This window comes from Solanum pennellii, chromosome 5 (genome assembly GCF_001406875.1).
Source record: "Solanum pennellii chromosome 5, SPENNV200".
Lineage (NCBI taxonomy): Eukaryota > Viridiplantae > Streptophyta > Magnoliopsida > Solanales > Solanaceae > Solanum > Solanum pennellii.
The window spans coordinates 7,348,471-7,410,656 of NC_028641.1; the positions used below are offsets into that span (position 1 = coordinate 7,348,471).

General features: G+C 32.7%; 8 protein-coding genes across 9 annotated transcripts in view; 4 read left to right on the forward strand and 4 right to left on the reverse strand.

The window, feature by feature from the left end:
* Positions 1 to 291, forward strand: part of LOC107020897 — a 2,777-nt gene extending 2,486 nt beyond the window's left edge. Inside the window, exon 2 of the mRNA XM_015221425.2 lies at positions 1 to 291. This exon is cut by the window's left edge and continues 1,322 nt beyond it. The gene's annotated coding sequence lies outside the window, so the exon portion shown is untranslated.
* Positions 292 to 3,118: 2,827 nt separating this feature from the next.
* On the reverse strand, positions 3,119 to 8,095 carry LOC107019254 (subtilisin-like protease SBT3.9). Its single transcript, XM_027917191.1, has 8 exons — positions 7,973 to 8,095; positions 6,624 to 6,768; positions 6,425 to 6,582; positions 5,850 to 5,917; positions 5,482 to 5,739; positions 4,890 to 5,010; positions 4,287 to 4,464; positions 3,119 to 3,654 (listed from the first exon to the last, which is right to left on the reverse strand). Exons 1-8 carry the CDS (start codon positions 8,093 to 8,095, stop codon positions 3,119 to 3,121), a joined length of 1,587 nt encoding a protein of 528 aa, XP_027772992.1.
* A 4,149-nt stretch (positions 8,096 to 12,244) lies between these two features.
* Positions 12,245 to 13,183, forward strand: LOC107020023 (histidine-rich glycoprotein). The gene is given in 3 exon segments (XM_015220368.2): positions 12,245 to 12,352; positions 12,355 to 12,669; positions 12,855 to 13,183. Coding segments are annotated over 3 exon segments (468 nt in total). The 5' UTR covers positions 12,245 to 12,297; the 3' UTR covers positions 12,953 to 13,183.
* Positions 13,184 to 15,093: 1,910 nt separating this feature from the next.
* Positions 15,094 to 15,840, forward strand: LOC107020920 (holotricin-3-like). The gene has a single exon (XM_015221447.2). The coding sequence runs from the start codon at positions 15,184 to 15,186 to the stop codon at positions 15,628 to 15,630; it is 447 nt and encodes a 148-aa protein (XP_015076933.1). The 5' UTR covers positions 15,094 to 15,183; the 3' UTR covers positions 15,631 to 15,840.
* A 17,461-nt stretch (positions 15,841 to 33,301) lies between these two features.
* Positions 33,302 to 36,073, reverse strand: LOC107018811. The gene is made up of 14 exons (XM_015219388.2): positions 35,782 to 36,073; positions 35,592 to 35,703; positions 35,357 to 35,479; positions 35,160 to 35,264; positions 34,966 to 35,049; positions 34,781 to 34,896; positions 34,600 to 34,701; positions 34,413 to 34,526; positions 34,273 to 34,329; positions 34,120 to 34,186; positions 33,978 to 34,031; positions 33,815 to 33,889; positions 33,676 to 33,711; positions 33,302 to 33,595 (listed from the first exon to the last, which is right to left on the reverse strand). The coding sequence occupies exons 1-14, from the start codon at positions 35,799 to 35,801 to the stop codon at positions 33,446 to 33,448; spliced, it is 1,215 nt and encodes a 404-aa protein (XP_015074874.1). The 5' UTR covers positions 35,802 to 36,073; the 3' UTR covers positions 33,302 to 33,445.
* A 2,944-nt stretch (positions 36,074 to 39,017) lies between these two features.
* LOC107019255 (B3 domain-containing protein REM5-like) lies at positions 39,018 to 39,502 on the forward strand. The gene is made up of 2 exons (XM_015219802.1): positions 39,018 to 39,083; positions 39,233 to 39,502. Exons 1-2 carry the CDS (start codon positions 39,018 to 39,020, stop codon positions 39,500 to 39,502), a joined length of 336 nt encoding a protein of 111 aa, XP_015075288.1.
* An 89-nt stretch (positions 39,503 to 39,591) lies between these two features.
* Positions 39,592 to 45,741, reverse strand: LOC107018813. Of its 2 annotated transcripts, XM_015219389.2 has the most exons (15): positions 45,457 to 45,741; positions 44,018 to 44,187; positions 43,798 to 43,909; positions 43,575 to 43,697; positions 42,315 to 42,419; positions 41,646 to 41,729; positions 41,436 to 41,551; positions 41,234 to 41,335; positions 41,038 to 41,151; positions 40,633 to 40,689; positions 40,485 to 40,551; positions 40,345 to 40,398; positions 40,160 to 40,234; positions 39,985 to 40,020; positions 39,592 to 39,866 (listed from the first exon to the last, which is right to left on the reverse strand). In XM_015219389.2, exons 2-15 carry the CDS (start codon positions 44,035 to 44,037, stop codon positions 39,753 to 39,755), a joined length of 1,179 nt encoding a protein of 392 aa, XP_015074875.1. In that variant the 5' UTR covers positions 44,038 to 44,187; positions 45,457 to 45,741; the 3' UTR covers positions 39,592 to 39,752. The 2 variants fall into 2 exon arrangements, with proteins under 2 accessions (XP_015074875.1, XP_015074876.1); XM_015219390.2 differs by lacking the exon at positions 44,018 to 44,187.
* A 13,028-nt stretch (positions 45,742 to 58,769) lies between these two features.
* Positions 58,770 to 60,740, reverse strand: LOC114077334 (girdin-like). Its single transcript, XM_027917196.1, has 2 exons — positions 59,695 to 60,740; positions 58,770 to 59,597 (listed from the first exon to the last, which is right to left on the reverse strand). The coding sequence occupies exons 1-2, from the start codon at positions 60,706 to 60,708 to the stop codon at positions 58,770 to 58,772; spliced, it is 1,842 nt and encodes a 613-aa protein (XP_027772997.1). The 5' UTR covers positions 60,709 to 60,740.
* Between the last annotated feature and the right edge of the window lie 1,446 nt (positions 60,741 to 62,186).

The window sequence follows — 62,186 nt, forward strand, 5'->3', positions numbered from 1 at the left end:
TTTAAACTTTGTGCATAACTCTGTATTTTCTCTAGTATACCATTCCTGGATAACATTTTACATTCCTCATGATGAGAATTTTTTGAATAGGGACTACTAATTTATTATCTTGTGTTGCATTTTCTCTATCACCTTGTAGTATTCATCACAATTATTGGGACTCACAATCTCCACTCAACTTTGATAAGTCTCTTTTTTTTTCCCTTGATTGTTAGTTATATTTTTGATATTGGATTTATTTGATTGTAAAAGTACAAGGAGATTATGTGCAATTTCATCTGAATTCATGTATCAGCAGATCCTTCCATTTTGGATACACTATCTGCATTCAATCTTTTATTTGTGCATCTCTTTAACACATGACCACATCAAGTTCTGAGATTGTATTTTGGTTATTTCCACTCTTTAATATCAATATGAAGGCTAATTTATGACTTCTTTTCACTATTTATATTTTTTTTCCCACATGCTTTGTGTTAGCTTAGGTACCATCAATTTTTGAGACATGACAACTTAATTAATTATGCATAACCTCTCTATATTACTAATAATAATGAGGCATTATTGTAATATATATATCATATTCTATTAAGGCGCTTTCAATATGATTTTTTAGTATTGGATGCCTATTGCACCAGAGTGGGATTTTAGACATGACACTATTAACTTTGTTGAGACTTGAGACCATCGCTAAATTTGGTGTTTTGAGCTCCAATTCACATCAATTTGGTGTGTGAATAGTGTTACACCAAATTAATTTGGTGTGACATTATTCATCATATCAATTTTCTTTTTGAAGATTATAATATTATTTCTTTGTACAAACTTTTAATTAAACATTATATAAATTGTATGTTTTAATTAAATTCTCTTGTATATTTAGTTATTTTTATGTAATATTTTTATAATATTAATTTTAGATGTAAAATTTAGCATAAATTAAATTTTTTATATGTGACTTAAAAAAAAAAATGTTATGTTGATTCTACTATAAATTATCTAAACTACAATTGACCTTCACAAAAATTAAAAATGCAAACATATAAATTTTTAACCAAATAATACAACATAATTAAAAATAACTGAAAATAATAAACATTCAACAAAGTAATAATTGGCATACATCAAAATTGAAATATAAAATATATAGTAATTTTAAAAAATATAACAAAATATAATAATTTAAAAAAACTACAACAATAACTTAATAATCTGATAGATAGAGTTTTGGTAGGAGATGCCTAAGTGTTTCTATGGAGGGTTAGCATAGGCCCATCATGAGCCATCAATTTTTGAGTCACGACAACTTAATTACTTATGCATAACATTTTTATATGACTTGAGTTATTCGCAGTTATTTAAAGTTGTTTGCATAATTTAATAAGATATTTAAAATGTGTGTATTAAATATAAGATGTTGACATGACAAATAAGCGTCTGCTATCAAGAGTGTGAATAGATTGTGATTTTATTCTTTTATTTATATTTAGATAAATTAGTGCCTATTTTTTAACATTTGACATGTATTAACTAAATAATTTTTTAAAAGATATTAATTTCATGTTAATCTCTTCTTAAAAGAAAAACAACCCCATCCGACGCTTCACCCGTACCCACGCACTAGTTGTCTTCTTCTTCTTCAACCCACCATTCTAAAGATGTTAAATTCTCAGTGTTTTGTTTCGTTATTTTTGTCTTCATGTTTTATAAGAAAAATTCTAAATCTACTAATTTAATATGTGAGAAGAACAAAAACTTTGAACGATGGAGTTAAAAGAATCAATCGATATTCGTCCATATTTATTTTCAATCACTTCGATTGAACAAGCATCACCACTCATTAAACTTACTAAAAATGATATTAAAAAATTCAAACATACTTAAGATTTCTCTTTGCCGCGGATTTCAAAATAACTTTTTGACTTCCATTTATCTTCACAAAAATCTCAAGAGGAATACAGAATAACAAATGATAGAAAAATGAATTTCAGCTGGCACATGGCAGAAGGAAAGGATGGGGGAGAGATTTTCTTTTTTAATCTTTTTGTGATTATTAAATAAAGGCTGTTAGACTGAGTCCATGTGCCATGAGTCGTGTTCAAAAAAAAAAATACGCTTGAATTATATGCAGGATATTTTTTAAAAAAAGTTTTCATTTTATGTTGGGAAAAAGGATAGATATATCTCTAAACTATTGTAAATGGTATGTAAATACTCTTCGCCATACTTTTGGGATATTGGTGCCCCTGCCATCATACTTTTGGGATTTTAGTGCTCCTGTCGTCATACTTTGGGGACATTGGTGCCCCTGCCCCTTCGTTAGAGTCAAGAGCATATATGCTCTAATTTATGGACGACAGGGACACCAATGTCCCAAAAGAATGACATAGGGTATCTGCATACCGTTTACGATTGTTCAGGAATATATTTGTCCTTTTTTCCTTTTATGTTTAATCAATACATATTTTTAATGTTAGAATGTTTAATAGGTAATAGTCCTAATTGACATGTCTAAATGAATCATACAAATAACTTTTAAGAGGTCGTAAGTGAATTAAGCCTTCACTTAATATGATGAGGCATCATTGTAATATATATCAAATTCTATTAAGGCGCTTTCAATATGATATTTTCAGTATTGGATGCCTATTGCACTAGAATCGGATTTTAGGCATGACACTATTAACTTTGTTGAGACTTGAGAGAGTTATTTATTAATTTAGAGAATATTCAAAATATTTAATTGGTTTTTTGTAAAATATGATTTTGAAATTTTGTCCAAACTGTTCAAGTCACATGAAGCGATATTAACAATATAAAACCATATAGTAAAAAAAAAAAAAGACTTCGGTATTTAAATAAATACTGAACTAATTTTGATTTAATTCTTCACTATACTATTTAATTACATAAATAATCAAAATGAAAAAAAACAAGAAGAAGCTCAACTAAGCAATTTTAAGTTCTTTGATGTTCACATGTTTTCTTCTTAAAAAGATATGTTCATATATCTATCGAACAATTCTTTCTTTTTATATATCTAAATCGCAATTCGAAAACTATATTATGTACATTTTTCTTCATACATTATTTACTTATTTTCTTACAGCAATAGGTATTATAACATAATGTTTGCCAAACTTCCAAAGTTAAATTTACTCTTCCTTTGATATGTGGATATGATTTTGACCTCAAATGATATCTTCTTTGTGTTGGAATCAAACTTCAATACATCTGGACTCACTTTAATTACACTATTTCTTGGAGATTTAACCACTAATTTATATATGGAGTTGACATCTCCAACATTAGTAACAGTTCTTCGAATAGTAACTGAATTCTTAAGATTTGGAATGGCTATTGAAGGGAGATTTAAATCCAACCTTGAAGGTACTTTACTTGGACATATAATTCCTCTTGTTGTTGAATTATTCGTACCGAAAAAATACGTACTCGCATTCCGTACCTTTTCATTACTATAACCCAAACTGCAAACATAATTCAAATAATCATTGTTATCCATATCATATATTAACCCAGGATCCATAGCTCCATTTGGATTACAAATGCCACCTCCAAAATCAAATGGATCAGCAATTTTATCTCCTACTCCTTCTGAAAATATTTCAGATCCATATGTGTCTTCATTCCACGCTACACAATAATTAAGAAAGAAAATTATGTCACTTAATTTGACTTGACACAGAGTTTTTAAGAAAAAAAAAAGACTTTACCCAACTTGTAAACTTATAATAGGTTAAAATATAATGCATATATTAAAGAATGACAAAAAGCCCCACATCAGTGGTTAATGAGATTAGTGGACTCTTTATAAGTCTTGAACAATCCTCCTCCCTTTGAGCTAGCTTTTGGGGGGTAAGTTAGGCCTAAGACCTAATTCAACATGGTATCAGAGCAGGGCAGGGTAAGTTGGGGGGTGTTAGGTGTTAAATAATGACAAAAAAGTTTCACCCTTGTGGGGTGTTAAAAAATGGTTAATGAGATGGGTGGACTCTTTTTATCCCTTTGAGCTAACTTTGAGGTGAATTAGGCCTAAAACCTAATTCAACAACATACATGTTAAAATCATTTTTCCAACAAAATTTGTAAGGGTGTATATATGAGTGTAAGTTATACACACAAATGTAGAAGTATTTTAATGCCATAGGTAAAATTTATAACCAATACAATGTGATGAATTAGAACTATATAACAAGTTAAATTACATATATTTTGTAATTTTTTTTTATAAATATATATTATCAGTATATATAACTTAAATTTACCCGTAGTTACAAGAGCGGATTTAATAGCCGCGGGTGACCAAGTAGGATGTGCAACTTTAAGGAGTGCAATAATTCCAGAAACATGAGGAGCTGCCATTGATGTTCCAGAATACATTATAAATCCATTATCACGAGGAAATGCTGCAAGTATATTTACACCAGGAGCTGCAATATCCGGCTACAATAATAATAATTGTATTAGATATATTTTTTTTTTAAAAAAAGCAACAGACTTTTAAATATATATATATTTTTTGTGATCTACACATGTATTTGTATATAATATATTTCGTGTCAAAAATATTGAATCTGATTTAACCTATATTATGTCACATCTGCCATTGATTAGTAGAAATTTCGTTTATGACAAGGGCACTTACACAAATATCATAGTTTCAAAACGAAATTACAATCTATTCCTCGTTAGTATGTGGCTCGAATACATTAAAGAATATTTTAGATACATTATAATATAAATTGGATGCATAATATGTAGCTTAGATATATTAAAGAAATAAGAGATTTTAAAAGTTTTTAGAAATAGAACGAAATATTGAAAATAAAAGAAATATAAGTTGTGTATTTCAATAATTTATATATTACCTTCAAAATATCAGGCGTAAGTGAGCTTGGACCTCTTGATGAGAACTTAGGCACCTTTAAGATTACTTTCTGGCCCTCAAGAACTTCAGATCGACTGATTTTAATCTTAGAATCTATATTACTGTTGCAACAAATAAATTAATATAATAACAACATAACAAAAAATAAAGTCTGAATGTGTTGTGATAGAATAAACATAAGAGATTATAGGAAAGTATTAAAAAGACTTTTAGCTTTGACGCAAATTATTAGTTTCAATTCTGAACTACTGACAATCTTAAAAATAGTTCTTTACTTGACTAGCTAATTAAATACACCCCCGATCTTTCACATAGTATATCAAGTGATCTCGTACTCTAGTACGACCATGAGACGCTGAATAAAAAATCAAGAAAAGTGTTGAAAACATTCCTAAATTTGGTGAGAATTTAAAAATGTATTTCATTCATGTGACAAGATTATCTGTATATTTAAAATCAGTTAGTCTAGTAGAGAGACTGCAAATAGTTTAAGAATGAAACATTAACTCACATCAAATTTTTAAATACTCGTGAACATAATAAAGTGAAACACAAGAGAAATATTTGTTTACCTCGATTTACATTGTTGAAAATAATCAAATATTTGATTTCCTTGCTCAAAATCAACATAAACAAATGGTATAGAGACACCGCTAGTTTGATTGTAGTCATATATTCCAATAAGAGGGTTAGTAGCAGCAATAAAAGCCAATATCCCACTAGTATTTAAAGCCTTCAAAGATGGGTTTACATCATCTTCCTTTTGAAGGAAAAGCATTAAAACTTTTCCTTTCACTTCCTCAACATTTAAAGATTTAATATCTTCAGCACTGCAAATAAAAAATACAAGTATTAACAAAGTTAAATATTCAATTAAGTGCTTAAATGGTAGTATTAACTTTTATTATGTATTTATTGGTTTGTACAATATTTCACTTACCTTGTTATATTTCTAAAAGTGATCAAAGAAGCAAACCCTTGCTCCTTCCCTTGGAAAATCCCCTTACCCTACAAATTACTATAGTCAAAAACTTTCAAAAGACATCAAACAAGAAGCTAAATCGATTATATGTAACGTGATCTAGTTCACTATCATAAAATTTTTTAACAAGCCTGAAAGTCTGTTTGGAATAGCTTTTAGCTTTTGACTTATGAACCAAAAGCCATATCATTTTAACATAAAACTAAGTTCTTGTAAACACATTTTAAAATCTGTGCAAACACTCAAAAAATATTTAAAATCTATTATTTGACTTTAAAAAACATTTAAAATAAGTCAATCTAAATTAAACACGTACGCTCTAAACTTATCAACCCTTTTACATAAAGTAAATGTACTAGTAGGATTAAAACTTAATCTAAACTTATTATATTATCATTAGACATTTTGGTATGCAATTTTTTCTTCATTTGATTTCAACTCTATCCCATTCATGGTAGAGCGGACACCTTTCGTCGAAAAATTAGGTATAGTGATGTGACTTTTAAGAATGATAAAAGTAGTAAAAAGCTTACTAGTATTGTGTTGTTGTTGGCAAGTGTTATTGGAGTAACAATTTCTCTATCTTCATTACTAGCAGCAACAAGTATGATCCATGGAGAAGTAGGACTAACTGTATAAGAGTCAGGTCCATCATTTCCTCGAGCAACAACAAAAGGTATACCATGAGATGCTGCATGAAAAGATCCTATCCCATAACAGTAAAACTTGCACTTGTATCAACTTCAGAAAAATCAATTAGATCACCACCAAATGATGCTGATAATACATCAACACCATCTTTTATTGCATCATCAATACCAGCAAGAATATCAACACCACCAAAATATGATTCACCTTTATCATCCATCCAACCTACCTGTTCATAGTATTAAATAGCAGCCGTCAATATGGGCTAGCTTGGCCTAACTCAGGATTTAATAGGGTTGCGCTAAGATTTTTAGAATCAATTTAAAAAAAAAAAGATTTTTTTTAATAAATATTATAAATATAATTTTATTTGTGGATTCGATTAACAAGTAGTAACATTAACATTATGTAATATTATTTTGTGGATATTTATGATAATATTTTTAAATTATATATTTATAATGTAATTAAATAATTATAAAAAATATAATTTTAGAAAAAGTGGGTTGGCCCGACAAGCCTGTAGTCCACATACTTGTGGGTTAGACCGACCATTTTCTGACCGACGCAAAAAATGGGCTCACCCGGCCTGACCCATAAAATGTCAAAGCTTGTATGGGTTAGCCCTAGGAGTGTACATGACCGGGTTGGTTCGGATTTTTCAAATATCAAACCAAACCATTTGTGTCGAATTTTTGTATTTATAAACCAAACAAACCAATAAAACTCGAGTTTTTCAACTTCGGGTTTTTTCGAGTTTTTCAATAAAGTATTCATACAAACATATAATTTACTTGTATTTCAAATATTTCTTTAGTCCTACCAAAATGCAACTATTCAAGTTATTTTTCAAGAAATTAAAATAAAATATGATATGATTAATGACACTAAAACATCCAACAAAAAGATAATAATAAAATCACGTAAAATAAATACTGCAAATTAATAAGTCATTTGTGCAAATATAATTTAAAATTAAAGAGAGTCAAACTCAAAACAATTAGATTAATATTTCTATTAGATATTTATACTTTTACTTGAAAAAAAACTTAATAACTACTATAAAAATAATTTTATTTGTGGATTTGATTAACAAGTAGTAACATTAACATCATATATTGTTTTGTCGATAATTATAATAATATTTTAAATTATAATTTAATTTAATAATTATTTTTTTAAAAAATGGACTGGCTGGGTGGGGCCGATCAATTTTTAGCGCACGCTAAAAATAAACTCGCCTGGCTTATTCCGTAAAATATCAAAATTTGTATGAATTAGTCCTGATAGGGTGGACCAACTCATATTGACAGCTCTAACAAACATGTTAAGCAAAATATGAAAAATAACTTGTGGGTTGAAAAAAGTAGGGGTCGAAAATCATACATACCTTAATACATAGCTAGACGTGCATTTGGTGCTCCTCCACGTACTGTCCCCATATTAAGACCATAATATTCCAAATTATTAACATAAGAACCAGCAGCTGTATAAGCAACATGTGTACCATGTCCAACATCATCTAATGGTGATAAATTATATATATTTTCAACCATTGTTTGATTTAATCCTCTGTCTTCCATCAACCCTTTTATGTACCAACGAGCACCAATTATTTTTTTATTACAATGTTTTGTGGCATTGAAAATTCCATCAGATTTGCAAACACCTTTTCATCGACTTGGAATTGGACCTAGTCCTTTATCGTTAAACGCTTCCGAGTCTCCCCATATACCTATATTAATCATCTCACGTGTATTCAAATTCAGACGTTATATGAAATCGAATTACTTACTAAGGAGAAAATTAATTAAACCTGAATCCAAAATGCCAATGATTGATCCATCACCCTGATTTGTTTTGTTGAGAAGATTATTAGGATCAATTTTAGAAAGACCTAAAAAATCCCAACTCCTTGATGTACGTGTTTTATAAACAGGATTTTGTATAACTTGAACCACATCAGGTAATTCTGTAACGCAATAAAAATATATACTACCAATTATGAGATTTTTTTTTATTTGTCCTTATAAATTTTATTTTGTGTGTGTATATAAGGTATACAAATACAAAGACGTGATAATGAAATATTTTTTCTTAACCAAAACTAAAAGAATACCTCCGATTTTGTTTGGCTTGATAATCAGTGAGCTTAGCAGTAAATCCAGAAAAGCCATGTCTATAGCTATATACCATTTGTCTTTTGGCTTCTTACTTACTACATGAGAAGAATACAATTAGTATATATTTACTTGATTATATATTTAATTATGAATATATTGCCACCCAACCTATTCAATTAGTTTTTTTATTAAAATGTGTTTGACATGAAATTTTTATTTAAAATTAAAGTTGTAAAAAATAGAAAAATCTCTATGTAATTCACAATTCTCTTGTACTGAATGATTCATTTTCTGTGATGTTCAGTTGAAACAAATATACAACTAAATAATAACATTAGTCTTAATTAATGACTACTAATTAATAAAATTGTTATTATTATTCTATTTCTTACTATTTTTACTTTTAAATAGAAAAATTTCATGTAAACAAATTCTAATGAAAAATTAAATTAAATAGGTTGAGTGACTTTCTAAGCAAAATACTCATATTTGAGTGACTTTGAAGTTATAAATAGAAGTTGAGTGAATTTCTGAGAGAAACATGAATAGTTGTGTGATATTCTGAGAGAATAACTTATACTAATTGAGTGACTTTGGGTTTATAAAAGAGAGATGACTGACTTTCTGAGAATAAAACTCATAGTTGATTGACTTTGAGGGTATAAAATAAAGATGAGTGACTTTCTGAGTAAAGAACTTATAGTTGAGTAACCTTCAAAAGAATTTTTTTTTATTGAGTGATAAGATTATGGGTATCAATGTGAATATGAGCATGTTTTTGATAGATTATGAGCGTTCTACGGTCATTCAAAGAGGGAACACTATATTAAAAATGAGTTTTACTAGCAATTAATTAATAATTGTCGCTAAATATGTATTTTTAGCGACAATTAGCATTCTTTATATGTGTCATTAAAGATTTTAGCGACATTAGCTCTTTATTAATCTGTCTATTTATTGTCACTAAAATTTTATTTTTTTTTTATTGAAAGATGTTATGTGACTGTTTGTGGCTTGAGGTTTGACTTCGAGTTAGACTATGAGTTACTTTTTCTCTGACTTAGCTTGGGTGGAAAGTTATGATGAATGTTATTGACTGGGTTAAAGAATTATTACGATAATTTCGAGATTGTGACATCCAAAATAGTTTGTTTTTTCAATAAATGGCCTGAGACTTGTGATTTGTGAAAATAATATTATGCATTGTAGAGAGAAAATTATAGTCATAATAATTTATTTTATTATTAATAGATATTCAGAACAATATAATATACATACCTTCCAATAATTTGGCCTAAAATGTCATGATGTGAATCTGTGATAAGTTCATGATTATCGTGCGGCTTGTGTCCCAAGTAGACGATGTAAAGCTGTAGATCCAAAGAGTATACAATCAAGAATAAAAATTAATAATTAATTACCAGAGAGGAATATTGAAAATATTTTAAATTTGACGTAAATTATTAGGTTCAGCTTTGAATTAGTGATAGCCTTAAAAACACCTCTCTACTTGTAACTTAACTAAAATGCACCCTCGATATATCGCGTGACATAACAAATGATCCCAAACTCTTGTAGGAACATGAACTTCTTAATAAAAATCGAGATAAGTGTTGAAAAGGGGCGTATTTAAGTTAAGTTAGTCAAGTAAATAATTGTTTTTAAGGCTATCAATAGTTCAAATATAAATCTAATAATGTATTTCGCAATCCTTATTATTTTAGAAAAAGTAAGAAGAATAAGTTCTTTTTTCAATTTCATTCTTGCACTAAATAAATATTGAGAGAGATTAATTTGGGATAAGTAAGCATTAGTTGTAAACTAAAATTAAAGAATTAATAAGAATAATATTGATAAATTATTCTATTTAATCAATATTTTTAAATAGTGTTTAAACAACACGTAAAAGGGATAGAAAGAAGTACAAGTTTCATTGATCATTTTTGTAAAAAAATTATATACAAATTCAATAATTATTGAATTATTCCTTGGCATCTTCTACATTTGCTTTTGTTGTTATTGCACATAAACAAGTGAAGATTAACAAGAAAAATACAAGAGAAGAAGTTGGATTATTCATTTTTTTACTCCTTAAATAAATGATTGTGTTTTAAATATTTGCGATCGCGAATGTATACTATATATTTTTAAATGAGTAATAAAACATGTGTTCCTCTTAGGAATATAACCCATGATGAATTAAAAATTTTTTTTTAAGAGTACCCAAAATTTAATATATATGTATGAATTTTTTTTTTTGACTAATATATTTTGTATAATTATTTATATGTGTTGTAATATAATTTTTCAATTAAGGGTGTCTGATTGATTGGCTATATGAGATTATATGTGGCTATGCCACCGAATATAACAATTTTTTAGTTACATTTTTTGCTGCATAAACTTTTCTAGAAGCCAAATAAGATTCCTCTTAATATGGAATTAACTTTTTACAATTAGAGAATGAAACTTCAATGGTTTATTTATTATATTGTGTCGTTTAATTCCTTTTACTTTCAATAAATTTGTATTTATCGGTATATATCGTGATGGATATGGAATAATATTTGACTTTGAAGTTGCATCATAAAGATATGAACTACAAGGACTTTTCTGTTAAAAAAGGTGTATGTTAAATGTAGTCAAGTTAAGAAGATAATAGTTAATGTGATTTTAAATATTTTTTTAATTATTGTGATTTATAATATTTTTTACATCATTTTAAAATTATTCATGTCACTTTTCCTATTCAAATTTATGTGACATCGATTAAATTTTAAAAGCTCATCGAATCTTTTATGTTTTTTGAAATTTGAATATTTTAAGTTGATAATTATCGTGATTTCTAAGAAAAATTAACGTAATTTTAAATATTCAAAAGACTTTTACTTTTATTCTATTTAAGTAATTTTTAAATATCCAAAAGAATTTTTAAGTTGTTATTTTTACTTTATTTAAACTTGAAGGAATATCATTTTTTAAAACTTTTTTCAAAGGAAAATAAAATCAAAATCACTTCATTTGAAAGAGAGTCTTGTATAATTTTCAGATTACTTTGGTTAATAAATGGTTGGAAGGTCCCCCATAGTGTCACTAAAGCAGGAATAAATATGCATATTTAATTAATAAATAGTATTAATTTTTTTAATAATATTAACTAATTGTTATTGAATCTAATATCGATAGACTTTATCGATATTTAAAAAAAAAATATTTAACTATAGCGAAACAATTACCGTTAATTAATTGTGTCATTTTTGACTAGTGCATACTGATTTCCTTCAAAGGTATAATTCAATGTGATTATATTTTCTAAGTACTCCTGAGGTTTATCAATATTCAAATTGAATTGGGGGAATAAATTAAAGCTTATGAGTATTTTTGGATGCGTAAGCTAAGTTATGACAACCGTGAAATAATATACTATACCACATTTAATTACTTTTTTCGAAAATATGGAATGGAATGAGATGCCTTTCTTATCTAATAATTAGAATCCTCTAGTCTTGAATATCTGCCCAAAATTATGTAACCCTATAAATATACCTTAGTCAAGATCACATTATCACCAAACAACAACTTGACATATTTGGCTAAGTGCAATTGTGTAGCATCTAGCATCAATAATATTCAAAATGGTTCTCCAAAATCAACTTGGTTTGAACAAGCATCAATCATACTCTCATGAGCAAACTATTATGATAGTAGTCATGGCCAAATGATGAGGCCTATAGGTTATTGTTCAACTATGCCATTTTCTCACAACAATCACATGATGATAGATCATGGTAGCCACACCCAACATCATGATGAACATTATGTCCATGGCATTGGACATGACAACTATGGTAGTCATGGCCATCATGGGAGTCATGGGCATATGCCACATGAATCAACCAACTTCTCAAGTAGTGCCACCATGGTCCATAATGATGGTGGCTATGGTAACAGGATGCAACAATCATCCCACGCCCATATGTCGTCCATGGCCATGGGACATCATGGTCATGCAGTGGCGTAGCCACATATATAGTGGGGTGTTCAATTGGACACCCTTCAGAAAAAAAAATCATATATATAAGTAAAATGATATATGAAATGATTAAATAACATATTTTGAATACCCTTAACATAACAAATTGTTATTTATGAACATCCTTTATTAAATTCCTGGCTCCGCCACTATAATCACGGTATGGTCATGGTCATGGGGGCAGCCATCATAGTAATTATAGTCAGAGCCAGAAGTTCAATTGGGCTCTCAAGAGTATATATATGGATTGTGATTAAATCAAGAAAATTTTTGATAAATCATCTTATAGAATGCGTGTTTCGGCAGTGGCTTTTTGGCTTTATATGTATATAGCACGAAGGATCTCCTACCTAAATAAGCAATGTGTATTCTCTCCATTTCTAATTTACATGTCGTCCTTACTAAAAATAGAGATTCTTTAATATTTCATTTGTCAAATAATAGTTGTCCACAATTGATTTGGCACACCCCTTAAGAAACTATAAATAGAATGGTAATTTTACTATATCACCCTTTGAATATAATAAATTCAATGTCTTGAAAAATGTAGTAAGAAAATGACTATAATTAATGGTAAGGGTAAATTAGGAACTATGTAAAATTATCCATGAATTTCATAAAATGGACAAGTATTGTTGGACATCTATTTTTATATAGTGTACAAGTATTGTTGGACGGAGGGCATATTTGTCATTTCACAAAATCAATGCATAAATGACACTATTCTTCTTATTTTACCCCTTAAGATTTATTAGCCTTGAAAGTATACATCTGACCAACATAAAGAAATTAAGTAAGTAATTTATGTTCATTGATCAAATTAAATTAATTCATATTCATTTACTGAAAACTTGACTTTAAGAGAATACTAATTAATAAGGCTACAATGATAAACTTATATATATAATTTCTTAATAAGTGCGACATCTAAAATAATGACAACTAAATAGAAGCGGAGGGAGTACTGAACAATCTTCTTATAAGTCTTATATGGTTATGGTTAAGACAACTAGTATAAGGCTTTATCTCAAAACCTAATCTCTGCTCCATCCCTATAATATTTGTACTGGGCTACAAATTTAATTAACTACCCAAATTTCTCTAAGTCATGATCGATGATACTTAAATTATAACTTAACTCGACAGGCTAACTAATTTCATTTTACTATTCCAATTCCATTAATTAGCTACATAAAGTAAGCCTATGATCAATAATTATAATTCATAGAAAGCGTCTCAATAGTCATAAATAAAAGGGAAATTATGTAAAGTGGCCTCTCGGCCATTTACTTTACCGACAGACTTAAACATCGAGACGATTTCATATCTAAATTTTAGGACTGGTTAGAGTGATTCTGAGTTGATCGAGATTGAATTCGTTAGTATATATTTTATGTATAGTTAAAATATATTTCATGTATAGTTAAGCTATATACAACTTTTAAAGTGTATCATAATGTATAATTAGTGTATAACTAATGTATAATAAGTTATATCGTAAGTCCGTATATATTTTTTTATGACTTTTGGCAAACTTTATTTGGTGTATATTTTTATGACTTTTAACTTTTTTAATGTAATAAAAATATGACTATTAGTTATTCCACCTTCTATACATTATGCGTAAATAATACACATTTAATTTTATGATAACTTATACATATAATAGTTATGCAGATTTCTAAATTAACAACCAAACGTTGTGTTAATTTTATACTTTAAAAACTTATTTCCTAATCTACCAAACATCATATTAAACAATAAATACATGATTTGTTAGCCAGCTACAAAACGATCCTTTTAAGCAGAGGGGAACCCTATACGTGGAGGTGCACGTGCACCCGTTAACTTCGAATTACTTTTGTGTATATCTGTATATATATTTTAAGAACTAATAGAAAATAATATTAATTAACATTGCTGCCCGAGGAGCATATAGGAGTGTCACTGTGTTGCTGGTACAAGCAGGATTAACCACCCGCGAGACCTAGATTAGAATCTAGCTATAGACGCCATTATTTCAATTTTTTAATATTGGTGCACTCAAAGTCTTTAAATTCTGAGTTCACCCTATTTTTTTTTAAGGGTAGTGATTTGCTTCCTTTGGCTGGTAACAACATAAATGCACCACTCAAAGTATATATAAATATATTCCTATACATGTTATGATAAGTTCGTATATATAGCATAATGGATTCCATGCATCTACAAGTTGATATTGGCGAATAAAACTCAGTGCTAATATTTTAAATGCATAAGAACAAAAGAGGTACAATTGACCTTAAAATGTGCTCCATTTATAGCAAAAATGAGAATGAGATGCATTTCTTATCTTATTAGAATCCTCTATTTATTTATTTTTACTCTATCCTTCATTCCTAAAACCCTATAAATTTACATCATTCAACATTACATTCTCACCAAGCAAAAACTTAACATCTTTAGTTAATTGTTGTGTAGCTACTACAAACATCATCAATATTCAATAATGGTTCTCCAAAATCAACTTGGTCATCATCAATCATTCTCTCATGAACACAACCACTATTCCGCGGAGAGCAACCATGGACAAATGATGAGGCCTTTCGCCATGCCATTTTCTCAGTCTTCTCACAATAATCACATGATGGTGAGCCAACACAGTGGCGGATATTATGGAAGCCATGGCCATGGCCATGGCCATAGCAACTATGGAAGTCATGGCCATATGCCACATGATTCAACCAACTTCTCAAGTAGCACAAGCATGGTCCATAGTGATGGTGGTTATGGTAGTGGGATGAACCAATCATCCCACGCCCATATGTCGTCCATGTCCATGGGACATCATGGAAGTCATGGTCATGGACATGGACTAGGTTTTGGTGGAAGCCAACAAAATAGCTACAGTCAGAGCCAGAAGATCAACTGGGCTCTCAAGAATTTGGATGACTAAATTTTACACACACACACATATATATATGTATAATATGTGTGGTGAAAGTAATATTATGTGTGTTTGTGGTAGTTACTTTGGCTATATGTAGCACAAAGGTTTGCTACCTAAATAAGTAAACAATCTACTACTATCTTAATTTAAATTATCTATGTATCTGCTTTATCATTGACAAATGATGAATAATTAAAAGTCTGTTTATGATTGAAATGATTTGCATGAAATTACTATTAAAAGTATGTTTATGATTGAAATGATTTGCATGAAATTACTTACTATTTTATGATGTTCAGATGCTCAATTGAAATAAGCTACAGTTTAAATATCTAGATTGAACGAATTATTGTATTCATGAACTCATAAATCTATGCTCTCTATATATAGTTCTCCATTATCTCTAAAAATTGCTAGCAAACACCTCTATTAATTTGTAATAGTGCAAAATTTATTTTAGCTATTTAGACTAAGAATCATATTTAAAGAATTAAATGATTATCAAATACCAAACAAATTTGGTTTCTACTCCAATTTAAATTTTCTTTCGACATAAATAAAATTTACTGACAAATTTACGTTCGTATCGATATAAAAAGCATAGAAAGAACCGTTATGCCATCGGTTGATCAAGAGTTTTTATTAGGGTTTGAAAAAAGAACAAATATACATCTAAACTATTACAAATAGTAACTAAATACTCTTGTTATAATTAAATTTTGAGTAGACTTTTAAGATTGAGACACATGTTCCTACTTTAGTCCAAAAGAGTATATACACCCCAAGACTTAAATGGTACGGACATTAGTGTCCTAAAAATATAGCAAAGGGTATTTAATTATAATATATGATATTTCAGGAATATATTTATCTTTTTTCGATTAGAGCTTAATTAAGTCAAACATATACTAGACTTTGATATGTGAATAAGATTATATGTGGATTATGGGAATGGTGATTAATAATAACATGATCTGACCAAAATATGAGATCATAATAATGGAGAGGTACTAATCATCATGCTCAAAGCCAAGTATCTACTTTCCAAAAAAAAATCAATTTAAGCCGTAAATCAAATTTCATTAAGAATTAAGGTTTAGCTATAATTATTTTACATCACTAAAAATATTTCAAACTATTTTCGAGATACAATATTTCAGAATTTTGTACTTTACTAACAAGAATAAAAATAGGGAGAGTAAATTTATCAAGTAATTGGACGACTTTATTAGTAGAATAAAAAAAGAAAATCCATTGCATAAAAAATATTAGAATAAAACTAGTAGAATCCTGACATACAACATATCCTTTATATTCTCTTCACATATATATGATTTGCAAATACAACTTGAAATTACATGCATTAGATTCTAATGAGATAGTCAAGAAGTAGGAGTATGTTGGATGTTAGTTAGACTATTTCAAGAAAACAGTTAGAAAGTAGTTAGTTACTTAGTTAGTTACAGTGAGAGTATATAAATACATAGCTTAGTTGATTGTACAAGACATATTATTGAATACAAAGACTTTTCTTCGATTCTTTCAATTCTATTGCTCTCTTGAATTCATGATAAATCTCTTCATGGTATCAGAGCATGTGATAAACAATCGAAAGAAATCATCTGTGAATTGCGTCTGAAGAACAAAATCTTGAGAACTCTGTTTCGTCTTGGAATTTAGAGAATTGCAGAATTCTCATTGGCTTACGCGAATTGATTTGAAGAAGAAGAAAGATTACGATCATGACTGGTGAACAAACAACAATAACCAGTAGTGTTGGTGGAGTTTCTGGAAATGAAGCGTCATTCAAATGAGTCAAGGGGTTGATTACAACTATCCCTTGTTCTTGAGTGATATCAGCAGACTGAATCTGATCTCGTTTCAGCTTGTTGGAATCGAGAACTATGCATTGTGAAGTTGGCATTACTTGGAAGAAATACAATTGGTCTGTTAGATGATTCTTGCAAACAAGAAGATGTAAGTGAAGAAAAGGTCAACGGGAGAGAGAATGCTATTGTTTTGTCTTGGCTTCTAAATTCTGTGTCAAAGAGCTTGTTAGGAGGAGTAGCATTTGCATCATCAGCTCGAGCTATGCGGAATGACTTAAAGGAAAGGTTTGATCAAGAACTTTCAGTTTACATAAAGAAATCACAACCCTGCAACAATGAACATATTTTGTATCAGTATACTTCACTAAGCTCAAAACCTTATGGGATGAATTTGAGACCTTAGTTCCATCCCCTGGGTGTAATTGTGAACAATCAAAAGGTTTTGTAAATCATCTTAATCATCAAAAATTGTATCAGTTCTTGATGGGGTTGAATGAATCATTTAGTCAGGATAGAAGTCAGATCTTATTAATGGTTTCTATTCCTACTATGAATCAGGCATATGCCATGGTGGTAAATGATGAATGTCAAAAGGTGTCTTCTAGTAGGTCGAGTATAGGTCTCAATTCTATGGGAACACTGGAATGGATCCTCTGGCAATGTACTCAAGAACTAGTGGAGGAACTATCTCTCAAGGAGTTAACAAGTTCAAAAGAAATTTTCCAGTGGTGTGTAATTTTTGTAGGTGCAAGGGACACACTAAGGATCAATCTTACAAGATAATTGGATATCCAACTGATTTCAAGTCCAAAAGAAAAGTGAATACAAGCACATGATCTGGAGCTTACATGGTTGGAGGTGATGCTAATAGCACAAGAAAGGATGATTATGAGGATGTGTTTGGCAGGTTGTCTTTCAGCTATGGAGGTAACACTAATGTTCCCGGGAATAAGAATATGAGCAATGTAGAGAGTTGCTCGACTCAGTTGCAAGGGTGTAATTTCACCAAGGATCAATATAATCAAATTCTCCAAATACTAAATCAGAATCAGGAAGGTGGACAAAAAGCAGAAGATATAAGTCTTGCACAGGAAACTCAGGCTAACACTGCAGGTGAAGTCTTGTTAGTTTCAGAAAATAGTCAGGTGTGGATTGTAGATACTGTGGCATCAAATCATATGGGGGCAAAGTGAGTATGCAATAAAGGTTAAAGAGTCAAAACCTATATATTTGCCAATTGGAGAAGTTTCATATGTTACTCATACAGGAATGTGTAACATATCTCCAAGAAGTGTGATTACTAATGTTTATCATATTCCTGAGTTCAAATACAATTTGTTGTCAGTAAGTAAGGTGACAAAGGAGTTAAATTGCTCAGTCACTTTTTTCCCTCATTTTTGTGTATTTCAGGAGCTTTACACTGGCAAGGTGAGGGAAATTGATAAAGAGGATAATGATTTGTACCTACTGCTAAGGAATGTGTCAAATGATCAGCAAAAACAACATGGATTTGTTGTATCAGGGAAAAAACTAGAGATACAACAAATATCAGAAAAGGAACTGGATGTATGGAACAAGAGGTTAGGACATGGATCTTCAGAAATGCTGAGTAAAGTGTTTCCTGTTAGGTCAAATTTAGTGAATAAATTGATAAACAAGTGTACTATATGTCCTAGTGCAAAATAAACCAGAAATATGTTTCCTATTAGTAGTATAAAGAGTAGTCAAATTTTTTATTTGATTCATTTAGATGTATGAGGTCCATATAAAAAGTCTACATTTGATGGAAATAGATTCTTTCTTACAGTGGTTAATGATTTCTCAAGAATGAGTTGGATATTTCTATTACAAAATAAAACTAATGTATATGTAGCTTTGGGTTATTTTATTAAGTTTGTTGAGACTCAGTTTGACAAAATGATAAGGAAGGTAAGGTCAGATAATGGAATTGAATTTGCGAATTCAGTATTTTGATAATTTGTTTAAAGAAAGAGGTATAGTGCATCAGAGGACATATCCTTATACTCCTCAGCAAAATAGAGTAGCTGAGAGGAAGCATAGATATATCTTGGAGGTGACTAGGGCTCTAAAGTTTCAGGGTCATACTCCTTTAAGGTTTTGGGTTCAGTGTGTGCTTGCAGCTGTTTATTTGATAAATAAAATGCCTAGCAGGGTTCTAGGAGGGAAATCTCCATTTGAAAAAGTCTTTGGAGTTAAGCCAATGATATCTCGTCTTAGATTGTTAGGTTGTTTATGATATGCTAAAGTGCTAACTGAGAATGATAAACTAGCACCTAGGACGAAGGTTGCAATACATATGGGGTACTCAGAAACTCAGAAGGGGTATGTTTTACTAGATTTGGCTTTCAATAGTTTGTTTGTGAGTAGAGATGTCTCATTTAGAGAGGAAATATTTCCTTTCTTAACTGAGTTAGATAAAAGTGAAAAAGGTCCTTTTGTAAGTCATTTGGATAATGATATTCTGACTATAAATTAGGAAGAAGGTTATAGAAATATACAAGAAACTCAGTCTGATACAGAAATAAATAGAAACTTGACTGAGAATGTTGAATAAGATATAGTGGAAGAGGAGACAGTTCAAGAACAAAATGTTGTGCCTAGTGGTTCTGATACAATGGGGAATAGAAGATCTACAAGATGGAGTCATCCTCCAGCTGGATGAAAGATTTTGTGTCACCAAATATGGGCAAAGAATCTATTGCACATGGTTTTCGTGGAGTTAAAAAGAAATATGAGAAAGTGTTTCAAATTATTGATGCAAGGTGATCAGAACAACTCCATCGGCCTTTGCATGCTGCAGGCCATGTTTTGAACCCATGATTATATTATAAAGCTCAAGAAGAGGGAACTACAGCACAGACTTTGTGGACCGAGTATTATGCATGTGTTGAGAAGTTGGTCCATGATACAACAATACAAGATTCACTAGTCGCTGAGCTTCTTAGGTACAAAATGGCGGATGGACTATTTGGTTGTGGTCCGGCTAAAAGAGCTAGAGACACAAGGTCACCGGGTAAGTGGGTTGATCTTACATTCTTACTTAAATTATTTGACTTATTTTTAGCCACTAACCTTTAAATTTATTTTATTATAGTTGAATGGTGAGTCACTATTTGGTAGTGAAACACCAAACTTGCAAAAGTTTGCCATGAAAGTATTAAGCCTAACTTGTAGCTCATCCGGATGTGAGCGAAATCGGAGTGTGTTTGAACACGTAAGTAAAAAATTTATATCCTAATTTCTATATTATATTGTTATCAATATCTATTAGCTAATATCAATAACTTATGCACAGATTCATTCCAAAAAGAGGAATAGGCTAACACTATCGCGTCTCAATGATCTAGTGTACATTAAGTACAATAGAACATTGAAACGTCGTTATGATGCTCGTGATCTTATTGATCCAATTCTCTTGGATAACATTGATGATTCAAATGAATGGTAAGTTGGACCCCGAAGATCAAGATGATGAACTAGTATATGAGGATGATGATCTTACTTGGGGTAGTGTTGCTATGACAATTGGAGCGGATGAGAATATCTATAATCTTAGGGGACTTTCTTCAAGATCAAGAGCACTTGACAAGGGCAAAGGAGTAGAAAGTACATCTACAAGTTCATCTTCAAGTAGGACTGAAATACTAATTGATGAAGAATACGTGGAGGAAGAAGATGAAGAGCAATATAATGATGTAGAGGATTTTGATCTTCAAGAGTTGGATAGTTTTGAAGAAGAATAGACTTTTAACGTTTTAGTTTATTGTATTTTGAATTATTTGGTCTTTAAAGTTTTAGACTTTTTAGTATCCACTATTGGTTTTTGAATTGAATATTTGCTAATATGTGTTATTACTATTAAGATTTTGGATAAAATATGCAATTAAATATTTTTAAGTTTTGGTATTAATTGGCGCCTTTATTCAAAAAGGCAAGCGCCTCGCCGCGTGGCGAGGCAGGCCCTTGTCGCCTCCCGCCGTCCAAAACACTGGGTGCAGGTGGATATATAAGATCAAATATAAGTCAACTGAAGAAGTAGAAAGGTATAAAGCAAGGTTGATAGCCAAAGGTTCTAGCCAAAAAGAGGGCATAGACTATAAAGAAACCTTTTCTTCTCTAGTGAAGATGGTCACTATTAGAGCAATCCTAGCAGTAGTTGTGTCCAAAGGTTGACATATATATCAAATGGATGTTTATAATGCATTTTTGAATGGTGAGTTAGCAGATGAGACATATATGTCTGCCTCAGGGGTTTTCAGTAGGGGGAGAATATGAACAAGGTGTGCAGACTGGAAAAGTCATTGTATGGGCTTAAACAAGCACCAAGACAATGGAATCATAAGATTACATAAACACTACAAAAACCCAATTTCAAGCAAAGTCAGTATGATTACTCATTGTTTACAAGGGGGACAACTGGAGGAACTACAATAATCTTGATTTTTATGTTAATGATATCTTAATAACATGAAATAGTTTACAGCTGGTGGAGGAAACAAAAAGGTCCTTGCAACAAAAGTTTAAAATGAAAGATGTAGAGGAGTTGAAGTACTTTCTTGGAATAGAGTTTTGTAAGATCAAACATTGGAGTTGTCATGCATCAAAGGAAGTATGCACTTCAACTTGTGTCTGAAGTTGGTTTATCAGGAGCATAGACTTCTGGAACTCCTATGGACGTGAATATAAAGTTGACATCAAAGAAGTATGATGATCAAACTGTACAGACTGAGGATGAACCTTAGCAGATCAAAGTGCTTATCAAAAGATGATTGGAAAGCTATTGTATTTAAACATGACTAGGCCTGATATTCTTTTAGTGTTCAAACTTTGAGTCAGTTCTTACATCAACCCAAGAAATCTCATATGGATGCAGCTCTTAGAGTTGTTAGATACATTAAGAGACAACCAGGTCAAGGTATACTACTATCTAGCAATAATAGTGATAAAATCACTGCCTATTGTGATGCAGATTGGGCAGCATGCCCGCTTACAAGGAAGTCAGTGACTGGCTATGTAATTAAATTTGGAGAGTCTATGGTATCTTGGAACGCTAAGAAACAAACCATTATTTCAAGAAGCTCAGCTATAGCTGTGTATAGGAGCTTAGCTTTTACTGTGACAGAACTAGTTTGGTTGATTGGAAAATTGAAAGAACTAAAGGTTGAGGTTCATTTACCAGTCCAAATATATAGTGACAACAAATCTGCTATTCTATTAGCTTCGAATCCAGTCTATCATGAGCGTACTAAGCACATTGAAATAGATTGCCATTTCATCAGGGAAAAGTTGCAACAAGGGCTGGTCAAGGTTGCGTATGTTCCAACACACAATCAGCCAGCTGATTTACTAACCAAAGGACTCAACAAGCCTCAACATGACTATTTACTATCCAAGCTAGGAGTGTTAAATATATTTACACCACCTAGCTTGAGGGAGTGATGAGATGGTCAAGAAGTAAGAGTATGTTAGATGTTAGTTAGACTGTTTCAAGAAAACAGTTAGAAAAGTAGTTAGTTACTTAGTTAGTTACAGTGGGAGTATATAAATGCATAGCTTAATTGATTGTACGAGACATATTATTGAATAAAAAGACTTTTCTTCATCTCTTTCAATTCTATTGCTCTCTTGAATTCATAGTAAATCTGTTTCTTAATTGGTCATACACATTTATTCTATGAGTACAATTAGGATTATATATTGCACTTGCATGAATGTAGTGTATTTTTCTACCTTGTGACAAAGAAAATACTGCTACACTTCTTTTTATCATAATATTTTTGTAACAAGGGACGTTAAATAGAGCTACTGAGAAATTTTGTTTTAATTCAGGCGTCTTAAAGTTTATCGTGTAGAGATATTTAACGATTTGTTGGGATCTTTAATTTATATTATTTTAGTTGGTCAAATTTATTATTTACTATTCATAGTAAATATATATATATATAATATACTAATTATACATGGTTGTAAATATATCTAATTTATATGTGAATATATTATACTTTTGTCGTTTCTATTTAGTTGTCACTATTTTAGATTACACATCCTTTAAGAAACTAGGAAATTTTATCATTGTACACTTATTTAGTGTTTTGTTGAAATCAAGTTTTCAATAAATGAATACAGATTAATTTATTTTGATTAATTAATTGATTTGACCAATGAACATAAATTAATCATTTAGTTTTTCTATATTGGTCAAATTCATAATTTTTCAAGGCTAATAACTCACAACGGTAAATAGAAAAAATAGTGACATTTATGTATTGATTTTCTGAAATGATGAATACTCCTTAATTCATTTTTATATGTCATTTTTTAAAATTGCACTTGCATTGAGAAATTAAGTAATTTTATACTTTTACCCTTATTTAATGTTTTCTCAAGTCAACGTTTTTCAATAAATAATGAATATGCAATATTTCAAAAATTAAAATGCATTTGGACGACTTTTTAAATTTTTAAGTTTATTTTCAAAATAAGATTTTATAGAATAGTGAATGGAGAGAGAGTAATTAATCGATTTATGAAGTACTCCAATGAATATTAATTATTTATTAATTTTTCGAGTTAGGTTGATCAAAATATATATTTTTAAGATTAATTTGTTGGGTTTTATTTGCCCTAAATTTCTTACCATAAATAGGTTTTCCTTTTAGGAAAAGGTTTTGGATTGACTAATCCTTTTTCTGGTAGGAAAAGGTTTAGGACTCTATAAATAGAGGCATGTTCCTTCTAACTTAATCAGCATTCACAATGTAGTCTTAAGGGCTTTGAGAGTTTTGGTTAGGGGGAGAATTTGTGGGTCACAAGCTTCATACGTTATCACTTGTGTGAACCTCCCATGTATTCCGAGTGAATTTGTTGAGGTTGTTTCTCTCTGTATTTGTACTCTCATATTTATAGTGGATTGCTCGTCTCCTTTGTGGACGTAGGTCGATTGACCGAACCACGTTAAATTTGTGTCTTTTGGTATATTTCTCGTTGTCTTCTTATTCGTGGTCTTTCGAGATTTGCATTGCTAGCTTCCGCGTTTACACCTGCTTATTTTCGATCCTAACATAATTAACTACTTTATTAAAGATATAATAGAAAGAATATAGTAATTTCTGTATTACTTTTATGAAATGACAAGAATTATATCTAATTATTTATAGAAAATGATGAACATAAAAAGGAACAAAGGTAGTATTAAGTAATCTCTAGGCTACTTTTAAAGTTAACAGTTGGATGAGCTGTTATTTAAGTTTTAATTCATTTTTGAGTTTCCTAAATGATGGGTGTTATCAATATTAAGGTCTGCTTAGTCCAAATTTACGTCAGATAAAATCAATTTAAACGGGCAAATTATGCCATTCAAGATTATTATTTTTTTCAATATATTTGGCTCAAATTCAAATTCTCTAATTAAAGTGAAGATATCTTGAATTGTTACGCTTCGAATTTTCCCCACAAAAAGAATAAAAGTCTAGTCATCAATAAGGTCATTCTCGTAAATTATCCGTTTTTGTCGATAGTATTTTGTGGACTACAAGCTTGCAAAACTTTTGGTCAAGAACCATTTTCCTAGGACTCGTTTTGTGGCTTATCGATAGTATCCAATTTAGAAATGGTCTTCAATGGAATCTAATCATTAACTTTTCTTCTCATGAATTTGTAACGAATCTTACCTAATTGTCAATAATTTTCACGTGAAAAGTATTACCATTTGTTCTTGAAAACAGAAAAAAAAGAATCCAAAGTGATCAAGGAATTAACCTCAAAAAGCTCTTTAATTAGACCAAGCATTTGGCAAATAATTAATTGGGAACCTCTTAATTCATGTCCGAAATTCCAGAGACACACTTATATTATACTAAGGTTCTATTACCTCTTAACCCCTTTTCGGTCTACGTGGCACTAGCTTGAAAGAAAAAGTCAACCAGCGTTGAGCCTACAAGATAGTGCCACGTAGGCCGAAAAGGGGTAGAAAATTATCAATAAAATAAGTTCAGGGGGTAATAGGACCTTAGTATAGTATAAGTGTGTTCTCTGTGGGGCATAAGTTGAGGGGGTACTTGTGCATTATTTCTAATTAATTTAAACAATTCTTCTTTTTAAAAAAACGTCGATCCAAGTAAAGCAATATCTAGGACTCAAATAACTTGTATTCTTTTAGAAAAACTTTGAAATTATAGGCCTAAAAATATTCCCTCTATTTTAATTTATTTGTGTTACTTTTAAAAAAAATTGATTTAGAAGAAAATCATTTTCTATATTTAGTAACTCTTTATCCTCAGCATCCTAATGCCATATTTAAGATTACGAAATTCAAAAGACATCTTAATACATTATATATCTTTATAGTTTAAGATCACAAAATTTAAAAATCTTCTTTAATTTTTTAAATTTAATGTTGAATCAAATTAAAAACAAACAAATTGAACAAAGAATCGGCAAATAACTATAGATAACATGAACTTTATCCATTAAATTGAGATTAGTAACATGAAAAATAAAATAAGTTATCGATTATAACAAGATAAACTATAATAATGTTGTCATTCTATATAACTTGATTAAATTCTTCTCTAGAGCGAACATACATGTACCAAAGCTAAAAGCAAATGGAATAAAGGAGTGGAGCCAAAAGAGCATTTTGCATAAAAAAATTAGGACCAATTATTTTGTTGAACAACAAATGGCATTAGATTCTCCCTAATCTATTCTACTAGAATCAAACTATAAATATCCTATAGATAAAAATGCACAATATCATATCATCATTCACAAACAAATTTTATAACTTCTTTAGCTACTACAACAACAAAAAAGAAAAAAAAACTATGTACAAACAAAAAAATCACCATGTTAAGAAAGAGAATTCTTCAAAAAGTTATGAGGAACTCAAGGTACATAAACTAATTGATGTTCCTCCATATCCAAGTCTTACTTACACATCGAACAGATTCGAGGCTTTTAGGCCCCAAAAAGAAGCTAATGTAACGAATGAAAGACAAGAGTATCGATGGAATAGTACTGAATACGTTGATCGAGAAGAGAAAAGCTATGGAAAAATCGCATGTGAAGAAGAAGAAGATGTTGATGCTGAAGCAAATAATTTCATCAAATGGGAGCATGATAAATTCAATCGTGCTAAATTGATGTCCATGGAGTCCTTTTATTGATGACTATATAACGACTAGCTTGAATAAAATGAGGCATATGGGACTCCTTTTTATTTATAAAATTAAGAAATATCTAAGCTTGAATATTGATGCATTTTAGCTAAATAAATTGTAATCGGTTGTGTTTGTATTTGCTTTTATTAGTACTATTGTACTCAAGATTGATAGTCGTTGACTTGTGATTTTATGTTTGTGTATCAAAAATTAAATCTAAACTTTTCTAATTTGTTTGAGTAACTACTAACTAGAAAGCCAAGAAAACAGTTGCTTCCAGAGTGTATTTGGTTGGAAGGAAAATATTTTCCATTTCTTTTGAAAAATAAGTAATGTTTTTACTTTAGTTTTTAGTATTTAATAATTATTTTTTATATTTATTGACTTGTCATCTTAATGAACACGCAAGTGTATATAGTCGCTGCCCGTAACAACTCAAGTTACCACGCACACAAAGAAGATATATATTTATTATAATTAATGAAAGAGAAATGAAAACGACTAATGCCTTTACAACGAAACTGAGAAAAGTTAATCAAAGGGAAGGAAGATCAAAAATTATAGAGCTAGATAGAAGGACTGAGAAACTTAGACTAAGAAGAGAGATGAGAGGAAACTAACTCTTTTTTTAAAATTTTTTTGAGATTGTAAAGTAGAAGAACAGAACACACCTAAAATGGTGGATGCTACTGAATCTCCATTGATGGAGCTTAAAGAAATCTAGAGAGAATTGAGAGGATAAAGCTTCTCTGATATAATTGATAGAATGCAAAGTGTGTGATTACAATGAACAAACAACTATATATACAATTAAGTAGTTGAATGATTCTAACAGATTAACAATATACAGCTGTAACTAATTAATTGAAAATCCTAACTGACTTGCTGCTAACGTGTATAAATATCTCAATATCCCTCCTCAAGTTGGAGGCGCGACTAGGACATCCAACTTGTCTAGGACTGCAACATATTTCACTCCGGTGAGTGCTTTGCTGAGAATATCAGCAAGTTGTTCCCCGGTTCCAATATGATGTAATGAAATCAACCCTTCTTGAAGCTTGGCTCTCACAAAATGACAGTCAATTTCAATATGTTTCGTTCTTTCGTGGAATACAGGATTTTTGGCAATTTGTGAGGTTGACCGGCTATCACAGTAAACAGGAAAAGGGCTAACACATGGCACAGTTAGTTTTTCAAATAATCGACTTAACCATACCAACTCTCCGACTACTTTTCTAATAGATTTGTACTCAGCCTCAGCTGAAGAAAGAGAAATAGTTTCTTGTTTCTTCCACTTCCAGCTTATAGTACTAGATCCCAATAACACAATGTAGTCATAACAGATTTTCTTGAATCAGGACAGGATGCCCAGTCTGAGTCACAAAAGGCTTGGACCTGATAATCATTAGTAGAAGACATGAGTAAGCCCAAGGTTGGACCTTTTTTAAGGTACCTAAGCAAGTGATATGCAGCCTGCAAATGAGGTTCTCTAGGATCCTGCATAAACTGACTGAGATGTTTTACTCCATATCCAATATCTAATATAGTATTGCTGAGAAAATTTAACTTTCCAATTAACTTTCTGAATGAACTGGGATCTGCTACAGGTTTCCCTTCATTGGATTTGAGCTTTATGGTAGATTCAAGAGGAGAAGCAAGGCTAGAGTACTCTGTGCGGTGATATTTTTTTAGAAGATCAAGTACAAACTTCCTCTGTGATATAAGTATCCCAGTTTCTGTATAGAGTACTTCCAAGCCCAAAAAATAGTGTAGCTTCTCCAAGTCTTTGATTTTGAATTGGTTATGAAGATAAACCTTTAGTTGATCAATCTCTTCAAGATCAGTTCCAGTCAGTAGAATATCATCTACATAAACAGCTATAAACACAGTGGAAAGACCTTGTTTTCTATAGACCAAAGAATAATCATTCAAGGAATGACTGTAGCCTCTGGATTTCAAAGCATTAGACAACTTGGCATACCATTGTTGCTTGCCTGTTTTAAACCATATAGTGACTTGTTAAGTTTACAGACCATGCCTTTGGTGGGGACATCCAATCCCTGTGGAATGTCCATGTATACTTCTTCAGTAACTCTCCATGAAGGAAGGCATTGTTTACATCCAACTGATATATATTCCAGTGCTTCTTCACAGCAGTAGCTATCAAAGCTCTCACAGTAGTCATTTTGATAACTGAAGAAAAGGTTTCTGTATAATCTATCCCATTGTGCTGAGTGTAACCTTTCACAACTAGTCTTTCCTTGTACCTCTCTATGCTCCCATCATAAAGGGCAATCAATTTTTGTGTCATTGCAACTTGCCAAGCAGGATTCATTGCATCGTCATTAAATGATTATGGTTCACAATCATGTGACACACTCAATATAAGTGAATGACTATCAGGATACAAGGATGCAGAAGCTATATGATGGTGGTGAGAAAATGAGGCATGTAAAGAGGTCTGTGTGGGTAGATGTCCAGTATAGATGTAGTCTTTAAGATAAACTGGAGGTTTATGGACTCTAGTGGATTTCCTGATGGGAGAAGCAGTTTCGAAGGGTATAAGATTTGGTGAAGGAGGTGAAAATGAAGTGGAAGAATGTACAGGATCACACTGTCCAGGTTCTGAAGAAATAGGACTAACATCATCATTATCAAAAACAATATCAAACGTAGAACTAGAAGAAAGATTGTTGATTGGAAAATTAGAGATATTAGAGAAAGGAAATACTGATTCATGAAACACAACATCCCTAGAAATGCGCATTTTCTTGCTGCTTAGTCTTAGCACCTTATAGACTTTAATACCAAAGGGATATCCTATGAAAACATGGGGTGTAGCTCTTGGTTCAAACTTGGTTATGTGATGTTTGGGTATAGTGGGAAAGCAAATACAGCCAAAACTTCTCATGTGAAAGTGTTGGGGTTCTTGACTATACAACATGGTGAAAGGACATTTGTTTTGAAGGAGGGCAGAAAGAAGTCTATTTATTATGTATGTGGCTGTAAGTATACACTCTCCCCAATACTTGGTTGGTAATTTGGAATGGAAAAGAAGAGCCCTGGCTGTTTTTATGAGGTACTTATGTTTACTTTCCATCACACCATTTTATTGTGGTGTATAAGGACAAGATTTTTGGTGCAGTATTCCTTTGGATTGAAAGTAAAGAATAGACTCTTGGTTTACAAACTTGAGACCATTGTATGACCTTATGGTTTGGACATTGGTTTTATACTGATTTTCTACCATGGTGACAAATGACTTTATGATATATAAAGCATTGCTCTTGCAACTCAATAAATGTGTCCACGTGTCCATGTAGTTCTGTTAAAGTCGTCAACTAAGGTGATGAAATATTTAAAGTTGTCATTAGTGGGTATATGGTAAGGTCCCCATAAGTCAACATGGACTAGCTCAAATATCTTTGATGTAGTATGAGTTTTAGGTGGAAAAGAGAGTCTGGTTTGCCTGGCCATAGGACATATGTTGCAAGTAAAAGATTGTTTGGGTGAAAAAGTTACAGGAATGGATGTAATCCCTTTCATTTTTACAAAGGGTACATGCCCAAGTCTATAATGCCACAGCAAGTCATTGCAAGATTCATGATGTAAAAGAGGCATAGAATCAGAAAGTACATTATTTGCATTACAAGGAATGGTGTTCATTACAGAAGATTTAGCATACTGAAAATTGAGTAAAGGACTGCAAGAATGAGAAATGGAACTACAAGAATGAGAAAAACATTGACATTGAGAGCCTATCATATTGTTGTGAGAAAGACATGGAGCTGAAGATGAGCTTTGTAACTGAGTTGAACTTTGTTATGAAATGAATGGACTGTTTTTTTTTCCTTTTCAGGCAATCTGAGCAAAGGAATATAACTCATCTTGTTCTCTACCAATCTCCAGAGGCCTCTTCATTGAAGGGCCCTGCAAGATACAAGATGAGTTAGAGAATGAGGCAATGCAATTGAGATGTAGAGATAAGGAATTGATAGAGATTAAATTGTATCTAAAAGAAGGAATGAAAAGAACTCTAAACAGTGTGATCATGTCATTAATTCTAACAATTCCAACTTTGGTCACCTTAACTTTGTATCCTTTTGGTAACTTAACTAAGAGAGGATATGGTAGGTTAGTAATGTGTGAGAGGTGGTTGATGTTAAAAGTCATGTGGTATGTAGCTCCTGAATCCAGTATCCATAAATCACTCTTTGATTTGAGACAGCCACATGAAAGTTTATCAAAATCAATAGATGAGTTACAAGCTATAATACCGGCAAAGTTTGCAGCTCCACAAGTTACCTGCTCCTCAGAATTAGCATCTCCTGACTGTCCTAATTGAAAGTGCTGTAACAAATCAATAAGTTGACCATATTGTTCACTGGTAAGGTTAGCATTGCAAGCTGCATGAGGTTTATCAGTTTCCCCCATGTTTGGATCTGCAAAAGCATTAGTTGCCACTCCTTTACCTTTAGCATATACTTATGATTTGCATTGTAATTGACTGGTGCCTTCTGAACATTGTTGTATCTTTGCTGATTGAAATCCTGTCCATTCTGATTGAGATTCTGCCCATTAGAAGTATTTCCTTGGTTGGGATAACCATGTATCTTGTAACACTTCTCAATGGTATGCCCTGGTCTCCTGCAATGTTCACAAAAAGGTCTAGGCCTATTATTTGCAGGGTAATTGCTCGATAAATAGTTTGTCCTGAACACCCTTCCTCCTGATGAATTTGATGAGCTAGCATTGGTAGAAGTCATCCTTCCACCTGATGAACTTGATAAACCAGTATGCATAGAAGAATTCATTGAACTACCTTCAACAAACATCTGACTGGCTTAAATTCCTTTGTCTCTCTTTCTGAACAAGTAGTGCAAATGCCTGGGTCATGGATGGCAATGGATTCATCATCAGAATGCTACCTCTAATAACAATATAAATCTCATTAAGACCCATTAAAAATTGAGTTAGCCTTCGATCTTGTTCAGCCTTATGCATAGTCTCTTTTCCCCCACAACTACAAGCACAACTGCACTGGTTCTTAATACTCAGATTACTCAATTCTTCCCAGAGTTTCTTCATCCTAGTGTAGTACACAGTAATATCAAGCACTCCCTGACTCAGATCATTAATATCCTTTTGAATTTGAAATAGTTTAGCAACATTCGTTTGATCATATCGATCTTCCAACTCTTTCCACAATTCTACTGCATCAGAAACGTATTCTATACTATCTGCAATATCTTTCTAAGAGAATTAAGAATCCATGATATGACCATGTTGTCACATCTCTCCCAGGCGATATTGAGATGAGGTTAAAGGAGGTCGTTTAAGTTCTCCAGTAATAAATCCTAATTTGTTTTTCACAGACAATGACCTCATTACACCTCGTCGCCATGATCGATAACCAATTCCTTCAAAATTGACTGGAACCAAAATCAAACTTGGATTATCAGATGGATGTATGTAAAGAGGATTACTTACATCGATTATGTTCCCTCCTGTTCCTGTTGCAGTGGAACTCTGGCCTGTGATTTCGACCATGATGAACTCGATTCAGAAATACGATAGTAGAAAGTGAAGATCGACAAGAACTGGGAAGCAATGACAAGAAAGTACTGGAAATTGACGACAAGAAGAACAACGATCTAAACTAGCTCTGGTACCATGTTGAGATTGTAAAGTAGAAGAACAGAACACACCTAAAATGGTGGATACTACTGAATCTCCATTGATGGAGCTTAAAGAAATCTATAGAGAATTGAGAGGATAAAGCTTCTCTGATATTACTTATAGAATGCAAAGTGTGTGATTACAATGAACAAACAACTATATATGCAATTAAGTAACTGAATGATTCTAACAGATTAACAATATACAGTTGTAATTAACTAATTGAAAATCCTAACTAACTTGCTGCTGACGTTTATAAATATCTCAATAAAAGAATTTGTTGATCCCTAAATTACATACCACTACCTTTTTTGATGGAACCGTTCTCACACCCACTCCTCAACCGGATCCTAAATATATTGTTTGTTCTCGATTCAATAGCTCTTGTCAGCCCAATAACTACTTTCGTGATCCTAGTATCTATATTGGGCTTGACTTGGTTCATAACAATCGCAAGTAATACAACAATCATAAGCAATCGAAGATTGAATCTCATAAGGACTTAATTATTATTGATAGTATTTCAATGTAAACCATATTACTACGCAGAAAACAAGTATTTTCACAAGAGATGGTTTGTTTTACTACTTTTTATTTGCATTATTTAAATATCAATTTACTAATGATCGATTGGATGAATTGGTTAACACAATATAAGAAAATTTCAGGGTTATGGTGCCTCTATGTACTGACTAACGTTGTGTCTACATCTTTGTTATCATGCTAGTGAAAAGTGACAGACAGAAACGGAGCTATTTAGTCCGAGGGGTGTCAACCAATACTAAAGAAAATTACATTCTATTACAAGTTAAATTTTGATTTTATCTCTATATATATTAAATGACACATGTACAACTAATCTCAATTAAAATTTTAAGCACTCAATTTTAAGCAGAGTATTGGAACCATTTTTGTTTTCACACGAACATACTTATTGAACTATTAGGATAGAATATAATAGAATAAATATAACCATAAAAATCAAAATTTGACCTTGAATTATTTCTTTAACTTATTTAGATACAAGTACATTTGTAAATCATGTGAATACTCTATTGAAGAAGCTCTTTTACATTCTTCAATTTAAAAAATATAATGAATTTTTGTAGTATAGGGAAACTTGCCAAGACTTTAGTGAGATACGAAATTAGATGGATCAATTCCATTTGACTTGAAAGTGAAATTTGTAGTATCAATTCCCTTTGATATGTAATAGTCTCTCTCTGCATTTTCTGCCCTAGATTGAAACATTGACCATTCCTTTTCACATCTCTCTCTCACCTGTAACAACAAAACACAAAGCTCGATTCAAAGTTTTGTTTGAACATGCAATGTGATAAATGCAACAGAGAATTGCTTACCCCTCGCCATGCAGCCTTCCCGTCTTTTGCTTGCCCCTGTATACAACGAACAATTAAAAGGTTGTACTTGCTTTAGGTTTGTCGATGTGTACATATATTTTACATGTCAATAGACGATTACATTCAATTCATCGAATACCTCATTTCCAAGGGAAGGGACACTTTGATGAAGAATCCATTGAGCATCAACAACTCCAATTTTCTCATGAGCAGGCTACATAAAGAGAAGGTACACTCAAACAAAATGCATGTGAAAGAAAGTATTTAACAGATCGAATTTTCATTTGATGAGTTGAACTTACTTCAACACATTTATGAAGCGCGAAGTCAAGTCCCCAACCATGGATCAAGTCATTCTACAAGTGACAAAACAACAGAGTCAATTATCTTAACAAAACACAATGTCGATGATCTTCTGTGTTTAACGTGCAAACTGTGGTGTACCTGAATCATGTGCCACACACAACGCCATGCATCTCGAGAGAAGACAGGAGCCATGATCTCTACAAATCTGAAAACAGAGAAAATGCACCTGGGGTTATAAGGACAACTTAACAAGTGAAACAAAATAACAAAAAACAGGAGAGTTATTCATACGCTGCACAAGGAGGCAAACGAGGGTCTTCACATTTGCCTGGTTTTTCTTCTGCTAACCTGATCATATATAACAAGAATATGAATAATAACCAGAGAAAAAACATCAAGAAGTGACATAACAGATTACTCGTGGCTCTTACGTATGAACTTCACCATTGTCTCTTCTAATTGTCATTGGCCATGTTGTTCCTTTTCTAGGATCCAAACCTGGCTGTGAAATTTCCAAACCATGCTTCTTGACAAGTTTAATGTACCTGATATTTGACGGAACAATTCAGGAAACCTAAGATATTGGATCAAATCAGAGGAAATTACACGAAAACTTACTCGTTGGCATCAAAATGCTCAACTCCTAGATCTTCATCCCAGATAAAAATATAGTCATATGGGGCAACTATGTCTGGATGCAGAAACCTTTTCGCGTACCACCTTATAAAGACATAAAGCTCTTGTCACTAACAAAGTTGATCACATATCCAGTCCAAAGCTAAACTATCATATCACTTACCATTTTGTTTGTTTACGAGCACTCACGTGGATGGCTCGTTTTGACCACTCAAATTCATCCCATTCAGTTGTCTTACCATCATAATGAAAAAGAAGAATCGTGAAGTCGTCTGAGAACTGCACACGAAAGAAATGGTCAGGATGAGGAGGAATTGGAACCTATGAATGCAAAACAGACTGATATACCTTCTTTACTGCAGCATCAATGTTATGTTTCTGCTTAACACCAACAGTAAATGTTACCAGACATTTTGGCTTACTAGATAAATCCTGCAGACGAAATATGATAAGAAGCTACCTCTTCCCCAATAACATATTCTTTGATTTGTCAGTAAAATGTCTTCATTCTTAAGACTCACAAATGGAAACAGAACACTTACCTCACTGGGGTTTCCCCACAATCTTCGGAGATAGTAATCGGACTCAGAAGCAACGAGCCCTGGAGGTAATCTTTCAGCTCCTTTCGGGTTTGAAGGGACCCAAATCTGATCAGAACAAGGATGACTATCAGATGAAAAATGTGAATAATGTCAAACATCAAACAGTGTCACTCAATTCGCATAGAAGATATATATACCTTCAATTGCTCTGTAGCATTCTGAATTTTGATCGAAGAATCAGTATGATTTTGAGATGAAACAATATTATTTCTGTCTCTAGCAATTGGAAAGTTGCTTACAATACTAGCTGTTATATTTAGCTGCAAAATTAGAACCAAAAGATGTAAATTTATTGTACATATGAAAAATACAGAACTACACAAGTAAAAACACGATATGATTGTATAAAAACATACATTACATCATCCATACCTTTGTTAATGAGCTAGTAGAAAACGAAATTCCAACGAATACACCAAACATTACTCCACAAGCTACGCAGAAGATAAGCCTCATAGTTTCAGCTGACTTTAAAGAACTGGAACTGCAGAACATGGTTCAAAAAGTTAGACAAACTAACAACATCACAAACTTTTGGTATGATCACAAAAATTCAACGAACCTTCGTCCAAAGTTCTTCATGTATAAGTAGAACCAAAGAAGCTTTACTGAACCCCAAATAAGTTTATTAGAGCGCGAACTTAACAATGGCAGAAAGAACCTGGAAAAGTTGCAGCATCAAGCAAAAAAAGAGATGATTTTTATACTAGTCAAAACAGGATGTTCATATGTGCAAAATCAAGAAGACATCACTGCATCCACACTCATGTAACTTTATAATCCACAAGCAAACATATTTTAATTGTTATAGCAAGTTCCCATCAACACAAGACATAAAAAAATAAAAAAATCAACTCTTGCCAGCTAAACAAATATATAACCATAAAAACACACAAAGATTACACTTTTTACAATCCACAAGCAACTAAAAAATTTGGCCATGTGCCTGCCTTTTGACTATATCAACTTCAACAACCCCCCACCCCTCATAGATCAATCACTAACTAATTTCAATTCCTTATTTCTTACTCCAATTTTATGTATTTAACTTATTGCTATAGTAAAATTTCGTAGGTAATTATAAGCTTTTGTCACACGTTAAGTTTAACAATAGTAACATTTAGTTGTGACAATGGCCAAATACATAGCTGGCTCTAAACTTGTTCAGTACTTGCAGTTTGATATCTAAGGATCGTTATTTTCTATTAGACATTTCAATCTTAACAAGTATGTACATATTAAAAAAATGTGAAATGTAGTAACCGATGAACGAATGAAACATTAACATGTGACACTTGGGAGTTGGGACCAAAGTTATTACTTATAAAAATGAATTTTGAGCAAAAGCAAAAAGAAAAATTATTTTAAAAAGGCTTAAGTCATCTGCGACCCCCTAAAGTTGTCCGCATAATTACCTCAACTATGACAAGTACCTATTAGACACTCTAATATTAATGGATATGTACTTATTGAACACAAAATGATAATAAAGCTTTTAAAATATTGTGTGTAGTTCACGCACATTGTCTTGAAAAATAACCAATAATATTCCAATACGTGACACATGAATCCAATTTATTGAATTTTCATTTTTGTTAATTCCAACCTTTAATTTTTTTAAAAGAATGATTAAAAAAGAAAAGAAAGAACCATTCCTCCCCCCACAGGAACCATCCATCTTTCTTCTTCTTCCCCTAATGTCGGTCGACACCTCATGCGACAATGAAAAAGAAAGAAAGAAACAAATCACTCTCCAGCCATTTAGTTATACGTGCTTTCTTCTTCTTCTTCATTAGTTGTTACTCATTATTATAAATTAATGGAGTGAATAATGTGATTTTTGTGAAAAATAAATTAACTTTGATAAATTATTTTAAGATTGATTACCAAGAGAAATCGTGAGGATTTCAAAGAATTATATCAATTTTTTTGATATTATGTTACAACTTAATGTGTGGTGATGTTTGTTGATCGAAGTCGAAAATAGAAATGAACGGGAGTTGCCTTTAAAACTCTGATGTCCGATTATTTTTTTCTAAAGTTGAAATATATTTTATTCATAATTTTTTTTTCTTTTCTTTTCTACTATTATAGAAGGTATTTTTTTTGTTTGTTTATTCCACATGCATACATGGTTCTATTCTTTCATATTATTTGTTTTAATTTTTTTACACTCTTTAAAGTTCATCAATAAAAATAATACTTTTACTAATTTACTTTTTAAATTTTTTAATACTTTCTTCTTTTACTTTTACTTATCATATATGAATTTGACACATTTATTAAGAAAATAATAATTGACATAACTATTTAATCATCACACTTTAATAATTGGTGTTTATTAAGTCTTGAAAAATAATTTGAGGAATACGTAATTTTTATTAAGTATGAAACATGAAAAAAAAACTATCTTTTGTTGATATTAATTAGCGAATTTTGAACCCTTCATGAAAGACCGAGCACTCATCAAATCGTTGACCTGAACTTGAAATTATAGAACTATAACAAATCTTATTCGAATCAATTGAATTATAATTAATGGAATATTATTTAAACTAATTAAATTATAAGTCTAACAAATTTTGTTTAAATTTATCTAATTCTGATTATTTTTATTAATTACTAAATCATTTTCCACAAGGCCTGTGCTTGCACAAACTTGCCATCCTCTAGTTTAATATATATATATATATATATATATATATATATATAAAAGAAATTTATGAAGTTAGAGAGGAAGAGGTAGGCTTACTCAATAATTCAAAAGCTCAATATAAGAAAATATGTAACACAAAATCTCTATTTATAATAATACTAACAAATCAAATTTGATTAGGAATAGAAAACATATTACAATATAAATTAGGACAAATAAGTTCTAATTACACATGAATTAAATAAATACTTACCAAATAACAAATCCTAAACAAATTAGAATTTCTATTCTTCATTTATTTTCTACCTTCCTTAAATTATTAAATCTACTATTTCCAAATTCTCCTGCGGGCACTAATGTGATCGTTGTTATGTATTTGTATTATATTGTGTTTGCATTGCATCGTCCTGTATTGTTTTAATAAAATATAATATTTGGATAGATTGTATCGTTTTATCATAATTCATAATTTGAATATGAATCATTAATCTACAAGAATCGTTGGGTACTGAGTAGAACTACTATGAAAGGTAGGATAAATGAAAAACTAGAATCAATTTAATAAGTAAAGATAAAATGAAAAGAAATATTAAAGTAATGATGCAAATACACCAATTCGGTGGTTACAAAAAAGGATTTTATCGTTACCTAATGATGAATTTAAACAATACGATACAGTAAAATTTAAAGAAACATTGTATTAAGACTAACAATACAAATACACAACATGGTAACAATCATCCACACAAGATGCAAATCGATCGTTAATGAATCTTTTTATCGTGTTACCAAACGATGGCAAAAACTAGGTGATAAAAATCTTTTGATGTATTCAACTTTTTTTGTTATGGAAAAGAAAAATGTTAGGGATTTATTTTAAGCCATAATTTGATGAAGATTCTTAATTTATTGGTATTAAGAGTTTCTGTTACAACATTAAAATTGGGATTGAAATTATTTATTATGATCCCATAAAATCTTCTTATATTACTGCGAAAGTCCTAACAAATTGATACACCAAATTTTTTTAAAAATTTTTTATTTGTTAACTCCAAACACATTTTTAATTTAAAAATACTGTTCAATTCGCTCATTTGACACCACTATTCAAACCTAACGAAAACTTTTTATTTTTGTCGGCCATGAAAGTCACTCCTAAAAAACCTCATTTCTTCAAACCCATTTTGCCAGGTTTCAAGGATAGTCTTGTAAGTATTTCATCTTCCCTTTAATTTTTGTTCATCAGAGAAAAGATCAAAAAGATAAACAAAATGAATTTTCCTTTTATCCATTATTCGGCTTAGATGAATTCAGGATTTAAATTTGACGATTAACACTACATTTTGTTAAATTGCAGAAAATTCCTGTAGATTTTTGGAAGTATCTGAAGGGACACAAACATATGAAAAATGCAATACTGAGGAGCGCGGGTAAGAGGTGGGTGGTGAAGGTGAAGCGTGGATGGCTGGAAGATAACTGGAAAATATTTGTAGAGGATGTTAATCTTCAATTGGGAGATATTTTAGTGTTTAGACATGAAGGAGATATGGTGTTTGATGTTTCCATTTTCGATTCGAGTCATTGTGAGATAGTATCTATAAGAAAAACACAACGCCAAGAAATTTGATTTGTAAGGTGAAGCTGTTACCACAAAGTGCGTATCATAGAGTGCTCACACAAAGGACAGGGATCGTAGGTTTTCCAAAGTAATTATGTATGATACTATTGAAGGAAGCTCTATAATATACTTTCCTTTAAAAAATTATTGTTATCATTCATAACAACTAACAGCTATTAATTTTACAAGATGGAGGCACCTATAATCCAAGGCAAAATTGCCAGGATTTTTTGTATACTGTCAACTTGATCATGTTGACTTAATAAGATGTAAAATTGGAAGGATCAACTCCTATAGACTTGAAATAGGCTTTCTCTGCATTTGCTACTCTAGTTTGAAACATTGTCCATTCCTTTCTACATCTATCCCTCACCTGCCATAACAAACACAAGATCAATGAATACACACAATAATTCATCTTCCGCTTCGCGTTATAAAGTAGAAAAGGGTGAAACACAAAGTATAACAAATGTTAACATAGAATTACTTACCCCTCTCCAAGGAGCCTTTCCATCTTTTGCTTCTCCCTGTATAGAGTGAATGAGGAAAGGGCGATAATTATGTTAGATGTTGTCTAAATTAACGATTGCTTAAGGTTTGCCATGCTACTTAATAATTTGTGAGGGAATGTAGTATCAATAGTTGGCTTCTTCACTTATGACTTACCTCGTTTCCAAGAGAAGGGAGAGCTTGATGAACGATCCATTGGGCATCTACGACTCCAATTTTCTTATGAGCAGGCTTCAAAAGAGAATGTATAGTTAGGGCCTTTGAATAATTTTGGTACTAAGACAAATGCATGTGAAAGAAAGTCGCCAAGAGACTGAATTCATTGGATAAGCTGAACTTACGTCAACACATTTACGAAGTGCAAAGTCAAGTCCCCAACCATGGACTAAGTCATTCTACAAGTGATAAAACAACAAAGTCAATCTCAAAAAATGTATAACGTCTCAGACTTTCTTGATTAATGTGCACGGTGTGATGATACCTGAATCATATGCCACACACAACGCCATGCATCTCGGGAAAAGACCGGAGCCATGATCTCTACAAATCTGAAAATAGAGAAGAGTAGATGATAAGAACAAGTAAAGAACTGAAAAAAAAAAAATAACGAACAGGAGAGCTATTCATACGCTGCACAAGGAGGTAAATGGGGGTCTGCACACCAGCCTGGTTTCTCTTCTGTTTTCCTGATGAGATAAATCAAGAAAAAGAAGAATAAACAGAGAAACCCAAATATCAAGAAGTACAGTACAGTTTAAAGGATGAAAAAGAAACAGTTTGTGCAGTGGCGAAGCCAGAAATTTTAAGAAGGGTGCCCAAGTGCTAAAGTGAACAGGCTCTTTTTAAAAAGTGAAAAAAAATTGCTACTAGTGAAGGGTGTCCAAAATATGTTATTTAGTCATTTTATTTATCGTTTTACTTGTATATACGGTATAATTTGCTGATGAAGGGTGTCCAATTGGACTCCCTGACATAAGGGTGGCTACGCCACTGGACTTGTGAATAAATAATATCATGGGATTCCTGGCTCTTACATGTGAACTTCACGATCACCTCTTCTCTTTGTCATCTGCCATGTTGTTCCTCTCCTGGGATCCAAACCTGGCTGAGAAATTTCTAAACCATGCTTCTTGACAAGTTTAATGTACCTGGGGTTGGACAGACGATTCAGAAAAACTAAGACATTGGGTCAAATAGGCTGTTAATCACAGAAAAATACACGAAACTTACTCCTTGGCATCGAAATGCTCAACTCCTAGGTCTTCATCCCAGATAAAAATATAGTCATATGGGGCAACTATGTCTGGATGCAGAAACCTTTTCGCGTACCACCTTATAAAAGGGTAAATTTTTTGTCACTAACATGGTTTAAAGCAGTACTTAAAGTTGATCATAGTTCCAGTCCAAAGCTACTTTTTATCATATTACTTACCATTTTGTTTGTTTCCGAACACTCACGTGGATGGCTTTTTTTGACCACTCAAATTCATCCCATTCAGTTGTCTTACCATCATAGTGAAAAAGAAGAATTGTGAAGTCGTCTGAGAACTGCACAGAAAAAATGGTCAGGACGAGGAGGAATTGGGAATAAGAGAGAAGGAGAGGACGGAGGAACCTATGAAAGCAAAACAGATTGATATACCTTCTTTACAGCAGCATCAATGTTACGCTTCTGCTTAATACCAACAGTAAATGTTACCAGATATTTTGGCTTGCTTTGTAGGTCCTGCAGATAAAATATAATAAGAAGCTGCCTCTTCCGAAAGAAATAATAATCCTGGATTCGTCAGTAAAATGTCTTCATTCAACTATTAAAAAGAAGTTCTTCATTCTTAAGGTTTGTGAATTGCAACTGCCTTGATCTGGATTAACGGGGGAATGAAAATAAAATCAAGTTTTTTGTAAGGAAGACGTAAGATTTTTTCTAGATTAAAATCAACCCAGGACGGAGGTGGGTAACAAAGGACAAAATTTGATCCTAAAAATAACAGGCAAAAAAGATGAGTTTTTTTTAACCTTATATGAGAGTATTATTATGCTACAAGCTCAAGTGACAAGAAACAATTGTGATATGTCCTAACATATTAATTATCCAACAATTCGTGAGATGTGTTATAGCTAGATTTGCAGAACAGAGGTAAATTCTTTTACTTCCAATTATAGCCAAGCAATTCTGAACGACCTGGACTAATAGAATGGATCTAAGTAAAGAAATAAGTAGTTTAAGTCCCCATCATTCATGGATCAGTACCTGAGGCCAAGAGTGTAGTATAATATATAGTTCATACAGAAGTTGTAACAGAACACTTACCTCACTGGGTTTTCCCCACAATCTCCGGGGATAGTAATCGGATTCAGAAGCAACGATCCCTGGAGGTAATCTTTCTGCCCCTCTTGGGTTTGATGGGACCCAAATCTGATCAAAACACGGATGACTATCAGATTGAAATGTGATTTTGTCTTAGCTTGCATAATCTCAAACATCAACACCCAATCACATACAAGAAGTAAAGAAGATAAATTTGGAGAAGGTTGATTCGACAGCACTTAAAAGTCGTAGAGAAGTGTAGAAGACAAAGTGAGAATAACATTGAACAGGCAGTAGGTAAAGAGGATAAAACTAATATGTTAAATCAAGAACAATCAATTAAAAAGGACATGCTGAAAAAACTCCTGTCACAGGTAACTCTGATAGAGAAGAAAGGAAGTATAGATTAAAACATGCAAAATGCTTGAACTTGCCATTGTAGCATTCTAGAAAGCTCAAACACTCCTAGACTCACTAGTCACTAATAATACAGATATAGGACTTAGATTCTTTCAATCATCCAACCTAGACAAATTTTCGGCAATTACAAATGTCAACTACGACAAACATGTGTCTTCCGTTTACCTAATTATGATGCAAAAGCATATACCTGATGTGCAAATTAAAATTTATATTGAGAAAAGAAAAGGTTAGTAGATCGTTATGCATTGTTATCAGCTACTATGAAGGATAGGCTTGAATTTAAAATGTATAACTTCAACAACAGTGTTGAGGACCGCCCCCAGGGCTTTGGTCTTGCTAACAGTCAGTGCAAGATGTGTTAGTTAGGCGCATGTCATGGGTTCAAAAAAGCCTAGTATTTAAGTGGAGAAGGTAGAGGGTCGGGTCCATTATCCACGGAGTTTTGAATTGCATTGCACTGGCCCTCGGGTATCCTTAGTTATCCAAAAAAAAAATATAATGTTGATGACTATATATTCAGCTCAAGCAGGGATCTATGGAAAATCATCTGCAACTCAATGTGCATACACACTCTTTTTAGCAGATGCATATTACATGAATAGTGAGTATCCAAAAGTAGATCTTCATTTCTTAAAGAGATCCTATTCTCCTTGCTATATTTCATACTCAAGAGCATTACGGGTTAAAATTTCTATAAAATTGTCACTTCTGGAAGAACTGCAGAAAGAAGGTGTACGAGAACAAATACCATTGCAGCAAAATAATAGTTCATACTGCTCACCAAAACCGAAAATTATCTTAAACATAAAATCAATTTTGTGCTGACAAGGAAGGATATACCTTCAACTGATCTGTAGCATTCTGAGTTTTGATTGAAGGATCTGCAGGCTTTTCGTCTGAAACAACGTTATTTCTGTCTCTAGCAATAGGGAAGTTGCTTATAATACTGGATGTTATGTTTAGCTGCCAAATTGGAACCAAAAGAAATTGTTTATGTCAAATTACAGCACCGCACAAATCAGACCACTATATGAGTGTACAGAATGGAGGGCATTAGCCATACCTTGGTTAATGAGCTAGAAGGAAATGAAATTCCAATGATTAAGCCAAAAATGATTCCGCAGCATACAGAGAGCATAAGCCTCATAGTTTCAGTTGATTTTAAGGAATTTGACCTACAGAACATGGTTCAAGAGTTAGACAAACTACTATCATGTGACAGACAACAACGTCACAGACTTGTTAGTAATTTTTAGCACAAGAAAAGCTGAAATTTAACAAACCCGCGTCCAAAACTCCTCATAGATACAGTATCTGAATTGGTAAGTACAACCAAAGTAGTCAAAGAAGCTTTACTGAACCCCAAGTAAGTTTATTAGCTTTACTGAACCCCAACTAAGTTATTAGAAACCAGCTTTCAGTAATGAGCGAACATAATATTGGCACAAAGAACCTGAAATATCAAAAGAAAAGTATGATCTGCACTGCAATCACGAAGTTAAGATGCATCACCCACCAAATATATTTTGAAGTAAATAATATTTATTTCAAACTCTTCTAAAATAATGCATTTGAAATTAAAGATAGTAATACTTTCTTGAAATGCTTCTTGAAAACAATGCACTTAAAACTAAATATACTTTCTTGAACTCTTTGTTGAAACTTTTTTTAAAATCTTGAACATACTTTATTTGTGAAATTAATGCATATGAAATACTACGATATGGTTTTTAAAAAACTTTGATTAGAAAGGGGTCCATGTGGTATAATAAACATGAACCATAAATCAATAATCATTAATGACATTAACATAATTTTGATGTTAATCAAGAATCAGTGATAAGAGAAAAAGGGAATTCGAAAAGAAAAAATAGAGTGAGCAAGATGACAAGCCTCTCTTCTTTGGAATTTACAGATACAAAACTTAACTTCAAATTAGAAATTAACTACCGTGACTCAAGCTCTTAACATCTCATCCTCCTCCATAAAACACAAACTCAAAGAGTAAAAGTTCTTATATAATACAGAACTGTTAAAAATATTCCTCATACACTAGATTGCCTCCGTGCTAAAACCTTAAACGCCAGCAAAGACCAAACGAGTGCCTCACGTAACTATAGAATCCACAAGCAACAAGAAAATTGGTCATGTGCCTGGCTAGTTATTTATTTGACTATAGCAGCTTGAATAGCCTCTCTACCCCACCACACCCACCCTTGATCAAGCACTGGCCTAATTTCCATTCTTCAATTCTGTGTCCCCAAAAACAAGCCACTGTGTGTCTTATTTGATTCCTCACTTACAGTATTCCATAAATTCACCCCATCTTTCAAAACACATAGCAAGGATTGATTTCTCGGATACTCAATCAACTAATAGTTATTATCTCAATAACTCACCTTGATACCAATTTTCTTCAACAAAGAAACCGATTTTACCAAAAAATAATACTATTATTAATAAAACGACAACATAAGAAATCAACTCGAAATAGCATTACACATAACGTAATAATATATTCTCCTCTACACAAGTTATATCCTAAACAGACAGACAAATTAATTATCACAGCAAAATTCCCATCAAACACTAAATACAAAAGCACAAAAAAAAAAAAAACTCAAGCCTGCTAAACATATATAACTTCATAAAAAACACATAAAGATCACATCTTTAAAACATATAAATGCAAAAAAAAATCACAGCTTTCTCAGAAAAATACCTGTAAATAACCAAACCCCACAAAAATCTTGAAGAGAAACAGCAAATTTGCCTACTTTCTTGATTTTCAGAGGAAAAAAGAAGTTGGATTTAGCTAATACACCACCTTTTAGCTAATTTTAACCTTGTGGGTACCTATAAATAGGTGAAAAAAGAGCCAAACAGAAGCAAGAAAAATCCTTGAAAGGGAGAAGAAAATTGTGAAGTTTTAAGCACAAAACTTGTGTTTTATTGACAGAGAAACAGGGGGAAAAGTATAAGCATAAAAGAAGTAGAATTGCTTTTATTTACTTCTCTTTTTTTTTTTTCTCTATATAATAAAAAGTCTGTTTAAGGTTTTGATTATTTATTAGTGTCTGCTTTGGATTATAGTTAAACTACAAATTTGTAGTTATTGTTTAAGCTTAATATAGGAGAACAATTAAAATTGACTAGGTTAAGAAACGGTTTAATTTGAGTCCTAAAGTAGAGACTTTTTCACATAATATTAAATTAGGGGTTTAAAATAGTAATTTCCATGTGATGATGTGTCTCGTTCTTATTTGGTTTTTTAATTAGTGTCAGCCTTCTAATTCGATGACGCGTATGAAGAAAAACAATTCCTATTGGCTAGTACTTTATTTTATGTTTGCGCAAAATTTCGTATTCGATATTCGTATTAAAATTTTGAATTCTTGTTGCATAGAGCTTCATAGAGTGAAAATGTTTTTCACTCATACTCAAAGTTTAAATTTGAAATTTCTAACTAAGAACCAAAGTTTGAATTTGAAATCTCTAATTAAGAAAATAACAGTTAACATCATGACAAATATTTTTACAATTTTTTAAGGTGGAAAGGAATATGTGTACGTCAAAAGAGTATTATGATAGTATATATTTATTGAGTCAACTAATTCTTTTGTAGAAAAAAAAAGAAGTCTTATATTTTTTTATATCATATAGTTTTTAAAATATATGTTTTGACAAATTAAGAAAATGATATTGAACTCACAACAAAATTTTATTCACTTTAATAATTGGGATTTAATTCCCACCTTCTAATCTCCCTTAAAAAATTTTTTTTGAATAAGAGGTAGTATTATTTTTATATCACTAGGCACCAAAATATAGAATTTTTTAGTACAAACTAAAAATTGGAAGGAATGTCAATAATATATGATGAGAACATATCTAACAACTTAGATCTTTTAACTTTTGAATCAAGGTCTCAATGTTGTAACTTTTTTGTATGAACAATCAATAAATATATATTTATATAAATATTATAATTTTGAAACTATGATCACTGCCCTATTAATTAGGTAAATAAAGAAAAATAGCTACATATTAGGTAACCAATACTTGCATAGCAACACCTCCCATTTTTTTCTTTTTCTTCTAATGGGACTTATATTTTAGAGGAATTTAGGTAAACTATAAAACAATTATTAATAACTTAGGCATTGTTTGGTATGTGGGTGCAGAAGAATAACAAATCTCATGAAATATTTCATTTTATAAGATATTTTTGTATATCTCAACCCACATATTTAATAATCACTTAACTTATAAAGCTTTAAGGCAAATATATATATATTAATTCATAGGGTCAGAAGTATGAGTAACCTCACTCAACTTTGTCAAGTTAACTTTCATTATCATTATATTTTCATAAACATAATTTTCTACATATTTAGTGATGATTATATATTTTTAAATATATAGGTTAAATTTTTTAAATTAATATATAATTAACGAAGAATAACAAGAAAAAAAATTGATTTTAATTTTAAAAATATTTTATTCTAAAATTTTACAATCATCACATTATTAAATAGCTATTGAGAAATATACTTTTTTGAAAAAATGATCACAAAAGTTGAATCAACAAAGTTAAGTGACTATCAGGATTAATTATTCATAATTGAATGATCATCTAAACTTCTAACTCTGATCCATGAATGGAATGACAAAGTAACGTATTACTAAAAGTCACAAACTAACAATATTACAATCAATATATTTATATTACCTAGAGATCAAACTTTATATTCTTCCATTAAACTTATTTTATTAGTATTATTATTTTCTAACTTTAATTAGAGGTTTTTCCTTCCTTCATATGATTTGCAAATCACTTCTCATAAATCATAATTAGAGTAAAGAAGCATTTTGGCCAAGTCCAATATGGAGATTCAAGAACACAAAAGTTAATGTTCCAACAAAGAAAACTTGGTGTTTAAAGCCACTTTTTTCATAATTGTTTTTGTGTGTGTGGGTGGGTGGGGGGATCAAATAAATGTTGACTAATAAAAGTATCCAATGGTCCATTAAAGGGTGAAAGTAATAAATAATATTAAGCAAATAATAGTATTTGACCACGTTTAATTAGTACTTACTACTATTTGTTTAAAAGTCAGCAAATAAGAAGATAAGTGTAATTTTCTTCTTGGAGAAGAACGAAGACATTGAAAGGGAAAAAAAAAGTACCATTTTTGTACGTGTTTCTAGAAAATTAAATACAGTAAAATGAAATAAAACCTGAAATTAAATTATCATATCTATTAATTAAAATTAAAACAAACTACGATATATAGTTATGCCTACCAATTAAACATAAGCTATATATATACCTATATTAAGTCAATACTCTACTAAACTAGTCAATTGTTACATAAGTAATGAGTAATTCAAATTAAAATACATTTATTGTTGAGTTTTGAATCTTTAAAGATTAAGATTTAAAAACAAAATGTAATGTGAATGAAAAATAGAGGGAAAATTTGAAGTTAAAGTTCACTTTAGATACAAACTTTTTTCCTCATTGATAATGAAGATAGAATTTTTTGTGTTGTATATATCGAAATACTTTTTCTAACTCTTAACGAGTTGAGAAGAAAGTCTCATCTTACACAATTATCTCAGCTCTCTCAACTTCAATTTTCACAAATGATTTAATTTATAAATTTTGGGACAAGATTTATTTTTCTTTTCACTAATTAATTCAACCCCTCAAAATTTAATTTAATTTTTTTTGACATATTCAAATTATATAATTTTATTGAATGAAATATCTAGGAATGGACATTGTAACAGAAAACGAACGAGACACTTCACGCCTCATTATTTGTTTACAATATGTTTAAAAAAAATTAAATTGATTTAATAACATGTGTAAGATGCGTAACCATCATAAGGTTGACTAATTATTAAAAATTATAAAATGAGAACATATAATTAAAAAGAAACAATTCAAAAATAATTTTAATTGCATGGTTGTGAGTTGTGACCTTAAAGGAGAAAAGTCAGAATATTTAGCTGTGAATACAAGGCAGGAGACTTTGACCTCATCTCATTTAGCATACCACTTGTTTAGTCTTTTTCTAATTTGATTACGAAGCGTGAATTAAATTTTTTTTTTCTAAAATAGTTATATCCATATTTTAATTTTTCTTTTTTTTTGGTTGATTGATAATCTGAGCACTATAGAAAGGTTGCACTGAAATTTGAAAGTAAATACAAAGTCTTTGTGTCAAGATAGACTCAATTATTATATTAAAAGTGATTTTATGCGTTTTTAAAATTTTAATTTATGTGTTATTTTTTTTAATTCGATTAAAAAAACAAATTTTTTATTTGACAAGTATCAATATTTTATTTAACAAAAAGTTCATTATTAATATGAGATCATTATTAGTGAAAAACATCTGTAAAATGCTTATATATATATATATATATATATATATATCCTCGAAATGGAGCAAACACATCAATGAGAGGAATGAAATTCCAGAATACCTCAACAAGAAGTAGACTTCTAGACTCTTATTAGAATTATCTGATTTCTAAAATGGGTAAAAAGATCCACATTTAATTGTGTCATGAGTTCTTTTTTAGAGTTAACTTACAAAAATTTTATCTATTTTTTTATGTATATTTTTGTCATATTGATATATAAAAATTTATAATTTATTATACTTTTTATAAAGTTTTTAAATATCTAAATTTTTTTTAAAAAAATCAAATTAATATAATCTAATTTAACTTTTAAAATTAATTAAAATATTTTTAAAAAGCTTACATGACAAATAAAAGTGAACAGAGGGAGTACCATTTACTCTCTCCAACTTGCTTTTAAAAATCAAGTTCCTCCTTTGATTGTAAATAGTAGATGAAGGTGGTATATAGACTTAATTTCTTTATGAACCTCTAATTTTAGCAATTTCACCTTTATTTTATGTAATATTTATTTTATTTTTGATATTTTTCGATCTTCCATCTATGTAATATATATTTATATTGTATAATTCATTTTTCTCAACCGATGTATTTATAAATTTTTATTTGAGTTCTTTAATACTATAAGTAGAACAATCCTTTTATGGATTTTTCACTAAATTAATGTTACTTTTTCTGTATTTGTTGTTTTACTTTTACTATTTTCTCCGTCCCATTTTATATGTTATTTCTTTTTATAAATAGTTGGATCACAATAATTGTTGTTTTATAAAATTTATGTATAAATTACCAATTTTACCTATTATATCCTTGATAGAATAGTTAATTAATCTTGCCATTTATTAATAAAGTTGACTTAAGAAAATATTAAATAAGGATAAAGTTACATCATTTTAATGCAAGTGAAAAGCAAAAAGATGACATATAAAATGAGACGGAAGGAGTAACTATCACTACAACGAAAATAAACTTTAGCGGCAATAAATATAAACATTAATAAAATGTGTTAAAGTCTTTACAAACATTAGTTAAGTGTCATTAGAACCAATGACGCTAAAAACTTCAAGGACATATATACAAAGAGTGTCAATTGTCGCTGTAATCATTTAAAATTTATTAAATATAAATTTATAAAATGATTCGGATTATATTGAATTCATAAATATATTAATCCAAATAAATATTGTGGATTGATATAATTGAGTTAAATATTTAAGTCCAATAAATATGGATTTAATTAAAGTCTAAATTAATTGATTTGGGCTACATTGGATGAACCCAATTTGTTAAACCCAATCTCATCTCATTCTAGAGCCCATCTTGGCGCCACGTGTGCAGATGATGTGGCATGCCAAGTCAAATAAGAAAACCAATAGAATCATGACATGTGTCAAAGATGACAAGCCCGCTCCATAAAGCCCAAATGTCATGTCACTTTAATCTGATTGGCTGAATGGAATCCTATTCCAATCGCAACTCCTCTATTCTAAAACTATAAATAGGGGTCCTCATAATTCAGAAAAGAGACAGAAAATTCTAAACAAGAAGCTAGAAAAACTCTGTGGTACAAACGCCATTTAATTCTCTACAAAGCTACAAGTTTAAGAATTCAAGCATTCAAGTTCAAGAACGATCAAGATCAAGACCACCGAATTCAAGAACAAGCTCGAAGCCCTTGAGTTCAAATAAAAGTCAAGATCAAGATAAAGTTCAAGTTCAAGTTCATCATAGATTCAAGAACAAGCTTTAAAGCCCTTGAATTTATATTTGAAAAGGCGAATTCAGAGGAATTATAGAGATTGTAACACTCACATTTGAAATAATAAAATTGATTGTTGCTATAATTTTCCGTTCTTGATTATTGTTTTCTCGACGCGAATTTTATTGTCTACAAATTCTGGCACGCCCAGTGGGACCATCTCTACCTCTCATCTCAACTTTTCAAACGTCAAAGAATATCAAGATGACTTCCATGAACAACAACTCTCGATCAACCGCCTCTAAGGTCACTAGCTCCAAGTTCTCTACTGAAGTTGAAGACATCCTTGGTGTTACCTTTGGAAGTTTTGGAGTTGTTACGAGAAGCAAGGCTGCTACACTAGGACAACAAACGCTTCAAGTGTCGTCTGCGTCAACTCCTGTTTTTGGGTCTTCGACTCCAAAAGGAGCAAGTTCCTCCACAAATGCTCTAGAAGGAGGAAGTAGTGTTGCTGAAAAGATCAAGAAGACATTGGCTCTACTTGAGCAATCTGGTTCCAATAACTCTACCACAAGGGAGAACTGTGATTCAACTTATGAATCATCTCCACGTATATCGCGTAACGTGAGTCCACTGAAAATTAACTTACGCGACAACCCATGTTACTCTCCTGCATCTCCGATGATCATGCAAACGATGGTGACTGCTGCTTCCTCTCCTGAGGAACAACTCGCAAATCTGACGAAGTTGGTTGAAGGATTGACGAAGCATGTACAACACCAAGAATCTCGAATTGACAAGTTGATGGACAGGATAGAAGGACTTTTAGATGGAGATGCGAGCCATGCACCTGGAAAGGGCATTGAAGTTCAAGAAATCGAAGATCCTGCTAAGAAAGCCCCGTTTGTTAAAGAGATGCCAGTTTCTTCTGAAGGAATGATCCCACTCGATCGCTTGAAGGAGTTTATTGAAGGCACTATCAAAGATAAGTATGAAGTCTCCACCAAGTCTTCTCATATGTATGCTAAGCCATACACTGCTAGGATTGATAACTTTAAAATGCCTGCTGGTTATCAACCTCCCAAATTTCAACAATTTGAGGGAAAAGGAAATCCGAAACAACATGTCGTGCACTTCGTGGAGACATGTAATAATGCTGGAACATATGGAGACTATCTTGTCAAACAGTTTGTCCGCTCTCTAAAAGGAAATGCCTTTGATTGGTACACGGATCTCGAACCTAACTCTATTGATAGTTGGGAGCAACTAGAACATGAGTTTCTCAATCGCTTCTATAGCACAAGGCGCACGGTGAGCATGGTAGAACTCACGAATACTCGCCAAAGAAAGGATGAACCGGTCATAGATTTCATAAATCGATGGAGGAACGCGAGCCTAAATTGCAAGGACAGGCTTAGTGAAGCTTCTGCAATCGAAATGTGTATTCAAGGAATGCACTGGGAGCTTCTTTACATCTTGCAAGGAATAAAACCAAAATCTTTTGAGGATTTAGCTACTCGCGCTCATGATATGGAGTTGAGCATGTCATCTGCCGGAAAAGATATGACTATTGTCCATGATCCTCGCAAAGGAAGGGACAAGCAGGAACCCAAGAGATGGAGCAAGTTTCTGCCCAGAAATGACAACAAAGAATCCATGAGTGTAAATGTGTCACCCGCAAAGTTCACCACGAATGAGGGCGTAAAACAAAATGTGAGAACGACTTTCCAAGCACGTTCAAATCAAAAGTCGACGCTAAGGGAGATGCAAGGGAAAAAGTATCCCTTCTTGGATTCTGACGTTTCTGAAATTTTTGATGAATTGCTTGAGTTAAAGCTCATTGACTTGCCAGAGATGAAGCGACCCGATGAAGCTGGAAAAACTGATGACCCAAATTATTGCAAGTATCATAGACTTGTGAGTCATCCTCTTGAAAAATGTTTTGTCTTTAAGGATAGAGTGATGCGATTGGCTAACGAAAATAAAATTATCCTTGATGATGAGAAGGCTAGTTCTAACCATACCTCTATCACGTTTGGGTCACTGGATCCGGTCCAAATATATATCTCTGAAAAGCATGAAGAAGAGCCAGTAGACCAGGACGTTGACATAGATGGTGATGAGGGTTGGATTCTTGTAACTAGGCGAAGACGCAACAAGTCAAGCTTACGAAAAGAATTATCCGAGCAACCGGTTAGAGGAAAAATGGTGAAGAAATCAGAGAAGAAAAAATCAATCAAGCGCCCCAAAAGGGCAAAGGTTGAAGTGCATCACTACCAAAAACCTCGACGTCTTGTGACTCTAGAGGAATTCTTGCCAAGCTCGTTCGGTACAAAGTCTACTCAAGGCAATGTCGAGGCATCATGTTTCAATGTGGATAAAGGACAAACAATGAATGTGCCTCCTACTGTAAAAGAAGGAACAACGAGTGAATCCTCACCAAAAGTGTCTCCTGGGGAAGAAGAAAAAGAAACAAGGGAAATCTCAGAAATGATGTCTCTTTCATCTTCTGAAAAATCTATTGAACTTTCTTCCCAAGAAGCACATGTCTGTGATACTAAAATCACATTTACGGATAACGATCTTCTATTTGGTGAAACACTACACAATCGTCCTTTGTATATGGTGGGTCATGTGCTAGAGAAGAAGATAAATAGAATCTTAATAGATGAAGGATCTGGAGTCAACATTTTGCCTATCCACACATTGAAGGAACTTGGCATCACGACTGGGGAACTTAGTGAAAGTCGTCTGTTGATACAAGGATTTAATCAAGGCGGGCAGAGGTCCATAGGCTCTATTAAATTAGAGATCCACATGGGAGATTTGCGATCAAGCGCATGGATGCATGTGATTGACGCAAAGACATCATACAATATATTACTTGGCAGGCCTTGGGTACATGAGAATAGAATTGTCTCATCTTCTTACTATCAATGTTTGAAATATCTTGAAGGTGGAATCGAAAGAAAGATAGTTGCAGATGATAATCCTTTCACCGAAGTGGAGACACACTTTGCGGATGCGAAATTCTATTTGAGAAGTTATGTTGTTAAAGGGGTCAAATCCAATGACGTCAAATCAATCAATATTGATAAGATCATAAGCAAAAGAATTGATGCGGCTATCGAAAAGGTGAAAATTGACACTAAAGACTCTTGTCCCATTCTTAATGAAGGGAAGATCCTGTCTTCAAAGAAGAAGCAGACTTCTAGGCTTTGCTATGTTCCAAAAGCGAAGAAAGAACAAGATCAACCATCTAACCTTGAAGAAAATGCATTAAGAGGGCTAACTCTTCCTATCAGACGGATTGATGCAATAAACTTGTCTTCTAAGTTGCCAGAAAAGTCAGTCGCTCAAGATCAAGTGCTAGATATGGCTCTCCCTACAAAGCGCACAAGAGAAGGTTTTGATCCCAATGCCTACAAGTTATTTGTGAAGGCAGGATACAACCCTAGCGAGCCATCAGCGCTAGGGAAACTCCCATCAGAAGATACAACTAGGAAAGCGCGTGAAGGCCTAGGTTATAGCCAACCGCCGCCAATTCGCATTTCCATAAGAAGGGCCAGTAATAATCATATAACTTTTGAAGATGACGTCACTGCTCCCAATAAAAGGCCTTCTGTCTTTGATCAACTTGGTGAAGCGACAACAAGAATTTCTGTGTTTGAGAGGTTAGGTCCTCTGAAGAAGAATAACAAGAACCTGAGAAGTTATTTAAAAGTTACAACGCCTACTTCACATTTGATTCGAAAGGATTTCAGAAGTTTGATTCCTTCTAGGATGAGGCGACGAGTGGAACTTATGGTTTCCTGTAAAGAGGAACTCAAGGCAAAGGTTCATACTGTGGTTTACACCAAAGAGCGCGAGGAAGATGAAGAAAGTGTAGGTTCCTCAAATCATGTTACAATCCAAAATGAGTACGATTCTTTGCCTCAAAAGAAGATTGTGGAAGAGGTAGAAGATATTGTCTCGTGTTGTCATATATCAGTCAATGACAATGATCCTGTGGAAGAGGAAGATGCTAAAGATGCTCCACCAGAACTTGAAGAAGGAGTAAAGATCACAATAGATCCTTTGAAGGAAGTTAACCTTGGCACTGATGAAGATCCGAAGCCAACTTACTTGAGTGCGTTTCTAGAAATTGATGAAGAAGTCGCTTACATGAATATACTCAAAGAGTATAGAGATGTATTCGCTTGGAGTTACAAAGAAATGCCTGGATTGAATCCTAGAGTAGCGGTCCATCAATTGGCAGTCAAAAATGGTTCTCGTCCAGTTAAACAAGCTCAAAGACGTTTTAGACCAGACTTGATTCCGTTGATAGAAAATGAAGTTAACAAACTCATTGAGGCAGGCTTTATTCGTGAGGTCAAATATCCTACATGGATTTCAAGTATTGTTCCTGTGAGGAAGAAGAATGGTCAAATTCGAGTTTGCGTTGACTTTAGAGATCTCAATAATGCATGCCCTAAAGATGAGTTTCCTCTTCCCATTCCAGAGTTGATGATTGATGCCACCACTGGTTATGAGGCAATGTCGTTCATGGATGGTTCTTCTGGATATAATCAAATCCGCATGTCACCAAAAGATGAAGAACTCACTGCATTTCGCACGCCAAAAGGTATTTATTGCTACAAAGTGATGCCATTTGGTTTAAAGAATGCTGGCGCCACATATCAAAGGGCTATGCAAAATATCTTTGACGACTTGCTCCATAAAAATGTTGAATGTTATGTTGATGATTTGGTAGTAAAGTCGAGGAAGAGGGGTGATCATTTGAAAGACTTAAGGATGGTGTTTGAGTTACTCCGAAGATATCAACTAAGGATGAATTTATTGAAATGTGCCTTCGGAGTTACTTTTGGCAAGTTCCTTGGCTTTATTTTGAGACATCGAGGAATTGAAATTGATCAAGCCAAAGTCGATGCAATATCAAAGATGCCTGAACCTCGAGATATCCATGAGTTAAAAAGTCTCCAAGGAAAGTTAGCCTACTTGAGAAGGTTCATCTCAAATCTAGCGGGGAGATGTCAACCATTCAGTCATCTCATGAAGAAAGGTGCTCCTTTTAATTGGGACCAAACATGTAGCGAAGCCTTTAAAAGTATCAAATCGTATCTAGCGAAACCTCCGGTTTTGGCAGCCCCTATACCTGGAAAACCATTGATACTCTACATTGCAGCACAAGAAAGGTCTGTAGGAGCCCTGTTAGCTCAAGAGAATAGTGAAGGCAAAGAAAATGCTCTTTATTACTTAAGTAGAACGATGACGCCAAATGAGCTAAATTATTCGCCAATTGAAAAGTTATGCTTGGCACTGGTCTTCTCAATTCAAAAGATGAAGCATTATTTTCAAGCTCATGTTGTCCGCCTTATTTCTAGAGCAAATCCCATCAAGTTTGTTATGTCAAAACCTGTCCTTAGTGACCGACTAGCAAGATGGTACCTCCAATTCCAACAATTTGAGATTGTGTACATCCCTCAAAAATCCGTGAAGGGACAAGCACTAGCGGATTTCTTAGCAGACCATCCTATACCAAATGATTGGGAGTTAACTGATGAGTTTCCTGATGAAGATGCGATGTTAATTGAAGTTCAACCTCCTTGGAAAATGTACTTTGACGGGGCTGCACATCGCGGCGGAGCTGGTGCTGGTGTGGTGTTCATCACTTCACAAGAAGAGATTCTACCATTCTCTTTTACTCTAAAACAATGTTGCTCCAATAATGTCGCTGAATATCAAGCACTGATACTTGGACTTGAAATGGCCGTTGACATGAAACAATTACATTTACAGGTCTTTGGTGACTCTCAATTGGTGATTAATCAACTCTTAGGAAGTTATGAGGTAAAAAAGCCTGAATTGCGACCTTATCATGATTATGCTCAAAAGTTGATAAGATGGCTTGGGGATGTAACCCTTCAACATGTGCGTCGAACAGAGAATAAGAAAGCTGATGCATTGGCTACTCTAGCTTCAACGCTAACCCTTCCTGATCAAACGCAAGTAACTGTCTATCAAAAATGGATAGTACCACCGTCAAATGAGGAAGAATATATTGAAAATAAGCTTGATCATATCGTCGCCATTGTTGAAGCTGCGAAGGAAGATTGGAGACAACCCATCATTGACTACCTATGTTATGGGATACTTCCAGAAAATCCAAGAAGAAGGACTGACATACGTCGTCGTGCACCTCGTTTCCTTTACTACAAGGATACATTATATAGAAGATCATTTGAGGGTATGTTATTACGATGTTTGGGAGAGGAAGAAGCGATTCAAGCTCTGCAAGAAGCACACTCAGGAGTATGTGGATCACATCAATCTGGACCAAAACTTCATTTTCACATAAAGAGGATGGGGTATTACTGGCCAACCATGGTGAAAGATTGCTTATATTATGCTAGAAAATGTGATGCTTGTCAATTTCATGCGAATTTCATTCATCAGCCACCCGAAGTATTGCACCCAACCATCGCATCTTGGCCATTTGACGCTTGGGGACTGGATATTGTAGGACCATTACCAAAGTCTTCTGGTGGACACTTGTACATCTTGGCTGCAACTGATTACTTTTCAAAATGGGCTGAAGCTGTCGCTCTTAAAGAGGTGAAGAAAGAGAATGTTGCAAATTTTATCCGAGTAAATATTATCTATCGCTTTGGCATCCCTCGCTATATAATAACAGACAATGGCAAACCATTTGATAACAAGTTAATGAACAAGATTTGTGATCTTTTTGACTTTAAGCAGCGTAAATCTTCTATGTACCATGCTGCCGCTAATGGTCTTGCTGAAGCATTCAATAAAACTCTATGCAACCTGCTCAAGAAAGTTGTCTCCAAATCCAAACGGGATTGGCATGAAAGAATGGAAGAAGCTTTGTGGGCATATAGGACAACATATCGCACACCAACTCAAGCAACACCATATTCACTTGCTTTTGGAGTTGAAGCAGTCCTGCCACTCGAGCGTCAAATACCCTCCTTAAGACTTGCTATTCAAGAAGGGCTCACTGAGGAAGAAAATGCTCGATTGCGTCTTGCTGAGTTAGAAGCACTTGATGAAAAGAGGTTAGAAGCCCAACAAAACCTTGAATGTTATCAAGCTCGTCTATCTCGTGCTTTTAATAAGAAGGTTCGCTTGAGGTGCTTTCAAGTTGGAGATCAAGTTCTCGCGGTAAGAAGACCAATCATTACTTCGCACAAGTCTGGGGGCAAATTTACCTCAAAGTGGGATGGACCATATGTCGTACAAGAAGCATATTCAAATGGTGCTTACAAGCTTGTTGATGCTGATGGCTTAAGGATCGGTCCTATTAATGCCAAATTTCTAAAGAGATACTATCCTTGAAGGAAGATGATGCTCCTTAAGGTACGAGCCTAAACTGCATGTTACTCCTGGCCCGCAAGAGTATAAACTGTGTACGGCACAACCAAAAAAAAAAATCACTCAAATACCCAGAACTACGTTGTGACTTGATCCTCTTTATTGAGGTACGTAGGCGCTTAGAACCATATTCTAAGTTCAGTTGCATGAGTGTCAAAAATAAAAAACGTTCCCACTTAAAGTCAAAGCGATATGTATATTATCTTTTGTCTCATCAAATCTTAGACTTGTACGAAGTATTGATGGGTTTATGGAAGGATCAAACCTTTATATTTTTTTATTTACAAGTTAAAGGTTCTAAAACTTGTTACGAGTTGAAGCATCGGATTCCACAAAATTCATAAGTCAAGTTTAAATGTGCAAACTAAATAAAAATGTGGAACTTGCGCTATATTCACTCGTATTGACATGGAAAATGCGACATGAATTTGAATTAATAAAAGCTTGCAATCAAGAATTAACGACCAATCGAAAGTTAAAAAGTAAAATAAAAAAAAAAGAGTCTAATCTAAGCGTAACTTGTAGTTGGTCAAATCTTGTCGACTAGCCTCCAAGCACTCTCTTTTCTGTTCCATGCGAATTGAATCTTCAGGCGTTAATAAACTCATATTCTCATACGAGGATATCTCATCTTCCATAGCTAAAATCTTGGCTTGAATCTCCTCGACGTTCTTCTTAGCAGCGTCTAAAACAGCTTCAAGACCCTCTCGCTCTCCTTGTAAAGTTGCTAGCTTCCGCTTAACCTTCTTTAGCGATTTCTTGTTAGAAGAGACATGTTTTGCCTTCTCACATTCCTCTACTTTGAATAATTCGAGACGCTCTTTGGCATTGGAAAGCAGTTCCATCTTCCTATCTCCAGGCGCCTTGTCAACAAAATTAGAGTGTTCTTGATCATAAGAAGTAGCATGATCAAAAAGAGAATCTACCAAGCTTTTTAATGGTGAAAGATCAAATAAATTCATCTCACTCATCTCCTTGAAAATCTCATAAATATCATCTTTGTAAGATGAAATATTGTTTAGAGAAGTTCTGGAAAGTTTTCTACAGATCTCTTCCCAAAGACCCAAGATATACTTCCTTTTGTGATTAAACACCACACCTCTTCCTTCGAAGACAGACATAGCACCATTTATCTTGGGAAGAACTCGGGAAAGCTCATTTGAGTTAGGAGCCAACCCTTTTAAAGCTTGGCCACGAGAAGTAGACGATGAATCTTGATCTTTCTCGATATTTGAAATTGGTTTTGCCTTAGGTCTCAATATCGCTGTAGACTCTTCGCTAACTTGTGGCCTCTCACGCGGTGATCCTTGTAAATGTCCATCAGCATCAACCTACAAACGAAAGGGGCAGGTTAGCAAGGTCATTCATTTTATTTATTTATTTTTTTTTAAAATAAATAAATAAATAAATATATATATATATATATACCTTGTTACTCTGAATTGTCAATGATCTAGAAGGATTATCGACACTTCGGACTTCTACAATTTCAGCCCCAGATAGTTCAATTCTTTGCCTCTTCCAACATCGATCCTTGCTAGTTTTGCTTGTTTCTTGAAGGGACCGTTTACTAGAGAAGAGAAATTGGGGGGATTTCTCTTTATCGGTAGGAGTATGAACCAGTTCTTTCTTAGATGCCTTAGAAAAGTTAAGCTTCTTACTTTGATGTTGGGGAGCAAGTGGTGTCTTGACTTTTGAAAGTGTTTTCTCGATATCTTGACTTTTGTCTTCTAGAAGGGTAACAAATTCTGACCCAGCTTTTTCCACCATAACATCCAAATTATCCTCAAGAAACGTTCCATAGGACCTCTCCCACCAAGATGAATATTGGGTGGTATAAAGCTTCTTTGCGGAAGTTACCGCAGGAGGAAATGTCGCTGTAGACATAGTCACACGTGATACACAAATGCGCCAGTATATAAGGCCTTCATCAAGTGACTCAACACGAATATCATTTTCTAAATAGCCAGGATTATCTTGATGGAAACCAAATTGGCGACTAAATCGGTGCGGACTATATGGCTCAATGACAAAGGAACCTCCTCTCCTCAATGGAAGATAATTAAAACGAATGCTCATAAAATAAGCTTGATCCAACTCTGATGATTTTTCATCATCAAGATAATAAGTTGGGTGAGGCCTACTAAGCATGGTTGCATTCCACACAATGTTCTCCCCCCGATGAACACGCTTTCTTGCCTCATCTTTGTCAAAATACTTTGCAGCACCTTCTCCAGAATATACCACCATTCGTGGTAGAGAAGGTCCACTAGTAAGCGGATAGTGTGTTTTGAGATAATAAGCAAGCCAACCATAGACATAGTGAATGGGAAAACAAACTCTTACATGGTCCAACTGTGAAGAATTTGAAATTTTATTTAAGCCATGATATATGCTTGTTGAAATTGGAACCGCAAGGCTAACCCTTTTACCGCTCGCCATTAAGCTCGCTATCTTGAAAGTCTCAGGTCGAATGAAATTGCCTTCTTCAGACGGAAGTACAAAGGCACATAACCAACATGACAAAAAGGCCGTCAGATAAGTCTAATATTTTTGATGTTTCACTCCAAGCTTAGAAAATACCATCTCTTGAGTACTTGACCATGTATTTATCTCGGTAGGTATTTCGCCTGTAGGATTATGAGTAGACGACAGACGTCGAGATTTCTTCTCTTTTCTTGGGGGAGCTAGCTCATATTTGAGATCTTTCTTGCACCAAAATTTTATCCATTCATTAAAAGAGATTCCCATATTACCATGATTTTCCTCTTCAAGGTGATGAAAGGAAGCAAACATATATTCACAGGTTCGAGGAAGAAATCTTTCCCTCTTATCATTAAATCCTGTAAGTTCAGTGGAGTTTGGTATCACTTCTTCATAAGGGTATCCGTTAATCAGCAAACCACCAAGAATATGCAAGTCCCAAAGAGATATGGAAGTTTCCCCAGCAGATGTAAGTAATGTATTTGTTTGAGGGCACCAAGCCTCACAAAAGGCTTGTATAATATTGGAGTTCCGATCATAGGTAAAAAGAGAAGCAAATACAGCATCACGAATACAAGCACTGTTTAGAGTTTGCCCATTTTTGCTTAAGACATCTTCTGTCCATTCCCAGTACCCCGGAATGCAACGATATTCACCTTCAACCACAATTTTGTCTCCCCAACGTAGTTCTTCTTGAATCATGCGGCGACCTAAATTTGAAAGGGTCCTCGCAACATTTATACGATGAGGAATTGGTTTCTCAAGATACCATACTTTAGAGGTTTTGTTAGATTTATGATCGTATTCGGATGTCCAACTTTTCATATAAAGTGTGTTTCTCAATTGTGGCCATGGATCAACATAACGACCAACAAAAGATTCCTGGACCAAAAACTTAGTCTCTATCGTACTACCCTCTGATCCAATGATGAGATATTCGAGTTTAGAAGATGGACAAGTATAATCCTTGAAGAAACCCATTGTTCAAACTGCAGAAAATAAGAAATAAATAAAAGTGTTAATGTTTATTTATAATAATGCACGCAAGAAGATAAAACTCGAAAAAGAGGGTTGTTAGGAAGGCGAATAATTTAAACATTCCGGACATTGTAACACCTTGAGTTTACTTTCAAGGTGGGAGCGTTACACGGTATCCTATTAAAGCTTCAAGATGGTTAAGCATTCGGAACCCTGTAACACCTTGAGTTTATCTTCAAGGCGGGAGCGTTACACGGTATCCTATTAAAGCTTCAAGTTGGTTAAACATTCGGAACCTTGTAACACCTCGAGATTATTTTCAAGGGGGGAGCGTTACACGGTATCCTATTAAAGCTTCAAGTTGGTCAAACATTCAGGACCTTGTAACACCTTGAGTTTATCTTCAAGGCGGGAGCGTTACACGGTATCCTATTAAAGTTTCAAGTTGGTTAAACATT

What these genes read in the sequence shown, in the direction of transcription:
- LOC107019254 (XM_027917191.1), bottom strand. Translation starts at nt 8,095, where the DNA reads ATGGTTGAAAATATATATAATTTATCACCATTAGATGATGTTGGACAT. An exon ending in ATGGTCTTAATATGGGGACA is followed by an intron (nt 6,769 to 7,972) that starts GTACGTGGAGGA and finishes TACTATGAACAG; the next exon opens with GTAGGTTGGATGGATGATAA. An exon ending in TTTTTCTGAAGTTGATACAA is followed by an intron (nt 6,583 to 6,623) that starts GTGCAAGTTTTA and finishes CTTTTCATGCAG; the next exon opens with CATCTCATGGTATACCTTTT.
- LOC107020920 (XM_015221447.2), top strand. Translation starts at nt 15,184, where the DNA reads ATGGTTCTCCAAAATCAACTTGGTCATCATCAATCATTCTCTCATGAA.
- LOC107018811 (XM_015219388.2), bottom strand. Translation starts at nt 35,801, where the DNA reads ATGAAGAACTTTGGACGAAG. An exon ending in GAGCATTTTGATGCCAACGA is followed by an intron (nt 34,527 to 34,599) that starts GTAAGTTTTCGT and finishes GTCAAATATCAG; the next exon opens with GTACATTAAACTTGTCAAGA. An exon ending in GTGTGTGGCACATGATTCAG is followed by an intron (nt 34,032 to 34,119) that starts GTACACCACAGT and finishes TGTCACTTGTAG; the next exon opens with AATGACTTGATCCATGGTTG.
- LOC107019255 (XM_015219802.1), top strand. Translation starts at nt 39,018, where the DNA reads ATGAAAGTCACTCCTAAAAAACCTCATTTCTTCAAACCCATTTTGCCA. An exon ending in CAGGTTTCAAGGATAGTCTT is followed by an intron (nt 39,084 to 39,232) that starts GTAAGTATTTCA and finishes GTTAAATTGCAG; the next exon opens with AAAATTCCTGTAGATTTTTG.
- LOC107018813 (XM_015219389.2), bottom strand. Translation starts at nt 44,037, where the DNA reads ATGAGGAGTTTTGGACGCGG. An exon ending in ATGAGGAGTTTTGGACGCGG is followed by an intron (nt 43,910 to 44,017) that starts GTTTGTTAAATT and finishes CATGTTCTGTAG; the next exon opens with GTCAAATTCCTTAAAATCAA. An exon ending in GTGTGTGGCATATGATTCAG is followed by an intron (nt 40,399 to 40,484) that starts GTATCATCACAC and finishes TATCACTTGTAG; the next exon opens with AATGACTTAGTCCATGGTTG.
- LOC114077334 (XM_027917196.1), bottom strand. Translation starts at nt 60,708, where the DNA reads ATGGCGAGCGGTAAAAGGGTTAGCCTTGCGGTTCCAATTTCAACAAGC. An exon ending in TGACAATTCAGAGTAACAAG is followed by an intron (nt 59,598 to 59,694) that starts GTATATATATAT and finishes TTTCGTTTGTAG; the next exon opens with GTTGATGCTGATGGACATTT.